This window comes from Spermophilus citellus (assembly GCF_964194105.1).
Source record: "Spermophilus citellus genome assembly, chromosome: 5".
NCBI lineage: Eukaryota > Metazoa > Chordata > Mammalia > Rodentia > Sciuridae > Spermophilus > Spermophilus citellus.
This window is the reverse complement of record NC_138186.1, coordinates 59,174,522-59,235,469: the sequence shown is the minus strand read 5'-3', so window position 1 is coordinate 59,235,469 and position 60,948 is coordinate 59,174,522. Positions and strand designations below refer to the sequence as shown.

General features: G+C 39.7%; 1 protein-coding gene and 1 long non-coding RNA gene across 7 annotated transcripts; one reads left to right on the top strand and one right to left on the bottom strand.

Moving 5' to 3' along the window:
• Positions 1-4,994: 4,994 nt before the first annotated feature.
• On the bottom strand, positions 4,995-12,450 carry LOC308650132. The gene is made up of 3 exons (XR_014022261.1): positions 12,399-12,450; positions 8,498-10,784; positions 4,995-7,376 (listed from the first exon to the last, which is right to left on the bottom strand). It is a non-coding gene; the product is annotated as an uncharacterized lncRNA (long non-coding RNA).
• Positions 12,451-20,740: 8,290 nt separating this feature from the next.
• On the top strand, positions 20,741-56,398 carry ZNF318 (zinc finger protein 318). 6 transcript variants are annotated; one of them, XM_081293985.1, is made up of 10 exons: positions 20,741-21,973; positions 25,315-25,466; positions 31,076-31,715; positions 33,098-34,540; positions 36,003-36,102; positions 38,293-38,597; positions 44,445-44,648; positions 45,111-45,210; positions 46,087-46,205; positions 46,468-51,013. In XM_081293985.1, the coding sequence occupies exons 1-10, from the start codon at positions 21,515-21,517 to the stop codon at positions 49,759-49,761; spliced, it is 6,816 nt and encodes a 2,271-aa protein (XP_081150111.1). In that variant the 5' UTR covers positions 20,741-21,514; the 3' UTR covers positions 49,762-51,013. The 6 variants fall into 6 exon arrangements, 5 of the variants coding, with proteins under 5 accessions (XP_081150111.1, XP_081150114.1, XP_081150115.1 ...); XM_081293986.1 differs by lacking the exon at positions 20,741-21,973 and adding an exon at positions 22,017-22,496 and having other exon boundaries at positions 46,468-51,028; XR_014021932.1 differs by lacking the exon at positions 46,468-51,013 and having other exon boundaries at positions 20,772-21,973; positions 44,445-44,848.
• The last annotated feature ends 4,550 nt before the right edge of the window (positions 56,399-60,948 follow it).

The window sequence follows — 60,948 nt, the reverse complement described above, 5'->3', positions numbered from 1 at the left end:
TGGAATTACAGCATGAACTCTAACTCTCTGATCTTGTTCATTAGTTTGCTCAAAAACTGGAAAGAGGTGAAAACCAGTAGTATCCTCTCCCATTTCTTGAGCCTTCCTAATACCTTGCTGAACTGGGGTAAGAAAAGTCATCTTTAATTCAGCACACCTGTTAAATTTGGTCCTTCTAGCAGGTACCGGCCGAATTTTAAAAGCTTGGGCAGGTGGTGCTAAATGCAGTCTATTAAAATTTCTCTCTAAATCCTGAGTTCCCACGTCTAATTCTTCTTCCTCAGATTGTGAGCTGCTATCAGACTCTGTACTATTGCCATTTGGAATTTGGGTTTCTAACTCACGTGGCTGAGAAGAAACCTGAGCCCCTCTAGGAGTTTCCTCTGTATTTTCCTCTCCAGGAAGATTGTTTACCACTTCCGGAGGGCTCTCCAAGATTAGAGATGCTTCTTCTTTATCATGCTGTTCTGTACAATCTGTTTGCGGGCTAGCTTGCATCATTTTAACCTTTGTTTTAGCTCCTAGCGCTTTTGTTTTAAAACGGCTCAAAGGAAAGGAAATTAACTTAGCTTCAGGCTGATTTTCCATTTGAATAGACCTAATAGCTCTTTGAATGCCTTTCAGAAGGTCTTCTGGCGGCCACGAACTCTGGTCCATGTATTCAAAAAGACAGACTTCTAGGGCTGTCCAAGTTTTCTGTATATTCTCTATGCCTCCAGGTATTTCAGTAGAAAGACAAACTCTCTGTAACTTTCTTCCTAATTTCTCCCAAGTAAGTAAATTTGGAGACTCTTGGTCACAAAACCAAGGACAATATTCACCTACAATCTTTAAGAATTGTAATAACTGAGTTTTCTTTATCTGTTTTCCTTTCTGATTAATTATACTGTCTAAAATAGTCAGATACATTTCCTTATCCGAAGAAGTAGAATTTCCCATTTTAAGTAATTTAACGTCTCTTTCCTTCAATATCTCCCGGTACTTTTGTGACCCAAATGTCACTTCTTCCTTTTCTTTATCTTTATTCTTTATCTTCCTTATTCTTTATTTCTTTTTCCTTATCTTCCTTTTTATTCTTTCCCTTAATCTTTTTAGCGCGCGCTCCCACTCAATCTAACTAATTCAGAATGCCCCCCTCGTGGGCGCCAATTCTACCACGCGGCCTGCGCAGTGGTTTCATTAATGAGGTTCTAGGCATTAAGTTAGTTAGAAGAGATTGAAATAAAACACACAAACCAGTACCTTATTTTACATTGCTAGGTCCGAGACGGCTCGCCTCCCTGGTTCCCGCCTCCAGCCGCCCAGCAGGGCAGTGAGGATTACTCTGGGCTAGCAGGAGAGAGAGAGAGCGAACACGCCTGGGAGCAGCCTTTTATTCGGGGGACAAGAGATTCAGGGGAGAATTCCATCCAATGAAGGTTGAGGGGGGGCTGCACTCCAAGGTCAGGGTCAGTGATTGGGTCTCCAGGGTCAGTGGTCATGCACACCCCCACACGGATGGGCTCTCTCATCAGGAAAGGGTCGGGATAGCTCCGACACAGCCAGAGCACCTCAGGCCCTTAACGGGAGTCACCCAATCACGTGTCAGAATGGCTCCCCACAGTGCTGAGGATGAACCTGGGCCACACGCATGCCAGGTGAGTGTCCTACCGCTTGAGCCACATCCCCAGCCCCTGTTTTACTGATTTGCTAGCAAAGAAACACAGGGAACTCCTATCCCAGAGGCTGTGATTCTCCCCGCCATGGAGAATACAGGTTTTTTTTAGATCTTGTTTTGTTTTGTTTTGATACTGGGAGTGAATCCAGGGGCACTCAACCACTGAGCCACATCTCCTCAGCCCTATTTTATACTTAAAGGCAGGGTCTCACTAAGTTTTCTAGCATCTCGCAGTTGCTGAGGCTGGCTTTGAACTTGTGATCCTCTTTCTCAGCTTCCTAAGTAGCTGAGATATCAGGCATGCACCACCATGCCTGGCAGAACAGAGTTTTTAAAAGACAAATCCAAGCTGCCCAGGCCAGCACCAAACTCGTGACCCCCCTGCCTCAGCTTCCCAATAGGTTACAGGCATGCGTCTCAATGCCCAGCTCATTTGGTATGTTTTTGAAGTTCACCAATGTTGTAACATGTAACAGTAATTTAGCTTTTACAAAAGGAAAAAAATAAAACCCAGCTATTCTTGTAGGAGATAGATGAGGAGGACATGCAAGACAGCAGGAAACAGTTTTATTTGGCTGCAATCAGGTTCAGAAGGCAAAGCTCTCTCTGTAATCAGTTAGTTCCCCTGGCAGTTTCAGAACTTTATACCCAGCGTGTAAAGGGAGGGGCTCATAAGTTCACAGTCTGCAGAAGTTCACTACAAAAACAGTTCTTTCTTTCACTGTTCTGGGCAAGGTAATCCTTCAAGGACAGCGCCTGAGAAGGGGAGAACTTCTCCCCTTCCTTCTCTCCTCGGGCTAGCTGTTACCAAGGACCCAATTAGTATCCTCTTCTCTTTGAAATGTAAAGATCTCTGTGAAGCTCTGGCCCAAGGCCAGAGGCCTCATTAAAGAATATGGCTGGGGTTGTAGCTAAGCAGTAGAGTGCTAGCCTAGCATGTGCAAGGCGCTGGGTTCATCCTCAGCATTACATAAAAATAAATTAAATAAAGGTATTGTGTCCAACTACACCTAAAAAATAAATATTAAAAAATAACTTTGGGCTGGGGATGTGGCTCAAGTGGTAGCGCGCTCGCCTGGCATGCGTGCAGCCCGGGTTCGATCCTCAGCACCACATACAAACAAAGATGTTGTGTCCGCCGATAACTAAAAAATAAATATTAAAAAAATTCTCTCTCTCTCTCTCTCTCTCTCTCTCTCTCCCTCTCTCACTCTCTCTCACTCTCTCTTTAAAAAAAAATAATAACTTTGTCTTTCTTATCTCACTTTGCATTGCAAACACACTTCCAGCTTGAAAACTTTTTACAAACTATTACAAATATTGTTACTGAAGCTGAAAGGGTAAAGTTTCTAAGCTGGAAAACTTGAATTAAAATGTAAAAGATTAGGTATTATTAAGTTCCTCTGTTACACCCAGATTCCTGAGATAGTTAAGACAACGCCCTACTGGCCATTCAGCCTAGGGCCCTGTGCAGTTTGTCACAGGGCCCGAACCAATCAGTTTGAATGTGTACCCAGTTTAGAAGTGACCAATCACCCCTGCCCAGCCTGTTCCCACCAATGAATGGACTAATCATGTATCAGAGTTGTTGTTCAATTTTCCCGCGCCTCATGATGATTTGTTCTGATGTATGCAAAGCCCCCCACCCTCTCCAAAAAGTGTACTTAAGCTCTGCTTGACCTCTGCTCTGGGCTCTGGGCTGCTCTCCCTTCTTGAGTGAGCACGGAGCCCCAGCGCGCTGGAACGGATCCCTAATAAATCCCCCTTGCCATTGCATGGAGCTAGTCTCGTGTGGTCTCTCCTTCTCCGACGCTTCGCCGGACCCTTACAATACTAGCAAACACCAAGCCTACCTGTGTAGGTTAGGAATATCTGTAGGCCTTAAACTAAAAACTTCTGTCTCTGGCAGCTCCTCTTGATAGTCTCTCTTTTTTTTTAAATTTTACTTTTTAGTTTTTTAGGTGAACACAATGTCTTTATTTTACTTTTATATGGTGCTGAGGATCGAACCCAGTGCCTCACGCATGCCAGGCGAGCGTGTTACCAATTGAGCCACATCCCCAACCCCCTTGATGGTCTCTTTTTATAGTTAATCAGGCATTTCTGTCTGAGAATCCTTCTTTGTAGCCTCCAGGCTTACTTATTTTGGGAGGCTAACATAAGGTGTATACATTAAATAATGATAATAATAATAATAATAATAATAATTATTATTATTATCATTATTTAAAATGCCCAGAATGGCTGTGTTTTGGTTTTAACTGTCTTTGCTAAGTGTTTAAGATGAAGCAGTCAAACTGACTTTTGTTTCAGCTGAGTTTTTATGGGAGTCATTCCTGGGGAAACTTGAGAGCAGCTTCTTAGTTCTGCTAGTGCCATTTGCGATAGGATGGGTCTAGGTCTTGCTTCACTATGTGGCTTTCCTTGGAAGCATCAGGGATGTCTCCCTTCTCCAATGACCCTCCTCTTCATAGCAAATGCACTGATTGGCTTTCTGTTCTCCAGTGGTCTCATTAATCTCCTTGATTAGGAGGTTATGTGGCCCAGAGTTGCAAAAGCTCTTTAGAGAAGTCCCCTGGATTCAGAATGACTCAGAGGGCAAGAGCCAAATATTGGTTTTCTTGGCCCTTTTAATTTAACTTTAATTTTAAAACTTAATCTTAAACATCCAGCAAATAAATTTCAACAGCCTTATATTAAGAGTACTGGGCTTTAATGTTTATAACTTTACAATTATTTCTTTTTTATTAATTGGGGTCTATATTATCCTATCTGTCTTGTAGGTGATGGCTTATTATCTTAAATTAACTCAGGTTGTGTTCTTAAAGCAACACCTCTGAAAAACACTAACAGGGAATCTTTAGATCATTTACAAGGAAATTACAAAATAAAATTAGCAAGAGTAAAAACATATTTATTTCGTGTAATAGCTACCCTGAATTTTGGCTGAGTTATACATTATATCTCCTGTTTGAGATCTTAGTAATCTTGACAGAAAAAAACAACTTTTGAAAATAACTTTATTTATTTATTTATTTATTTATTTTTTAGAGAGAGAGAGAGAGAATTCTTTAATATTCATTTTTTAGTTCTTGGCGGACACAACATCTTTCTTTGTATGTGGTGCTGAGGATCGAACCCGGGCCGCACGCATGCCAGGCGAGCGCGTTACCGCTTGAGCCACATCCCCAGCCCCGAAAATAACTTTAAATGAATTAAAATCTGGCCTACTGCTTTCGTAGTCATTCTCACATGTAGTAAGATGGGACACAGAGCCTATCCTCAGGTAAGGCAGGGCTCTTCATAAATCTTAAGTGCTCTAGTTCTGAAGCTGATCTTTGGCTTTTAAACATCATTTTACAAAGCTTACATAAATTGTTGCTCAAGTTCACATGAATATTACCTAACAGAATATAATATCACATCTAAAACATGAATTAAATAAAGGCTGAAAATCTTTAACCTTTTGTGGAAAGGTAGCAAAATACTTTGTGCTTTACAATATTAACCTTTACATAGATTAGGTTCTCATTAACTTAAAAATACATTTAAATTGTTCCCCATGTAAAAAGTAACATAAAAGTTTACATATCTTATTGATAACAGGTAAATAAATCCCCAATATGTTTTTTAAGCTTAAAATTAGCATACAACTTTAGAACACCAGCTTGGTATAATGCTTTTTTAAAGCTTCTACCTTACAGACTTATATATCTGGAAGATATGAGCACATTAATAGCATTACAATTACATTGATTTTTTTATATTAACCAAGTTTAGCTTTTAAAGAAATGACAGTACAATGCTCTAAAATAACAGTTCTTATTTAACCAGTTGTTTAATTTTTTTTGGTTGCTTGCTCTAGAAAAAAAGAAATAAAACTTAATAAACATAATGTTATGGGTAAACTTAGGTTTTAAGAAATCTTTGTCTTTTAACACATGACTGATTGTAAATCAAGTCAGATATCTAACAAAAGTACTCATTAATGAGTAATCCTATATCAAATTTACTTTACTTATTTTATCAAAATTTTAGGCAATGTATTGAACAGTCATTTTTTTCCTTGTTGAAGGAAAGTCCTAGAACCAAGGCATATTAGACATTTTATAGTCATTAATATTTTATTAGTTTTTTGAACACCTAGAAAAACTTGTAAGCTTAAATTTAAAGACATTTATTTTTATCTGTTTACCCAATTTAAATTGAACCATTTAAATCACGTGAATTAAAGATCTTTGGATCCATTTTTTTAAATTTTTATGAGCGCTCCTTATATCTGTTAATTTGTATATCATATATATGATATATGGACATATATACATATAGGCATACAACACATAACACAAATGTGCACACATAACACAGTAGTAAAGGTCTTGTGGCTTTTCGCAGGTGAAATCTCCATTGCAATGTTTAAAAACTCCACAGTTGATCAAAGATAGAACTGATCAGAAAAACATTCACCTAGGTCTGTAGGATCAAAATCACGAGCTCAAAAAAATACAGAATCTAAGAAAAAGCAAGAGTCCTTAAAAAAAAAATGACTGGCCAGTAATTAGTAAATACCATACAATTTACTTTTTTTTTTTTTTTTTTTTTTTTAGGCCTCAGATCAGTCTCCTACTGAGCTTGCAGGATTCTGTCATTTGCATTTCAACATAAGTTCTGGCTGAAGTCTGGAAGGAGCAGGGAAAACTGCTATTCTGAGCAGACACCTCATGCCTAAGGCATTTTAACCATAAGTCATAATTTTCAGGTTCGGATGTTGAAAATTATGATACAAGTTTAAGATACAATTCACAAAATTTTATACCTTTACATCTTGTTTTGTCAAAGGAAAATTTTTTTTCTACACTAGAAAAACTTGGTCACACAAAACTGAAAATAGGATCTTACTTGATAATATAAAAGCTACTATCAGAAGAAATCCCTTCAGGATCATTAAGCTACTTTCTTTGCTCTGAAGTTCTTAAAGAGAACCACACACTACCATCTATAGCCAAAATTAAGCTTTAAAAATTTTCAAGACTGTTGCTATTCAACATCATTTCAATAAGTCAGAACAACCCCAATCCAACACTTTCCTTTCCCAAGTCCTACACACTGAGGGGAACAGATATCATATTATGATTTATTATCCTTGTCCAAATTAACACACCGGTACACACAGTGACATCTTCCCAGCCTACCCAATTCAAAAATTGGTGAAAAAAACTGAATGATTGGGAGTTACTTGCCAACTTGGAAGTAGAGTTCTTTAGTTTTCCATCTTAAGTATTTAAGTTCTCTGGCATGAGTTATCTGAAATCATAAACTAAACAATTACCTAAACCCAACTTTTAACTGCAAGATAGTACAATGCTTCAAAAACTCATTCAGATACCAGATTGTTACAATAAAACATCATCTTTTAGACACACATTCAGCCAAGATCATCCCCAAGAAACAATCTATAATATCAACATTATTGCCCATGTCTTAAAGGGCCAGAAACAGATATAAACAAAGAAATAATAAAAATTTTAATTTAATAAAAAGAAATACAACAACAAACAGACAGAAAGGAGCTCCAAACTATGGCCATCAGACAGGAACCTTTAAAACAGAGCAGATAAGAGAAAAATCTCCCCAAGTTTCTAACTTCCATTTGACTCCTACACCAATGGCACCATAGATGTCCCCACGAGTGGACCAGATGTTTTCACAGAGGGGCAACCTGAAATGTAAAATCAAGGGTCTCAGTGGCGACTTTACTGCATTTAGTATCCCCTTTTTCTTTTTCTCTTTTTTAAGTAGACAGAGGTGGCATAATCCTTACAGTGCAGGGAAGGAAGGCGGGAGTTCCCCGAAGCAAAAGGAGCTTTGGCAGCTGCTGGGAGTCCCTCAGTCCCTCCTTTTACTTACAGGATTAGCTCCTCTGGTTTGGTTCCACCCCAGGCATGCTCGAATATCTCCTAATTTTTCAGTAGTCAGCTCTCAAAAAATTCATCTTACATATTCGGCATGCAGTTGTTTGGAGTGATAGGCTTCCCCAAAAGGGAAGGAGGCTCCTTTAGAGTTCCCCCTGAGGTGTCAAAATTTGTAATTGAAAGTTTGGTTCCTGACCTTGAAGTCAATTAATGCCAATTTAATAATGAGGACAGGGTTTTGAGAAAAAGGAAAAGACGGAGATTTATTCCTTTGCTAACAAAGGAGAAACACAGGGGACTCCACCCCAAAGGTTGTGACTCTCTTGATCTGGAGGGACAAGGCGTTTTAAAGGAGTTTCACTTGTTAATCTTAGATCCCCAGCAGGTATTTCCCTCTGCAGTGGGTGTACTCCAGGCAGCCAACTAGAGGCTTCTCTAATCCTGCTTAACAAAGGGGGGTAAAGTTTATCAAAGTTCCTTAAACACAGTTCAAGGAGTGTCAGGCTTACTTTCTTTATTACCCATTTTCATGTCCAATTTCCTTAAGTTTTTACCACAGAAGTCACACAACAAAAGACAGAAAAAAACATATAGAACACAGAACAAAACACAAGAAAACAGAAACCCAGTGCCTGAAAAACAGAGGAGCAATGGAACGTCTTGCTAAAGCTCCCGGAGTAGGAGCGTGTATGTGCCCGTTGGCACCTCTCTACCCTTCCAGAGAAATTCCCTACAGAACAGAACAAAGGACAGAACGATTTCTCATTACTGTCCCGGACAGGAGTATATGTGAGCCTCGACAGGCCACCTCTCTGTCTTCAGAAGAGATCTCCCTTAACTGGATACCAGGTGTTATAAAGGCCACCTCTCTGTCTTCAGAAGAGATCTCCCTTAACTGGATACCAGGTATTATAAAGGCGCCACTTACCTATGGAGGCCTCCTCCACCAGATGCTTGCTAATAGTTTTAGTGCGACAGTTCACTGCAGTGCTCCGGGGACCGAAGTCTCAATCCGAGGCCTTGGAACATCTCAAGGTGTGCACCCCCCTAGAGTGGCTCTAGAATTTCTAGCAGTCTGGTCTGGTGGTGTGGTCTGGCAGGGTCATCTCACTGGGGCCTCCAAAATGTTAGACCAGGACACAAAGAAAAGACCACTGACTCCAATTAAAATCAAATTAAAGCAAGCTTATTATTTCAACTGTCTGGGCTTCCTCTCCCACCAAAAACCGCGGAAACAAGACAGCCCTGCAGCTTTCTTGCAGCCCAGCTTTATAGCCCAGAAAGTTGCACAAAGGGGGGTTACAGATAACAAAACTCTTGACGAGCATAACACAAATACTAGTTTACATTTTTGCTGGCCCTGATATCAGAATTTATGAAGGTCATTAGAGCCTCAGAGAGGGTTGGTATCTGGCCAGGGAAGGCCACGATTTATGAGGCGTCACTACAGTTTCAGAGAGGGCTGCTATCTGGTCAGAGAGAACCAGGCATAGGTGAGTTCAAGGCATGGGCAGGCATTCCAAGCTAGTTCAGAACTTGCAGTAATTTATAGTAAAGCAGAAATTATCTTTTCATGGCTTTGTGGCCAGATGGCTCCCAATTTTAAGAGAAAATCAGGCTGGGTCTATCACAAGTTCAAACCTGGACTCACAACTGTTTCCAACATAGTGGTCCCAGGGAGTGAGTCCCAGTCCTTTGTTCAGTGAGATTTTATAGTTTGTTTTTTTTTTTTTTTGGATACTCTCTGTGTCACAACATCACACAGAAAATCATTCCACACTGTGGGAAAATCAAACAACAACTCTTAACATTGATTAGCACATTCACTGGCGAGAACAAGTTGGGTAGGGGTGATTGGTTAGTACAAGAGGGGGATTCCTTTGAACTGATTGGTTTAAGCCATGAGGGGTATGTGTGCTAAACTACATGGTTTCCCAACATGTTATCATAAACTACTGGGGGGTCATCTGGCATCCCATGTATTTTCCCTGTCTCATGCTGATTGGAGGTTGCGAGGGGTTGCTATAGGTTCTCACCTAGCCTAACTGAGTCAGGGACACCTGGCACCTCAGATCTCTCCTGTTATTTGCAGACAAACAACTCAGCAGGGTTAATATGTGCCTAGGAGTGCTCTGTGGGTTCTTCCAAGGACAAGGGTCACACCCCCTTCCTTGGACAGGCTTTGCCCTGAGGTAGAGGCTGGTTTCTCAAAAATGGAGTGACATCAGTTTCTCAATGGCAGGATTAACCGAGATAATGTAAGCAAAACATTTAGCAAACTGCCAGGGACATAATAGTTGCTTAATAAGTGTTATTCTTTTTTTAAAAAAAACTTATCATTCTTATTGTACACAATTTTGCAGATGAAGAAACCCTATCAGAGAGGTTAAACGACTTATTTACAATCACACAGGTAGCTAATGAATGATTGAATTTACAGCACACACGCTATCTAATAATTCTATCCTCTGCTAGGAAGCTGTTTTTCCTTTGAGATCCCTTTTGTCCAATTTGATGGCTCCTCCTTGTGGCCAATAAACAGGTATTCGCTCATTGGATTTGGGAAACCTGTTCAGCATGGTTGCCATTGGTAACAAACTGTTTTGAGCAACCTGTGACACTTAGGTGCTGCAGGGGCTCCTGGCTGCCCTTCCTGGATGCTTTCTATGATCTGTCCCTCATCTGAATTCCAGAAAAAGTAATTGTGCTGTGCTGTTCACCTGTATTATGCACTGTTTTGAATCTTAGTACATAATCTTAAAAATGCTCCAAAATATATCAAAACCACAACATTATCCTGAGAGAAGGGACCAGGAATAATAATAATAGTCATCAGTAATAATTATAGAAAGTCTTGTTCTTTATAAATTGTTATCTTATTATTCATAACAACAGAGCAGTGTAGGTTTATTATCTCCGTTTCACAGGTGAGGAATCTAAGGCTCGGAGAGGCTAAGTAACTTCCTCAGAATCACAAAGCTAGCAAGAAGTTGAACCAGATTTGAGCTAGATGTATTTCCAGTCCTAGGCCTATGCCCTTTTCATACTTAGATTCCTGTCCTGAAGAACCAAGCGGAAGCAACTTTCCTTGACAGTGACATACTTGGCAACCTCCAGTGGATTCCCCTCAGTGCCTTGGTCCCACCTCCAAGTGCTCCAACTCCTGGTACTCCTATAATGTGTCCATGTCGCTCTCCTCCAACATGGTAAAGTTCCTGGAAATCACAGAATGTCTTATTCATCTCTGTCCTTTTTTTTTTTTTTTTTTTTTTTTTTAGTGCTTGGCACTCAGTAGGCAACCAAAATGCTAAATATATTGATAAATTTATAAATAAATAAATAAATATTAAATGCTCTAGTACTAAAAGTACATACCTTGCTGGGTGTGGTGGTGTGTGTCTGTAATTTCAGTGACTTGGGACACTGTGGCAGGAGGATTGCAAATTCAAGAGTAGTCTCAGCAACTTAGCAAGACTCTATCTCAAAATAAAAATAAAAGTGGGCCAGAGGTGTAGTTCAGTGGTAGAGCACCCCTGGGTTCAATCCCTAGTACCAAAAATAAAAAATAAAAAAAGGGGAAGAAATACATCTTTTTTTTTTTTTTTTTTGTATTGGGGGTTGAACCCAGAGGCACTTTACCACTGAGCAACATCCCCAGCCCTTTTTATTTTTTTATTTTAGACCTCACCCCGAGGTACTAAGACTGATCTTGAACTTGCAATCCTCTAGTCTCAGCTTCCTGAGTTGCTGAGATTATAGGTGTGTTCCACTGCGCCCAGCTAACAGTACATTATCTTATATGACATTTTAATTGCTCTCATAGTTCATAGTATTATTATAGAGACACAATTTACAAACATAATGAGGCCTATAAATAAATATATGAAAATGAAAAATTAAAGAATAAGTTAGTAAATGATAAGGAGTTGTTGTCGTCAGGAACAATCTTCCCAAGTCAAGTCTAGTATAGCTGCATCTGATTGGTCTCGCCTGGGTCAGTGCCAGCATCTGGCTATAAAGGAATCTGGGAAAGCACAGATCTTGTGTTTTCAGCTTTTATAGTGAGAAGTGGGAGCTCCTTTGTGTAAGATTCATAAGGGTGGAAATTCTCAGAATCTGAGAAACTTCCAACCCTAATTCCTCAAATGAAAGTCCTCCTATACTTGACCAAAGCTAGAAGGCAGGAAAATTAAGGGAAAAGATGACTTAAAAGGTGACTTAAAAGGAGGCTGGGGTTGCATCCATCTACAACTAAAAAAAAAATTTTAAAAAAGGAGGTCAAGGGGGCTGAGGTTGGGGCTCAGTAGTAGAGCACTTGCCTAGCACGTGTCAGGCACTGGGTTCGATCCTCAATACCACATATATAAAATAAAGGTATTGTGTCCATCCAGAACTTAAAAACAAATAAAAAATTAAAAAAGGTCAGGGAGTGGTCCAAGGCAGTGGCAAGAGTCTTGAAAAAACCTGGAAAGAAAGTTTGAGGAGGAAAAGGTAAAGTGCCCAGTGCGCTGGTGAGTGCCAGGGAGACATGGTCTTTATATTTCTCCTGAAAAGAGTGTTCTGTGACCTATCCAAAAGCAACTTCAGTTCAATGTGGAGGTATAAGCCAATCAGAGGGAACTATGGAGACACTGAATAGAAAGACATGGAGGAATCTGTATAAAAAGCATTGGAGGGGCTGTAGCTCAGCGGTAGAGTGCTCGCCTAGCACACATGAGGCACTGGGTTCAATCCTTAACACCACATTAAAATAAAATAAAGATGTCCACTTACAACTAAAAAAGAACTATTGGAGACATTTGCTTCTGTTAACCATCACAAAAACTTACCCCATGTCATCAATTCATCATTCACTCCACAGCATGATTTGCTTGTGGTTCTACTGGTAGGAAAGAGAAGTAGAAAGTTGCCAGGATAGGGGGCTGGAGCTCAGTGGTAGAGCACTTGCCTAGCAAGTGTGAGGCACTGGGTTCGATCCTCAGCAATACATAAAAATAAATAAATAGAATAAAGACATTGTGTCCATCTACAACTAAAAAATATTAAAAAAAAAAAAAAGAAAGTTGCCAGGATAGATTTAGGAGGTGATAACGTTCATTGTTCTCTTGAAAACATTTTCAGTGGACTGGGATTGTGGCTCAGCAGTAGAGCATTTGCCTTGCATGTGTGAGGCCCTGGGTTCCATCTTTGGCACTGTTATGCTCGAATTCAGGACCCCCAAAGACCACCAGAGACCAAGATCGATGTAAGCAGCAAAGAGATGTTTATTGCGAGCTAGCTCGGTCCTCTGCACGCGCACACACAGCAACTGGTGACGCTGAGAGGCCCCCAGCCCAGGGTTTGCAGCAGTTTTATACATTCTTTGGAGAGGGCAGGGACTTCACATACATCATAGCATCTCTTAGCAAATCATCACACACCTCGGGAAAATCAAATAACAACTCTAAAACATGATTAGCACATTCACTGGTGGGAACAAGTTGGGTAGGGGTGATTGATCAGTACAAAAGGGGTATTCATTTGAACTGATTGGTTTAAGCCAAGAGGAGTGTACGTGCTGAACTACATGGTTTTCCAACATGTTATCAACCACCATAAACTACTGGGAGGGTCTTCTGGCATCTCAGGTATTTCCCTGTCTCATACAGATTGGTGGCTGCTAGGGGGTTGCTATGGATCCCCACCTAGCCTGACTGAGTCAGGGACACCTGGCACAGCAGATCTCTCCTGTTATTTGTAGATAAACAACTTAGCAGGGTGGGAATGTGCCTAGGAGTGCTCTGTGGGTCTTTCCAAGGACAAAGGTCATGTCTCTTCCTTGGACAGGCTTTGCTCTGAGGTAGAGGCTGGTTTTTCAATTGTACATAAATGGAGCACAACTTTTCATTTTTCTGGTTGTACACGATGAAGAGTTATACCTAGGGTAATGATGTCTGTCTCATTCCACCATCTTTATTTGGTTATCCCAAATGAAGCTACTATGAAACTGGGTGTGGTGATGCACGCCTACCCCCAGACTCCTTCCCCTCCCTGCCTCTCCGTTGTGCAATCCAAAGTTCCTCCATTTTTCCCATGCTCCCTCCCCCCATTATGGATCAACATACACTTATCAGAGAAAGAACATTGGGCCTTTGTTTTTTGGGGGGATTGATTTACTTCACTTAGCATGATATTCTCCAACTCCATTCATTTAGCTGCAAATGCCATAATTTTATTCTCTTTCAATGCTGAGTAATATTCTATTGTGCATATACATCTCAGTTTCTTTATCCTTTCATCTATTGAAGGGCATCTAGGTTGGTTCCACAGTTTAGCTATTATGAATTGAGCTGCTATAAACATTGATGTGGCTGCATCACTATAGTATGCTGGTTTTAAGTCCTTTGTGTATAGACCAAGGAGAGGGGTGCAAAATGGAGTTTTATTCATCCATAAAAAAGAATTAAATTATGTCATTTGCAGGAAAATGGATGGAACTTGAGAGCATTATCTTAAGTGAAAAAAAGTCAGACTCACAAGCTCAGAACGTCAAGGGTCATATGTTTTCTCTCATAGGTGTAAGCTAAAGAGAAAAAAGGAAAACAAAGATGTGGGGGTGACTCATGAAAATAGAAGATAGACCAGTAAAGCAAAGGACAAAGACTTGGGGGGAGGGCAAGGGGAAATACTGAGGAACACTATTAACCAGATTATATTGTTATATCACCTGTATGTATGAATATGTAACCACAAATCCTGCCATTATGTGTAATTATAACACACTAATAAATGTGAAAAAATATTAAAAAATGGAATAATACAGTATATGTTATTTTGTGTCTATTTTCCTTGACTTTGTATTGTGTTCTTCAGATTCATTCATGTTGTTTAGAAAAATAGTTTATTTACAATGCTATATAGTATGTCTTTGTATAACCATACCAAAATTCATTGGGTTTACCATTAAAGAATATGTAGATTGTTTTCAATATTTGGCCTATCCCAAATAAAAGCTACTATGAAACTGGGTGTGGTGATGCATGCCTATAATTTCTGTGACTCAGGAGGATCACAAGGGTCAGCTTTGGCAACTTAGTTAGACCCTGTCTCAAATTTAAAAAATAAAAATAAAAAGGTTTGGGGATGCAGCTCAGTGGTAGAGCACCCGGAGTTCAATTCTCAGTATACAAAAATAATTAATCAATTAAAAAATAAAGCCACCATGAACATTCTTGTACTTAGTAATATACCTGTGCATGAACTTCTGTAGGATATATAAATGAGAATTGAATTATATGGTCATTTTTAACTTTTGTATTTGTAAAAAGGCCAAACTGTTCTATTTTTTTTTTTTTTTTTTTTAGTTTTTCTGCAGACACAACATCTTTGTTTGTATGTGGTGCTGAGGACCGAACCTGGGCCGCACGCATGCCAGGCTACCGCTTGAGCCACATCCCCAGCCCCCAAACTGTTGTCTAAAGAGGTTGTACTAATTTATATTCTTATATGCAATGAATAAGAATTTCTCTTGGTTCTGGGTTGTGGCTCAGAGATAGAATGCTCACCTAGCATGTGTGAGGCACTGGGTTCGATCCTCAACACCACATAAAAATAAAATAAAGATATTGTGCCCACCTATAACTAAAAAATTATGTTAAAAAAAAAAGAATGTCCCTTGTTCTACATACTTCCAATGTCTGGAATTTTAGCCAAGTTAGTGAGTGTAGAGTGTTACTTCATTATGGTTTTAATTTGCATTTTCACGATTACCTATGAAGTTATGTATTTTCACTAGTTACTGGAATTTCTTTTTTTTTGAGGGGGGGTACCTGTGATTGAACTCAAGGGCACTCGACCACCGAGCCACATTCCCAGCCCTATTTTATATTTTATTTAGAGACAGGGTCTCACTGAGTTACTTAGCTAGCTTTGAATTCTCGATTGTCCTGTCTCAGAGCTGTCTCAGAGCTGCTGGGATGATAGGTATGCACCACTTTACCCGGCTGGAATTTCTTTTAAATATTTTATCCATATTTTTACTGGAGTATTTGTCTTTCATATTGTTCTATAGCTGCTGTGTTTTTTTTTTTTTTTTTTTTTAGAGAGAGTGAGAGAGGAGAGAGAGAATTTTTAATATTTATTTATTTTTTTAGTTCTCAGCGGACACAACATCTTTGTTGGTATGTGGTGCTGAGGATCGAACCCGGGCCGCACGCATGCCAGGCGAGTGCGCTACCGCTTGAGCCACATCCCCAGCCCTATAGCTGCTGTTTATATATTGTGATATAGTACTTTTTTTAGGGCTAGCATATATCTTTTCCTACCCCATTCTCTTTTTTTTTTCTAAGTACCTCAATAAATTTTTAATTCTAGAAAATATTTTAAATATAAACTAATCTATAGGCAATTTAGCAGCTGATCTCATATAATATTGTTGTTTTTTAAAGAGAGAGCGAGAGAGATAGAGATAGATAGAGAGAGAATTTTAATATTTACTTTTTAGTTATTGGCGGACACAACATCTTTGTCTGTATGTGGTGCTGAGGATCGAACCCGGGCCGCGCGCATGCCAGGCGAGCGCGCTACCGCTTGAGCCACATCCCCAGCCCCATATAATATTGTTTATAAATGTTTTCATTCATATTTCATTTGGGACATGAATTAATTATTGGAGAGACAGTTTGGCATGAACAGTTAATTGAACACTCTGGGTATCTTTACCCATCCAAGAGGTTTTTCTATTCAATATGAAAAAAATTTTTAATTTGTTTTAATTAGTTACACATAACAGTACAATGATCTTGACATATCATACATTTGAATCAGATGGGATATAATTTCTCACTTTTCTGAGTGTACAGTTTGCAGAATTACATTGGTCATGCAGTCACGAATATACCCACAGCAATAATAATGTCTATTTTATTCTGCTGTCCTTCCCTTCCCCCCTTCCCCTCCCTTCCACTCCCATCACTCCACCCCATTCTCTTAACAGCAACTTTTGATAAACAGAAGTTGTTGACTTTAATACAATCAAGTATATCAGTCTTTTCTTGTTAATGTGTTATTCTGGTCCCTAGAAACCATAATCTGACTTTATTATTAGGGAGTCTAAGGAGCAGATATGAGAGACAAGGAGAGTGAAACAGGGAAAGAAAGAACCAGTATGAGAAGTTTCATTGACCTGGCCACTACTCAATTACTGAATTTAATGATTGGGTCCTCAATAAACAAACTGCATCTCAAGAGCATCCTGGGAGAAGTGAGATAGGAGAAGAAATGGGAGGAAATTACTCATTGGCTCCTGTCTCTTATTGATCAAAATTCCATCCTGTGCGGAATTACATCCCTCACATTTCCATTTTATTTATTTATTTTATGTACATATGAATATATATATATATATATGTACATAAAATACATATGAATATATATGTACATAATATACATATATATATTCTTTTTTCTTGGTACTGGGGATTGAACCCAGGACTTCATGTATGCTACGTAAGGTACTGAGCTATACTCTCAACTTTTTTTTTTAAGAGCATATCTTTCAAATTGCCCTGGCTTCAACTTGGGGGATCCAGTGTAACTAGGATTACAGGAGTGTACCACCACACCCATTTGAGCTTATGCATTGAAAAACAGACAAAGCTTTTTTTTTATTTTTTAAAATAACTTATTCTAATTTGCTACATATGACATCAGAATGCATTTCAATTCATATTACACATATAAAACACAATTTTTCATATCTCTCGTTGTCCACAACATAGAGTTACACCATTTGTGTCTTCATACATGTACTTAGAGTAATGATGTCCATTTCATTCCACTGCTTTTCCTATCCCTATGCCCCCTCCCTTCCCCTCCCTCCCCTCTGCCCTATCTAGAGTTTATCTATTCCTCCCATGCTTCCCCCATCCCCATCATGAACCAGCATCCTTATATCAGAGAAAACATTCAGCATTTGTTTGGCTTTTTGTGGGATCGGCTTATTTCATTTAGCATTATATTCTCCACTCCATCCATTTACCTGCAAATGCCATGATTTTATTCTCAACAAATAAAGTTTTTTTTAAAAAAGTGGGGTTTAGTACTCAATAGTGATAAATGCATGGATTGAATCCACTATGCTTAACAGAAGATTATATCTTTAATCTGTTATTACTGGTACATAGGAACACTGGTAATATCAGGGTGTTGGCATTCCAGTCACTGAGCAGGGAGTGCCTAGGCTCAGTTCTCATCTAAAGACTGTCAACATTTCTATCCTCCTACTCATTTGGCACATGGCTTCCCCATAAAGCTTATGGCCCCAAGCAGAAGATTTGCAACAGTTTTGCTCAGCTTGCATGTGGGGGCAGAGGTGCCATTAGCTGCAAGTTGAAAACCTGGCCGAAGTCCTCCTCCTCCTGGAAGACACTAGCATCTTTATTACCTCACAGGAGCTAAATTTCCTTCTCTTGCTTCTGAACTCATTTCAAAGCCCAGGAGGCCTGTCACTTTGGCATATTCTTGGAGAGTGAATCCCATTATTAGGACCCCACTTTGTTTTGGAGTGAATCCCATTATTAGGACCCCACTTTGTGATCTTATCTAACTCTAATCACTTCCCAAAGGTCCCATCTCCAACTATCACATTGAGAATTAGGGTTTTTTAATACAACATACACTAGTATGGCAGTAGGTAAAAAACTGGATGTGTAACCGATGTGAACCTGCATTATGTATATAGGGTAAAAATGGGAGTTCATAATTCGCTTGAATCAAATGTACGAAATATGATATGTCAAGAACTTTGTAATGTTTTGAACAACTAATAAAAATTAATAAAAGATAAAAAATAAGAGAATTAGGGTTTTAACATATGAACTTGGAAGTGGGGCACACAACTCAGTCCTTAGCATAGAGCATAGGTTTCTATTTTCAGATCTTATCTGTCATTGTTATATGGCTACTATGGTGTGTGTGTGTGTGTGTGTGTGTGTGTGTGTGTGTGAGAGAGAGAGAGAGAGAGAGAGAGAGAGAGAGAGAGAGAGAGAGAACGAACCAGTAAGCATGAGAGCGCCTTAACTTGTTTCATCATTAAATCTATATAAAGAAAATGAGAATTGTGTTGGAGAATTACCTGTGAGTTCTCTCCCATCATATAGGGCAGAGATATATTTCCTCTCCCATCATATTGGGCAGGGATATTTCCTCTTTGCTTAAAGTCAAGTGAGGAGAGGTCTTTACTGGAAATTTTCAAGACATTTGGCTCATGTCTCCTAGTGTTTGTCTTAACTCCCACCTGGGAAAAGTCCAAAAGCAAGATGCTGGCTTCTTAGCTGTATTGGGATGGCAAGTAAGGGGGACAGTATGGAAGCCAACTGCACTCCTAGAGAGTGAACCCAGGGGTGCTGTACCACTGAGATACAACCCTAACCCTTTTTATTTATAAAAAAAATTTTTTTTGGTTGATAGACATTTATTTTTATGTGGTGCTGAGGATCAAATCCAGTGCCTCACACATGCTAGGCAAGCACTCTACCACTGAGCCACACCCCCAGCCCTTTATTTTTATTTTTAAAATTTTGGGACAGGGTCTTGCTAAATTGCCCAGACTGGCCTTGAACTTGCTGACTTCCTGCCTCAGCCTCCCAAGTTGCTACTAAAGTTTTAATTGTTACCCTGGGGTAAACATTTTTACTATTGCAATAAGACTACCACTGTCACTGAAAAATATCTGACAAATAAGGAGACCTACAAGAAATTTCATGTAGGATACAAAGAATGATGCATTAGACAGGTATGACAGGGTAGCAGGAGAGTTTTCTGATTATGTTCCATAGAGGCCAGCTTCTCTGATTGAGCAAGAAAAGTGATGAGTATAACAAATCCTGATCTAGTATTAACTCCAAGTATCTATACACAGAGATTCATATTTTCTTCATATTACTTATATCACATCAAAACGTAGGTAACAAAAAAAAAGTAGGTTACAAAAATCCACAGAAAGGCTAATAAAGACAGGGCATATACTCCAGGCAGTCTTTTTATTTTTTTTTCAGTAAAATAAATTATTTTACTTTATATAAATTTATATAGAGTGAAGAGCTGAGGATAAGAAAAACCAACCAGTGAAAAGTTTTTACTTTGCTGGGCGCAGTAACACAGGCTTGTAATCCCAGTAGCTTGGGAGGCTGAGGCAGGAGGATAGCAAGTTCAAAGTCAGCCTCAGCAACGTGGAGGCACTAAGTAACTCAGTGAGACCCTGTCTCTAAATACAATACAAAATAGGGCTGGGGATGTGGTTCAGAGGTTGAGTGCTACTCAGTTTGATCTCCAATACCAAAAAATACATACATTATATATATTTTATATTTCTATAATATTATATATTTTACTTCATTTTTGCTTAGCTATTATGAATGTAAGCATATGCCATTATACAAACACGTGGAATTGGATGTATTTTAAATTTAATATAAAAACAAACTAGTAGGGGCTGAGGATGCAGCTCAGTAGTAACTAAGAGCTCGCCTAGCATGAGCAAGGCCCTGAGTTTGATCTCCAGTGCTGCAAAAAAACAAACAAAAATACCTAGCAAATCTTAAGTTTGACTAAACTTTTCTTCGTAATCAGAAACCTGATTTTTATATCAATTTCAGGGTTTGTATGTCCAATTGATAAATAAGAAGCATTAAAATATTAAAAATACTAAGTCATTTGTATTTGATGGGAAAGAACTCATCAAACATTTTGACCATTGTACTGCTGGTTTATTTTTTTCGACTTTTGTATTTGGGATACAGAGCCCTGGAAATGGCATCTAGAAAAATTCTGGTTAAGACTGAGAGTGGTGTGAGCAGGTGTTGTCTGAACCTCACAGAAACTCGCCAGGCTTCTCCTGCCAGTCATGACATGGACTGCCGGTGGTAAGTGACCTCTGCCAGACAACCGTGTGTGGTTAGTACTTCTCGAAAATACACTCTGGGCTGTGGATGTGGCTCAAGCGGTAACGCGCTCGCATGGCATGCGCGGGGCACTAGTTTTTATCCTCAGCACCACCTAAAAATAAAATAAAGATGTTGTGTCCACCGAAAACTGAAAAATAAAATAAATAATTTTCTCTCTTAAGAGAAAAAGAAAATACACTCTGATGTCTGTTTTGTGTTTGATTCTCTGGCCACCCACTCCGCTCTTTCCTATCCTCAATTCAAACCTCTAGAAGTTGGGCAGACAGGAAAGTAAACTGATGGTAGGGACGCTGCCTCTGTAGGGGCGCGCGCTCTGGTGGGTGCTCTTGTTGAGGCGCGTAACCTCCGACAGAATTAAAGTTTCGGGGGTGTTTATATTCTCACCATTTATAGTAACTTATTGTCTCCAGATACATTAACAGGGTTGGGGAGCAGGGAAAGCAGGAATAAACTCCCAAAGGATAGCACCTAGGAGTCCCGACGCGTCGGGGATCCCCGGGAGATCTAGTCCAGCTCCCGCTAATCCCACTCTTTCGCCCCGCCCCTCGCGCTTTGGCCCTCGGCGTCACGTGACCCCGGGGGTGGGGGAGGGAAGTGGGTGGCTCGGCGGCCGCCATCTTGCGGAATGGGAGGCGGAGCGTGCGGATCTCTGGGCGCGCGCTGCACTCCCCTCCCCTCGCCCAGCTTCCGCGCTCCTCCCCACATCTCAGAGCTTCAGTGGACACTCCCTGAGTAGAGAAGCGGGGAGCCCGGCAGGGCTCGGGGGTGTGTCGGGCGTGTGCTCGCGCCCTCCAACCGCCAGCTGCGGCCGCGGGAGCGCGCTCGGCCCGGTCCCGGGGCGGCGCGGCGCGGCGCCGAGGGGAGGGGGCTTCTCCGGCGACGGGGGCCGCGCGCGGAGGCCGTGGTGGCGGCGGCGGCTGCAGCTGTGGCGACGCGCTCGGGGCCCGCGTCCAGGGCGCCCCCGGGTCGGAGCTGCCGCCGTGGCCGCTGCTGCCAGAGCCATGTACCGCAGCAGTGCCCGTTCCTCTGTCTCCTCTCACCGACCTAAAGACGGCGGCGGAGGCGGCCCTCGTATCGGCCGCAGCTCCGGCTCTTCCTCTGGCCCGGCTCGCCGCACATCGCCGCCGCCGCCTTCCTGTTCCTCCTCGTTGCGGACCCCGGCTCGCCGGCCCCGCTCGCCTACTGGGCACCGTGGCCGCCGGGCCTCACCGTCTCCGCCACGGGGTCGCCGCGGCTCCCCGTCCCCTCCCCGCGGCCGCCGGGCCTCTCCTTCCCCTCCGCGGGGTCGTCGCGTCTCCCCGTCCCCGCCGCGGGCCCGTCGCGGCTCCCCGTCGCCACCGCGGGGCCGACGACTCTTCCCGCCCGGCCCAGCCAGCTTCCGAGGCAGCAGCCGCGGGGAGTCCCGCGCCGACTTCGCCCGGGACGGCCGCGGAGACCATCCAGGCGACAGCGGCAGCCGGGTAATCCCACCCCTTACCCGGGATTTCCCCATACCCTGATCCACTTGCCCAGAGTTCCCGCTTCCAGAAACGCCCTCAGCCCCGGCGCTGCAAGGCCTCTAGACCGGGAGTCCTCGGCGACGCCAGAGCCCGAGGTCCCTGTCAGCCCCGGGAGCTTCGTTTATATAATAACGGACTAGGGACCCGCACGGGCGTCTGGTCGGGAGGGAGTGCTCCGTTTATTGGCGAGAGGCTGTTTCTCTCACTCAGCGGAGAAGAGGTGGAAAAGTTTGCCAGGGCGAGGGGATTTTTATCCAGCCCTGTGTCTGGTACTTTTTGGAGAGTTGACACTTCTTCGGGGCTCCGTGGGGTTTTACTCCCTTACACTCGAGCTGGCCCCTGGATCTTAGCAAAGCAGTTGGAATGTCCATCTTTGTGGCAAGTCAGGGCACTCTAGCGGGATAACCTGTTAGGGGATCTAGATTGGAACTGCTTTCCGAAACGAAAGGAGCCTAACCACAGTCCTGATAGCTACTACCACTCGGTGAGTTGTAGGATGGGAACCGTGCTTAGTTCTTCACAGGTTCTTTTTAACGCTCACAACCCTTTGAGGTGAAGCAAATATTGTTCCTTATTGTACAGCTGAGGAACCAACCCAGAGGCTTAAGTAAATTGATCTAGGTGACACAGATGAGCCTGTGAAACTGTGGTGGAGCTGTGATTCAACTCACATGTAGTTTGCACAGCCCATGATTGTAACCGTTGTGTTTTACTGCTAGAGGAACAGAACATGAGATTAAGAAATTTAATTTAGGAGACTGGGGGTATAGGTCAATGGTAGAGGGCTTGCCTAATCTGTGAGGTCCTGGGTTCTATCCCCAGCACCCAAAGGGGGGGAAAAAACGTTTTTAGTTTAGACATGATATTGACCTCTGTCAGAACCACCACTCTAGTAGAGTTTCTGCTCAGGGTCTGGTATTGGAATTTGTTTCAGTTTTCATCAATCTATCTTATAACCCAGTGACAAAGTTTCTATTTTCTTGAGTACCTTTCTAACATGTATCCAGGTACTCTGGCTACTGTCATCATAGGTGAATTGACTTGTCATTTTGTTAAGATTTTCAAAACCCAGCTGTGTCAGTCTGAATGTCAGTCACTACAGAGGAAGCAAGGACAGAAAACTTGATTCCACAGCCTCCCCTTTTTTCCTATGTTAGTTTATTTGCTTCAGTCTTTTCTGCCACAAAATGGTATCACCTTTTGTTCAAGTCAGAAATTGTCATTGTCTCCCTTCTCCCTATATCTAATCTGTCATATTAACCATATCTGCCTAACCTATCATTTGTATCTCCAAATTACACCTTCGAAACTATTCTTTGCCATACCAACAATTCCCTGGATTGTTGGGTTTGGCTCCTTTACATTTCACTCTTACTATCCTCCAATTTATTCTGGATACAGAAATGAAAATGATTTTTTAAAACCCTCTTTTCATACATCTGATAAGTATTTATTAAGCATCTACCATGTATTAGGCAGGACAGTGAACAAACCAACAAAAACTTCTGCTCTCAGTTTAAATTTTAGCAAGATGAATTGGAAATTAAGAGAAGTTAGAAATGGAGTAGCGGGCTGGGAATGTGGCTCAGGCAGTAGCGCGCTCATCTGGCATGCGTGCGGCCCGGGTTCGATCCTCAGCACCACATACCAACAAAGATGTTGTGTCCACCGAGAACTAAAAAATAAATATTAAAAATTCTCTCTCTCTCTCTCTCTCTCTCTCTCCTCTCTCACTCTCTCTTAAAAAAAAAAAAAAAAAAAAAAGATGTATCTCCAGTAGGGTCTGGGGATGTGGCTCAAGCGGTAGCACGCTCCCCTGGCATGCGTGCGGCCGGGGTTCGATCCTCAGCATCACATACCAACAAAAGATGTTGTGTCCACCGAGAACTAAAAAATAAATATTAAAAATTCTCTCTCTCTCTCTCTCTCTCTCTCTCTCTCTCTCTCTCTCTCTCCTCTCTCACTCTCTCTAAAAAAAAAAAAAAGAAATGGAGTAGCACATTTAGTGTGATTAAGTACAAGGAAAAATAAAGCAGAGAAGGGAATTAAAATTTTTGATAGGGAAAGCCTCCCAAGAAGGTGATTTGAGTGAAGACTGGTGAGGGTGTAAGCAATACATTGGAAGGCAAAATGTTAGATCATAGTATTTCCTTGCTTAAAACCCATCTGTAGCTCTTATCCCAGTAAGAGTAAAAATCAGAATTTACTAACCATGGTTTCTGTTTATCTGTGTCACTTTTCTGTGGCCATACAGGCCTCTTCCTATTACCCCCAAAATTGTCAAGTAATTCTTTCCCTTCACCTAAAACATCTTTTTATCTTTTTTTTTGCAAAACTGACATCTCAGGCATGGTCCAGATTAAATGATACTATCTCAGAAAATCCATCTCTTACCTATCTATAGTAACTCCTCCTTTTCCTGTCTTTCATGGTATCATGTTTTAATAATGTTATAGCACTTACCGCTATCAGAAGAACTTAAAAAACAAAACAAAAACACCTTGGGCTGGGGATGTGGCTCAAGCGGTAGCGCGCTGGCCTGGCATGCGTGCGGCCCGGGTTCGATCCTCAGCACCACATACCAACAAAGATGTTGTGTCCGCCGAGAACTAAAAAATAAATATTAAAAATTCTCTCTCTCCTCTCTCACTCTCTCTTTAAAAAAAAAAAAAAACACCTGTTTTTGGCTTGCATCCTTCACTAAAATGTGTAGGTTCTGAGAGCACCTCTCTGTTTTAATGTCCATTAAGAATCAGAGGTTGGGGCTGGGGATGTGGCTCAAGTGGTAGCACGCTCGCCTGGCGTGCGTGCAACCCGGGTTCGATCCTCAGCACCACATACCAACAAAGATGTTGTGTCCGCTGAGAACTAAAAAATAAAATATTAAAAATTTCTCTCTCTCTCTCTCTCTCTCTCTCTCTCTCTCTCTCTCTCTCTCTCCTCTCTCACTCTCTTTAAAAAAAAAAAAAAGAATCAGAGGTCAGGGCTGAGGTTGTGGCTCAGCGGTAGAGTGCTTGCCTAGCACGTGCAAGGCCCTGGGTTTGATCCTTAGCACCATATAAAAATAAATAAAACAAAGGTATTGTGTCCACCTACAACTAAGAATCAGAGGTCATTGTTTGGGAGGATTGGAGGTGTGGGCTTTTCTAAGAAAATGAAAATTTAAAAGATGCTTTTTAAAGTAGTTTTTAATCAATATTTCTCATCTTGTTGAACCACAGCTTTGTGAGTAGGGAGAACATTTTTAGGCATAGTGACATCTTGACCATATTACTACCATATAATTTTTTTTACTTTTGTAGAGACGCCCTCCTAGTCTGCGTTCTGACTCTTCTTTAGAACAGAGCTTAAGGATCACTGTTGGCAATGACCACTTCTGTGTTAGCACACCAGAACGTCGTCGGCTTAGTGATCGGCTGGGGTCACCAGTGGATAATCTGGAGGACATGGACAGGTAGGCTTCACTAAGGCAGGTGCACTATACTAGTACTGGAAGGCCGAAAGTTTGCTGTTTTCCACATAATGTATTTGAAAGGATGGTGCCAGCACTTATTCCCTATGTCTATGTGTCCAGAACAAAGTACCACATTGGAAAAGGCTTTGTGAATGGAGAAAGCATACTGAGGATATGGAGACTGTTTCTGAATGAACTGTATGGTGGACATGATTTTTAAAAACTCATCTTGGTATGGATAAAAAGAGTATGCTGAAGGGTTATAATCAGAATCCCTGAAATGAAAAATAGTTGAAATAGCATGGATTGTAAACTATTGTAAAGGTGTGAAGAATGTCCCTTATACAAAGGAAAATTCTGAACACAAAAGGAAAAAAAATTTTAACAGTGTTTAAAAAAACAAACTTCAAAAGTTTATCCAAACCAAAATATAGATTCAAAAAGGGTTTAGATAAATTCATGTCTAATATATGTGTGAATGTTTACTGTATAAAGTGATAATAGAGGTTTTTAAAAATGTTCATTTACTACTTTACAACTCTTGAGTGCTAAGGAAGAGCAAATGCATTTCACAGTTATCTATATAGCAAGTAAATAATAACATTAGGCGTTATTCACCTCAAAAGCCAAACTAGTTAGGATGGGAGTTCAGAGCCTTTTTCTCAGAGCTGTTATGGTCTTTGTCCAGCACATTGGGAGTTTTCATAAATGATTGGCAGTAGCAGTGAATCAAGGAAGTATTCTTTCTGAAACTGTTCAGTAGTGAACAGAGCATAGACAGTGAAGTGGAGACTGCTAGGCAGGAAGTCTGAGGACAGTGCTGCTATTGCTAATATTTACTTCAAAGTTCCAGTGGCTATGTTTGCAATGAAGCAAGGGAGGAGAGTCTTATGTCATATAATACTGAAGCTTCTGAAGATAGGTCTTCAAGGTATGTGACTACGTCTCTTAATTGAGGCAATAGCTCTCGACCTTCCAGCTGCTTCTATTTTGGGAGATGATTGAATAGTTAGTGTGGGTAGGTGGTGCTTGGTGTGATTCTCTCTTTCCTTGCTAAGGTTTTGAGGTATCTTCACCTCCCCTTTTCATAACTTTGTTATCTATGTGTGCTTCAGATAACCAATTGTCTTTTAAAAGTTATAAAATTTTCCTTTTACAGAGTTTAGAACTGTGATCTTTTTTTATAGAATTATGTGTTTTAGAGAGTCTAGTCTACTTTAAAGAAATTGAATTAAGGTTCTGAATGGAGGTTATAGGACCTTTCTTTACACCTTACCACCTATACAGTTCCTTTTCTCTTGCTCAGTATGATTTGTATGGATAATTACTATCCTTTTAAAACCGGCCCATAGTACCATTGACATGCTCAATCTCCTGACAGTGAGACTAATCTTTAGCTAATAAAATAGACCATTTCCATTCTTTGTACATACATGTTTATTTCTTTTTTTCTTTTTTTTTTTTTTTTTTTGGTACCGGGGGTTAAACTCAAAAACACTCGACCACTAAGCTACATACCTAGCCCTATTTTGTATTTTCCTTAGAGAGAGGGTCTCACTAAGTTGCGTAGTGCCTTTCCATTGCTGAGGCTGGGGCTTTGAACTTGCAATTCTGTCTCTAGCCTTCTGAGCACTGGGATTACAGATGTGTGCCACCACGCCCCGGCCATGTTTAGATTTTTATTTGCTTTATTCTCTTTCTTCTTTGTTTGAATCTGTTTTAAGTTTTGTATAGTTTGGGTGACAATCAAGTTACCCAAGTCAAGGGTTGTTATATCCTTTCCTTAGTGGGCTGGGGTTGTGGTTCAGTGGTAGAGTGCTTGCCTAGCGCATGTGAGGCACTGGGTTCAATCTTCAGCACCATATAAAAATAGATAAAATAAAGATATAAAAAAATCCTTACCTTAACATCCTTATAACTGACTATAAGTTGTTCTGAAAATGGAGCATGAATAGATTGAATGAAAAATTCTAAGCCTTTTGGCTTCTAAAGACTAGCAAATAGGGCTGGGGTTGTGGCTCAGAGGTAGAGTGCTCACCTAGCATACATAAGGCTCAGCACACATAAAAATAAAATAAAGATACTGTGTCCACCTAAAGCTAAAAAATAAATATTAAAAAAATTAGCAATTACAAGGTTTATTTCTCGTGTTTAAAGTTGTTTTGGGATTAAATATTCCATTTTTGGAGTTCTCATATCCTGACAACTCCTTGTCCTGATAAAGGTTGATGAGGTAGGAATTTTTTTCCCTTTAATTTACTTAGGGAAAAGACAGAAGTAGACATCTTTCTTGAGGACTTAGCAAAGCAAAAGAATAGAGAGTTTAGGCTTTAAAGGACTTGTGTGTGTGTGGTACTGGGGATTGAACCCAGAGCCTCATGTATGCTGTGTAAGCACTGTACTACTGAGCTGAGCTACACTCCCAGCCCTGAGCAACCTTTTTTTAAATTCAGATATATATTTTCTTTTAAAGAGAGAGTGGGGGGGGGTGGAGAGAGAGAAAGAGAGAGAGAGAGAGAGAATTTTTAATATTTATTTTTTAGTTCTCGGCGGACACAACATCTTTGTTTGTATGTGGTGCTGAGGATCGAACCTGGGCCGCACACATGCCAGGCCAGCGCGCTACCGCTTGAGCCACATCCCCAGCCCCGAGACCTTATTTTAGAAAACAGATTTAGCTAAGGCTTTTAGAGTGTTCTTTACTGGATTATTTCAGCCTACAGAAGGTGTGATCCTTTTTAGGACTTACTTTTTTGCAACCAGTTTCCTTTTTGATGCCTTGGGATCCCTGAGGAAGGAGAACATGAGCTTCTAGTAAGCATCCTGATTTCTGACTATATTGACATGATAGCTTTTTTTTTTTTTAATTATTCATATGAGTTCTTTCATTGTATGTTTCCTTTTACTGGAGATTCCAAGTCTGGACTGAGGCTTTCTGAGAGCCATCTTATTCTTCTAGCTTCTTGATAATTAGTGTTCCATTAGATGATGAACTAGTATTCCATTTGGTGGTTATATGTAATAGTTCTAGTGGAGAGCTGAACATGAGAGCTTGGATGAATTTGCCACTAACCATGTAGCTTGAGTTTTTCCCCCCACACCAATATGTATGGTAGATAGTGTTTTAGTGATGTGGTAATTCCTCTCCAAATATAGGTGTTCATGGTTGATAGATACAGGGTAAAATTATTTACTCTAGTTATGTTTGATTTCAGAGATCATCCTTGATCCATTCACATACCTTTATGTTCCAGGGTAAGTTGATACCTCAAAATCCCCCAGATTCCTTGGGAAGGAAGTGGGAAACAGAAATCTGTATTCCCAAAGGTGGAATTCTTTGTAGAGAGGTGATGAAGTTTAACCTTGGTAACCTTTCATAAATTTATTTATAGCTATTGTCCAATTCTAGAACTTTGAACAGAGGCAGGGCTGGTGAAGAAGAAAATGCAACTTTTTGATGTTCTGCTAAGGTGGTTTCAGGGATGAGAAAACAACTGTTTTTTTAAAAATATTTTTTAGTCATTGATGGACCTTTATTTAATTTATTTATTTGAATGTGGTGCTGAGAATTGAACCCAGAGCCTCACACGTGCCAGGCAAGCACTCTACCTCTGAGCCACCACTCCAGTCCCAAGAAAACAACTATTAAAAAAAAAAAAAAAAAAAGGAAAGTCATTTTTAGAAACAACAACAACAACAAAAAAGAGGCTATTATAAACTGTAGAAGATATCAATATTTGCCATCTCTAGATGATAATTTGTGACGGAATATGAGTGTTGTGGAAGTACTTTTATTTTTTTATTCAAATTACTTAAAATTTACATGCTTAAAGTGCTAGAGGATCTTTTTTCTTTTTTCTTTTTCTTTTTTTTAAAGAGAGTGAGGGAGAGAGAGAGAATTTTAATATTTATTTTTTAGTTCTCGGACACAACATCTTTGTTTGTATGTGGTGCTGAGGATCGAACCTGGGCCGCACGCGTGCCAGGCGAACGCGCTACCGCTTGAGCCACATCCCCAGCCCCCTTTTTTCTTTTTTTTTTTTTTTTTTTAGTTGTAGATGGACACAATATCTTTATTTTATTTTTATGTGGTGCTAAGGATCGAACCCAAGGCCTCGCATATGCTAGGTGAGTGATCTACTGCTAAGCTACAACCCCAGCCCGAGGATCTTTATTTCCATGATTTAAATAAAAAACTATCTTTTTTAGATCAGAAAGTCTGTGACCATAATACCCAAAAAAGGTTAGGTCTGTTGTGTGTGGTGTAGAGCTCTTAAGCTGAAGGGACAACTGTTTCTTCCTGGATTTAACCTTCATTCTACCAAGGGCTAAGTCCTTTGTATTTCTAAAATAGAAACATACAGTGAGCCAAATCATCATTCACTTTTTTCTGGGCCCAAGATTAGCACAATGCTTGTGGATATCCAGGTAAGACAGGGAAATGGGTGACAAAACAGTTTTGTGATCTTTAATTTTCTCCACAATGACAAGTCTTTTTTCCAAATGAAATATATATAGGGCGGCCGGGGTGTGACTCCGTGGTAGAGCACTTGCCTAGCATGAGTAAGGCAGTGGGTTCAATCCCTGGCACCACATTAAAAAATAATAATAAAAAGATATAAAAAATATCTATCTCTATATAAAATATATAGGGCTGGGATTGTGGCTCAGCTGTAGAGTGCTTGCTTAGCATGTGCAAAGCCCTGGGTTTAATCTCAGCACTACATAAAAATAAATAAATAAAATAAGGTATTGTGTCCAATTACAGCTAAAAAAAATAAATATTAAAGAAAATATCTCGTGGGGGCCAGGGTTGTGGCTCAGCGGTAGAGTGCTTGCCTACCATGTGTGAGGCACTGGGTTTGATCCCTGGCACCACATAAAAATAAATAAAATAAAAGTTAAAAAAATCAGATAAACCTAATATGTAGACATAAAATTGGGGCTAATAGAATTTAACTAGGGTTGAAAGTCTACAGCTCTTCTGGTTCTGCTTTCCTAGGACCTCTTAAGAGAGTTCCTAAGTACTCTTTAGATCTCTGTGGAACACAGCTTTTAAAAAACATTGTTCTGGACTGGTGTTTCTCAAACTTTAAAGTAAATACAAATTACCTTGAGATCTCACTAAAATGCAGATTCTAGTTCAGTAGGCATGGGGCTGAGCTTAAGAATCTTTATTTCTAGTAAGTTCTCAGGTAATGCTGCTGCTGCTGATCCAGACCACACCTTCAGTAGCAAAGAGCTAGAATTTAACTAGTATGGATTGTGTAATCAGGGACTCTTTGTAGTCTGTTGGTGTTTTCACATCTCCCTGACCATCGTATGATACTCTGAATCCGTAGTCTAATCAAAGAGGTTAGCCTAAGAGTTCTATCTAGATGTATTGGTAATATTAGCCCTTGGTTAGTAGCTGAAGCTACCTATGCCCCCAGAGGAAAGGGAGAAGAAATGTTTTATTATCATGTATAGATATGTTCTTGGACTCTATGATCATTGTCTTTTTCCCTAAGCATTCTATAGCCCCCTTGTCAAATATCAATTTCTTAGACTTCACTGGTCTTATTCTTTCCAAGTCCATTATATCCAATGATGCTTGTCTCTTTTCTCAGGGATGACTTGACTGATGATTCTGTCTTCACTCGAAGCTCCCAATGTTCTCGGGGTCTCGAGCGATATATTTCCCGGGAAGAGGGGCCTCTTAGTCCCTTCTTGGGACAACTTGATGAGGACTACCGAACAAGAGAAACTTTCCTTCACCGATCTGAGTATAGTCCCCATGTCAGTTGTCATGATGAACTGTTGCGGGGAACAGAACGAAATAGAGACAAACTCAAAGGCTCCTATTCTATGCGAGCTGAGGAAAGGAACCGAGAGGCCAAAAGGCCCCGTTATGATGACACAGAGAAGATACACAGCATGGGAGGGGATCACCCAAGTTTTACATCAGGGACACGCAACTATCGACAGCGTAGAAGAAGCCCAAGTCCTAGGTTTCTAGACCCTGAGTTTCGAGAGCTGGACCTTGCCAGGAGAAAGCGTGAGGAAGAGGAGGAACGAAGCAGGAGCTTGAGTCAGGAGCTGGTGGGAGTTGATGGTGATGGCACTAGCTGTTCCATTCCTGGACTGTCAGGTGTCCTAACAGCATCAGAGCCAGGATATTCTTTGCATCGGCCTGAGGAAGTGTCTCTGATGCCTAAGAAGTCCATTCTGAAGAAGCGGATTGAGGTGGACATGGAGCCTTCTGTGCAGGTCTCTGTTGCATTTCTTCTAGGGATTCTTGCTGGATCCTTTAATATCTTAAAGCCTGGGTACTTTCCTGGGGGCTGTGTCCCTAATGGTACCTTTGTAATATATGCTGGACCAACATTGTTAAATGTCTGTTAGCTGTATCTTCCAGGATTCTTTAAATGAAATTATAGGCCTCATAATACATCTGTAAAGGGCTTCTGTTCTCTCAAGATTTTTAAACAGACTTTTTGGGGAGTATCTACTGTAAGTTTTTCCTTAAATTGGATAACCCTGTAAGAATCTTTGAATATGGGTTTCTTGGAAATGGAACTTGAAGGGCAATGCGAAGAGATGATCTGAATTTCCTCATCTCTCTTATATATAATATGTACATATAATATATATTTTTGCAATGTATATTTAGTTTATATATATATAGTTATATATATATATTTAGTTGAAAGATGGACACAATACTTTTATTTTACTTATTTATTTTTATGTGGTGCTGAGGATTGAACCCAGTGCCTTATGCTAAGTAAGCACTCTACCACTAAGCCATGACCCCCAGTCCCCTCATCTCTGTTTAGAGGGAAGGCAAATGTATGAGTTGTAGGTTACAGAAATCAAGTGATTCTGATTTTGGACCCACCTCTACCACCAGTTTTTTGTGTGATTTTTAGATAAGTTACTTCACCATTCTGAGATTTGATATTTTTTGTTAACGTATGAAAAGATGGCCAGGCAAGACCACTAGTTTAGCTAAAGGCTTCTGAAAAAGTGCAAAAGAGCTCTAAAGAAGCAAGGGGAGGCTGATCAGTTTCCAGAGTTTTCAGTCTCCGCTTCAAAGCAGTGCCACTTATATATATTTTTTCTTTGGGGATCCATGGAAATGAAAACAACTTAGGGGATCTCTAAAATCTTTTTGAATTCAAATTCCTTGGTAAAGACCAAAACAAATGAGCAAAGGTGAAGATGCCATCCAATATGCATCATTTCCTGTTTCTTCTAATTACAGCAGAGACATCTGAAGATACAGGGACCCAAATCTTGAACTAGGCTAAGAATACTCATTTTATTGGTTTGGTTTGGTACTGGGGATTGAACCTAGGTACTTAACCACTGAGCCACATCCCCAGCCCTTAATTTTTATTTTGAGATGAGGTCTCACTAAGTTGCTTAGAACCTTGCTAAGTTGCTGAGGTTGGCTTTGAATTTGTAATCCTCCATAGTCTCTGGGATTATAGACATGTGCCAACACGCCTGGCTTATACTCTCCCTTTTATCTATACTCATATCTCCCTTTTAATTCAGAAAGAAAAAAGTTTTTAAGTACTTATGTCAATTACTGGTGTTCTGAGATTCTCCATAGGGGCTAAATAAAACTGTGTTTGTCTTTGCAGCTTGAGAGTTTTTCCAGTAGTACCAGCTCCAACCAGGATCACACTCTTTACTCTGGACACTCGTCTCTTCCACTAAGTGGTGCTATTGCTGCTTTTGCCTCAGAGATTGAAAACAAGGGAACTACAGTGGAGACTGCCCTGAAGGAACCTCCAGGCAATCTCTACCAATGGGGTACCCTCCCTGGGCTGCCTAAAGACAGCAGTCCTCTAAGAGAAAAGTTCGGAAGTTTTCTGTGTCGCAAGGAGAAATTGGATTTGAAATCTGAGGGACCTGAGCGACACACAGATTTGTTACTCCCCCATGAGAGAGCTAGCCAGGATGGCAGTGGTTTCTCCCGCATTCTGAGCATGTTGGCTGATTCTACCAGTACACAGGAAAAAAGGCGACGAAGCTTTCCTGACATTGAGGATGAGGAGAAATTTCTCTATGGGGATGAGGAAGAGGATTTAAAGGTGGAATCCCCACCAAAGACCCTTGGGAGTTCTGAGAGTGAAGTTGTGAGGCAGGAGGCAAGCTCCCTATCCTCTTCACCTCCAGCTATAAAACTAGAATCACTGGAAGATACCAATCCAGAATATGCCAAGATTCATGACTTGCTGAAGACCATAGGGCTGGATATTGGAGTAGCAGAGATTAGTAAATTGGCTGCACGCACCCAGGAACGGCTTCATGGCAAAAAGCCATCATCACGCCCTTCAGCTGACCGCCGTTCCTCTGTTGACCGACATTTTTCAACTGACCGCTCCTCAGTGGATCATCGTTTCTCAGCTGATCGGCGCTCCTCAGATCCCCACAGTCTAGAGAGCAGGGAGGCACACCATAGCAATACCCACTCCCCAGAAGTGTCCCATCCACACCCAGCCTCCCCTGTGGATCCTTACCTGCTCACAAAAAATAGCCCTCCATTCCTAAAATCTGACCATCCAGTGGGTCGTATTTCAGGACCAGAAGTGGTTGGCAGTGGGTTTCAGTCATCTGTTGCAGTCAGGTGCATGCTACCATCAGCCCCATCTACCCCAATTAGACTTTCACACTCTGCTTCTTTATCTCAGTTTCATATGCCAAGGACTTCCCAGTTTGCTGCGGCTCGAATACCTCCAAACTACCAGGGACCTGCCATTCCCCCTGCCTCCTTTGATGCTTATAGGCACTACATGGCATATGCAGCTTCAAGATGGCCCATGTACCCTGCTTCTCAACCATCAAACCACCCTGTACCTGAACCCCATAGAATAATGCCAGTAACTAAACAAGCTACTCGGAGCCGTCCCAATCTCCGTGTGATCCCCACCGTGACTCCTGATGAACCCAAACAGGAGGAGTCAGTGCTAGGCCCAGTTCCTACTGCCCAAGTGCCTGTCCAGGTGTCTATCCCATCACTCATAAGATACAATCCAGAGAAGATCTCTGATGAAAAGAACCGTGCCTCCCAGAAGCAGAAGGTAAATATTAGCTTTGGTTGTTCCATGTCTGAGTTTTTGTTTTAACATAAAATTTGTCATTTAGAGGGGGCTGAAAATGTATACGCACTTCCAACTCCTTTGGATGTTGCTGTCATCACCCTAAGTAATATATAGCCCCTTTGATCTTCTCTCACACGTTTTGTCATTCATTATAAACAAACAAAAAGTTTGGCCATTGGTGACCATGATTGCTAGATTTGTTTTCTTTCTTTCTGTTTTTTGATTCTGGGGATTGAACCTAGAGGTGCTTTACCACTGAGCCACATCCCCAGCTTTTTTGTTTTGAGACAGGGTCTTGCTAGTTGCTTAGGGGCTCCCTAAATTGCTGAGGATGGCCTTGAACTTGCAGTCCTGTCTCAGCCTCTTGAGTTGCTGGGATCACAGGCATGTGCCACTGCACCCAGCTGACTTTTTTAAATGTTTTATTTCTTGGTACATAGTAATGGTCTTAGAACACTTAGGGTAGGAGCTGGGATCCTTGAAGTCTCCCATTTTCTCATTTTTTTCCAGTTTAAAAAAAATTAGCTAATCCTTAGAAGAGAAAAACAAAAAACTTTCCCTTAATTTCTGTTGTAGTTATATATCCTGAACTTCAGCCTTTAGTTTATTGAATTATTTTGGGAAAGGGGAATAGGTTCAGTAAATATAAAACTTAAGACTTCAGAGATAGTGTTTGGAGGCTGAACACTTTCTCTTTGTTTTTCCTTCAAGAGCTACCTCTTAAGTCAGGGCTGATAATTCATAGGTTTTTCTCACTGGTCTATTAAAGACTAAGCCATATTTGGTTTTTTCCATTAGGTGGTAGTAATGTGGTTGAAACATCATGAGCTTTAGGGCAGGTATACTAAAATCTCCTTACTCTTGTGATTTTTGGTAAGTTACTTAGTTTTGCACAACCTCAGTTTTCTTAACTGTAATATAGAGAAAATGTTGTGAGGATTAAATAACATGAAATATGTAATGCACCTAATACAGTGCCTCACGCATAACACATTAGTTCCCTTCTCCCTGGTTCCTTTTGGGTTCAGAACCACTGTCCAGTAGTTGCTGTCAGTGGCTTTAGGTGTGTCTTGCATAAAAATAATACATTCTGAGTGTATAGTTCTTAAAAGAAGGATAATGCTATTCTGGGATTGACTACATAATCAGAACCTCTGTGTACAGGTATGTGATCCTTAGCTTAAGATACATAGCACAGGACTGGGGATGTGGCTCAAGCGGTAGCGCGCTCGCCTGGCATGCGTGGGGCGCTGGGTTCGATCCTCAGCACCACATAAAAATAAAGATGTTGTGTCCACCGAAAATATTTTTTAAAAAATTCTCTCTCTCTCAAGGAAAAAAAAAAAAAAAGATACGTAGCACAAGGCTTTCTGGAAGAGAGCAATAGAAAAGGGAGGATGTTGGAAGATGAGGGACTATCTTACCATTTTGTACTTTGCAGGTTATTGAAGAGAGGGAAAAACTAAAGAGTGACCGGGAGGCCCGCCAGAAAAAAATGTACTATCTCAGGACTGAGTTGGAGCGGCTTCATAAACAACAAGGTATCAGGCAGCTCCTTTGCATGGCTGACTTTTAACTTTAGTAGGAGACCCAAGTGGAGAGGTTTTGTTACTTTCAGGTTCAGTGACTCAAAGTTTGACTTTTAAAAATTATTTTTTAAAAAGGGCTGGGGGATGTGGCTCATTGGCAAAACACTTTGCCTATCATGCACAAGGCCTTGGATTCTGTCCCTAGCACCACACACACATACACACAAATAATTATCATTATTAACATAGACCTAGAGAAAAGTTGCAATAAAAGTACAAAGAATTCTTAGGTACTCTTTTTCCAGATTATTAATATCTTACTACACTTGCTCTGTTATTTCTGTGTGTGTGTGTGTGTGTGTGTGTGTAATTTTAACCTAAACTCTTACAGTAAGTTGTAGATGTGACTCTTTGTGACCTCTGAATATTTAAGTGTGTTTTCTAACAACAAAGAATTTACATACATAACCAGTAACCACAGCGCAGCAATCAAAATGAGAAAATTAATCAAAATGAGGCTACAAATCTATTCATAGTTCACAATTTTCCCAGTTATGTCCTTTATAGCAAAAGAAATTGCAAGATTTTTCATCATATTCAGTTGTCATGTTTTTTTAATCTTCTTTTATCTTTTAATAATAGTTCCTGAGTCTTTGTGTTTCATAACATTGACAGTTTAGAAGAGTCTTGTATTTTGTAGAATGTCTCAATTTTGGTTTTTTTGATGTTTCCTTATGATTAAATTTGGATTATTCATTTTTTGGGACAAACATTATAAAACATTACCAGATTCTTATCAGGTGTTGATTTACTGGTGGTGTTAACTTTGATCATTTGGTTAAGATGATGTCTTTGAGGTTTCTCCACAATAACATTACTATTTTTATCCTTATAGGGGATATCTTATTATAAGACATTAATAAATATAGGGAAGTACTTTGAGATTATATAAATTCAGTTATTCTTCAAACTTCCACTCACTAATTTTATCATTTAATGATGATTCTTGCCTGAAATATTGATTTATTGCCTTTTTTTTTTTTTTTTTTTTTTTTTGGTGGCATTGGGGTTTGAACCCAGCACCATTTGCCTCTGAACTCTATCCCCTGCCCTTTTTAAAATTTTATTTTGAGATAGGGTCTTGCTAAATTGTCCAGGCTGGCCTTGAACTTGCAATCCTCCTACCTCAGTCTCTCAAGTAGTTGGGTTTACAGTTATGTACCACCACATCAGGCTAAATAGTGACTTTCTAATTTTATCACTTCTACTTTTATTAATTGGCTTTCTACTATAAGGAGGAACTTCTTTACCTCTATACTCATTTGTTTACTCATTTATATCAGTGTAAATTCATAGATTTTTCATTCAGTAGTAGTAGTTATACTTTCATTATTGTTATTTTCATGCTCAAATTGTCTCAAATTTAGCTAGTGGAGCTCCTTTAAATTGGCTTCAGTGTCCTTTTAATATGTTCTCATCATTTTTTGAGCATTTCCTTAATTTTTGGCCCAAAGTATTCCATGATGCTTTACTTTTCATTTCTTCTATGCTTTTAGGAATTCACATGTGTAATAAGGAAAGAATATAACAAGGCTTCTAAATAATGCAGCCTAATGGTATGAAAGAACAGAGAACAGGAAGAAAATATAATTACTTCTGTTTGGGTTTGTGTTGCTTAGGCATGAGAAAGTTAATTATCCTAAGAGATCTAATCCATGAGGACCTGCAGATGGAATAGGAGATAATATTAGGTGAACCTGAGGTGAAACCTAAAACTCAGTGTAGAGGTTGTTATGGTATCCTTAAATAATATGTGTCTTTGAATGATTTTTACCCTCTGAATAATTTTCTGGCTCTATGAATAGAAAATAGCTGCTATATTCATAGTTATAACATTTATTGATTTTTCTTAGGGAACACAAGCTCATAAACTCATATATTTTTGTTTAGGGAGCCCCTGAAGTGTATCCATAGATCTTAGCTAATTACACCTACAGAAAAAATAATAATCTATCCTTTACCTTCATAGAAGCTTCACCTAAGCCAGCCTTTGTGGAAGGAAAATCTTATTTACCTTTAGAAGCTTTTGTGAAGAGTGATTTTTGTAACCATAATGCACTGATAGATTACTACTTATAAATGAAAAATGGCTCATTGTAATTTATTTCCCCTGTTTCTTCCTGTTGACATTTGACTACTCAGGGGAAATGCTGCGCAAGAAACGAAGGGAGAAGGATGGTCACAAAGACCCACTTCTGGTGGAGGTGAGTCGGCTTCAGGACAACATCATGAAGGACATTGCAGAGCTACGACAAGAGGCAGAAGAGGCAGAAAAGAAGCAATCTGAACTGGACAAAGTGGCTCAGATCTTGGGAATTAACATTTTTGATAAATCCCAGAAATCTTATAACGATAGTAAAGAGCCTACAGAAAAGGCTGGGAAAGCAGAAAAATCTAAGAGCCCAGAAAAATTGTTGTCATCCTCAAGCTCTTCCTCCAACAATAAGGTAATCACTGTTCTATTTCTATTATATCTTTTTTTTTCTCATAGACTCCTACAGAAGCTTTCTAACATTTTCTTAACTTTACCTTCCAACCTGTTCTTTCCTCTTGTTAGAATCATTTTCTTAAAGTCTAGATCAGATCATGGAATTTCAGCAGTTAACTGTTACCCACAAAGTAGAATCCAGAATCCTTAGTATTCAAGGCCTTCCATGTTCTTGTTGTGGCATTTACTCCTTAATTCACTCCAGTCTATTCACAACTTATTACTATGTTGCTAAAGCCAGTGGATACATTTCAGTTTTCAAATCAGCAGCATTTGACATAGGGAACCACTATCTCCTATAAATAGTTTCTTCCCTTGGCTTCTGTCACACTTCTTTTTCTCCAAGTACATTGGGTGCTGCTGTTTGGTCTCTTTAGCTGCCTGTTGTCCCATAGATGATCTTTAAATATTTGAGTTTTTCAGGGCTCAGTCCTAGCCCAGTTCTCCAGAATTCTACTCTCTCCCCAAGCCATTTATCCGGTTTTATGCTGAAATACCATGTACTTCTTCCAGTTTTATATTTGAGTTCAAATGATTATTCTAAGTGTTTTTTTTTTTTAAATATTTATTTCTTGGTTTTTTGGTGGACACAACATCTTTGTTTGTACGTGGTGCTGAGGATCGAACCCGGGCCGCACACATGCCAGGCAAGCGTGCTACCGCTTGAGCCACATCCCCAGCCCCTATTCTAAGTGTTTTAACAGCTCACTTACCATTTCTACTTCATTGTTTCATAGGCACTTCAAATTCAGCATGTCCTAAACCTAAAATTAGTGACTGCACTCAATCTCCCTCCAATCTTTTCTTTCTCTAGTATTATCCATTTTCAGTGAATTGCACCACTATTCAACAGTTTTCATGCTAATACCTGAAAAGCATTCTTAGTATTTTCCTCTTCTTAACTGCCCTACAACCATCAATTACAAATTCTGTGTACTCTTCTTCCAAAGTAAATTTTAATCCCATTCATCTTACCATCTCTGTTGCCATCCAGGTAACTTCAATTCTTGCTTGTACTGCTACATTCTTGTTTTCTCCACATATAGCCAATGATTGTGATGCTTATTCCTTTGCTTACATCTCCAGCTTCATTGCATGCTTCTTTTCCTTCTTGCTCACTATACTTTATTTACTAGTTTTTTTTAAATTCCTCAGATATATAATCCACTCTGATGCCTTTGTATGTCCTTTATTTACCATACAAGCACAACTCTTTCACTTTTTTTTTAAATCAATGAATACCTTTTTTTATGTTGTTAACAGAACTTTATTTTATTCATATGTGGTGCTGAGAATCAAACCCAGTACCTCACACCAGTGAGGCAAGTGCTGTACCACTGAGCCACAACCCCAGCCCCTCAATTCTTTCTTTATTATCTCTTCTAACTCATATACATCCTTCAGATCATGACTTAAATTACTTCTGACTCCCTTCCCTGATTCCCCAGATTGTTAAATTTGCCCAATATATATTCTCATAATAACTTATAAGTTTTCTTCATAGCATTTATGATGGTTGTTATCATATAATTATATGTGTTCCCCCAGTTAGATTTTAAAGTTCAGAGAATCCAGAGCTGTATATGTTTCATTCTCCAACATAGTCCCCAGCATATAGCTCAGTGCCAGGCACGTAGAAATGAGTAGTATTCAGGAAGTACTACACTACATCTTATACCACCTCAGATTGCTTACTTTTCCAGTTGTGCATTATGCTATGACACCTCCCTGATTTTGTATTAGTAATCCTTTTAGCCAGGATTGTTTTTGGTACCAGGGATTTAACCCAGGGACACTTTACTACTGAGCCACATTCCCAGCCCTTTTTATTTTTTTTATTTTGAGACGGAGTCTCAATAAGTTGCTTAGGATTTAACTAAGTTGTTGAGGGTGGCCTTGAACTTGCAATCCTCCTGCCTCAGCCTCCCAAGTTGCTGGGATTACAGGTGTGTCCCACTGTTCTCCTAAAGATTGTTCTTATGCCTGGCTCCTTCACTAAATGAGAACTTCTTGAGGATAAAAGAGTATAACTTGTTAATTTTTGTGTTCCCCATGGCATCCAATATGTGTAGCACATAGTAGGTGCTGAGTTAATGTTGAGGTATAGGAAAGAGGATATTCTGTGTTATTTATCAACCAAATTCTAATTTTTCTCTGTCTTCCTGGAAGAGTGCTCTTTCTCAACTAAGTAGGACTACAGTCTCTTTATCCCTGCATCTTGAGTCCAGGACTTCAGTGTTAGGCTTCTACTTATGAAGAACCCAATGGTAATCTATTATCTTTTTTTTTTTTAAGTTGTAGAGAAACACAATACCTTTATTTTATTTATTTGTTTTTATATGGTGCTGAGGATTGAACCCAATGCTTCTCACATTCTAGGCAAGTGCTCTACCACTGAGCTACGACCCCAGCCCATCTGATATTTTAATTTGGGTAAATATGTTCTCTGAAGCTAACCAAGGATATGTTAGAATTAAGCTTTCATGTCTTCAGTAAGGAATGTTGCACTTAGAAACTTTCCTATTTGCCCTTTTTCTTCTTTATATGTCTGTCTCTCTTGTTCTTTCTCTTTGAGATGCCAGTGATCTGATCAGACCCAGGGCCTTCTGAATACTAAGCAGGCACTCTCCCACTGAGCTACATCCCAAGCCTTTTTTTTTTTCTTTAATATTTTTGGTAGTTGTAGATGGTCACAATACCTTTATTTATTTATCTTTATGTGATGCTGAAGAGTAAACCCAGTCTCATGCGTGTTAGGGAAGCACTCTACCACTGAGCTATAGCTTCAGCCCTCCTTTTGCTACTCTTTAAAATGTTGGAGCCAGCGTGGTGGCGCACACCTGTAATCTCAATGGCTCAGGAGGCTGAGGCAGGAGGATAAGGAGTTTAAAGCCATGTTCAGCAACTTAGTGATGCCCTAAGCAACTTAGTAAGACCTTGTCTCTAAATAATATACAAAAAAGGGGTGGGGATATGCCTCAGTGGTTGAGTGCCCCTGGGTTTAATCCCTAGTACCAAAAAAATTTATAGGTGGTTTGAGATTTTCTCACTCTTGCAGTTTATTTCAGAAAAATATATACACACATAAGCCTATAATTCCATTCATACCTCAGTGTATATTATTCCAAATATTCTTATTTTGTTCATTAGTTTATTTAACAGATATTTATCAATCACCATGAAAGTGTTAGGCATTAATCTAAGTATGGGATGGATAGCAGGAAACAATATGGATCCATATTCTCATGAAATTGAAAAAGATAGATGATAAGTAAACAAGTGCATGTAATGACAGTTAAGAATGTAAGGTGTATATAATATTAGAGAAGGTCTTTTGAATAAAGTGACATGTAACATACTACATGTATTTACATACCTTTTTTGGGGGGTATCAGGGATTGAACTCAGTGGGTACTCACCCACTGAGCCACATCCCCAGCCTTATTTTGTATTTTATTTAGAGACAGGGTCTCATTGAGTTGCTTAGCACCTTGCTTTTGCTGAGGCTGGCTTTGAATTCAAGATACTTCTGTCTCAGCCTCCTGAGTCACTGGGATAACAGCTGTGTGCCACCACATCCAGCTTTACATATTTTTTTAAATATTTTTTAGTTGTAGATGGATACAATACCTTTATTTATCTTTATGTGGTGCTGAGGATCAAACCCAGTGCCTCACACGTGCTAGGTGAGCGCTCTACCACTGAGCCATAATCCCAGCCCATCTTTAGAAATTTTTTTTTCTAGTTGCAGATAGACATAACACCTTTATTTTATTTATTTATTTGTATGTGGTACTGAAGATTGAACAGAGTCCCTCACATGTGCTAGGCAAGTGCTTTACCACTGAGCTACAACCCCATACTAATATATATATATATATATATATATTTAGTTTTAGTTGTGGATAAACTTTTAATATTTTTATGTGGTGCTGAGAATCAAACTCAGTGACTCACACAAGTTCTCTATCACTGAGCCACAACCTCAGCCCTATCTTTTTTGATTATTCACGTATATTTTGTTACTTTTCTCAGTATGTCATAAATGTCTTTCCATGTCAGTAAATTTACTTCTGTAATATATTTTTAATAACTTTATTTTTTATTGTTTTTGTTTTATGGAGAGCAAAATTTATTTGACCAATCAAATCACTGTTTTTTGACATAATAATTTCCTTAGGATAAATGTCAAGGAGTGGAATTGCTGTGTCAAAGGATGTACAGAATTTTTTATTTTTTTAATTGAACTGGGTATGGAACCCAGGGGCTCATGCATGCTAGGCAGGTGTTGTACCATTGAGGTGCCACTCCAGCCCCATCATTTTGAGGTATGTAATATGTATTCCCAGATTGTCTTCCATAAATGTTACCAATTAATACTCTTACAAGCAGTGTAAGAACTCTCCAATTCCCTGAGTGTAATCTCTTTAGGGATTTTTGAATAGGACTCTGATAGGGAAAGAGTATCTTTGACATTCTTATTTTTTTCCCTTTCTCTGTCCCCTATCTTCTCTCTACCAACCAGAATTACAGGTACCCAGTTCCCTTATCTTGTCTACTATAGAACCCCATCCATACTTACCTTCTCTCTATTGCAAAATTATCTTTTTTTCTATTCCTTATGTCCCAACATTAACTAAAATTCTCATTTCCTGAATGCCATCATCCCAGCTTGGTGACTAATTCATATTATAATACTTATTGTTGAGAATTTAACATTGGGAAGTGTTTTTGTTTTTGTGGTACTGAGGATTGAACCCAGGGGTACTTTACCATTGAGGTACATCCTCAGCCCTTCTTAAATTTTATTTTGAGGCAGGGTCTTGCTAAATTGCCAGGTCTGACCTTGAACTTGTGATCCTACTGCCTCAGCCCACTAAATTGCTGGAATTACAGGTGTGCATCACCATGCCTGGCTGCAGTTATATTTTAAAAGAGAATTCATATTAACTCAAAGGTGTTAAATCTAATGATAACCTTTATGTAGTTAGGAATATTTTACTCAGATTCCTTTAAGTCATTTCACATAAATGACAGTCTACTTTTTTAAAAAAAATAATTTTGTTATATATGGACATAATCCTTTTATTTTTATTCATTTATTTTTATGTGGTGCTAAGGATTTAACCCAGTACCTCACATGTGCTAGGCAAGCACGCTACCACTGACCTACAACAGTTCTGCTCAATGCACAACCCCAGCAGTCTGCTCTGTGCACAACACAGCCCCAACAGTCTGCTCTATGCACAACACCATAGCCCTTCTCTAGTTTTCTAAACCAGGATGTGTGTGATAAGTGAGTTAGCTGTCACCTATTTTCTTTGTTTAATTTACTTTACCTGTCAGTTACCTTTTCCATTTTGGTTTTTCTTACCGCTTTGGTTATCACTCTGATTTTAAAATTGAACAAGTGTATTTGGTTGTATAGGTAACAGGTTAATTATCTCCCAAAGGGTATACAGTGAAGAGACTCCTCCTACACTTGTTCTCCAGTTCTCCTCCCCAGAGGGGCCTAATGTTTCCACAATTTTGGGTATTTTAGAAATATTTAAGGATATGTAAGCTACTGTATTGCCATTATGCTTTATTTTTTATGATGTGATAGAACTGTGGGTTCTAATTATTTCTCTTTGAGCCTCCGACATAGGTTTCCCTTGGGGTTCTCCCTAGCTTGTCTAGCCTTTTAGGCATTGAAAATATGGTCATATATCCTTATTTCTATTATTACAACTACTTGATTTTTTCTGAGAGAAGACAAATCCAGACTACCTTGAATTCTTTTAAAGTTCAGGTTTTTCCCTTCTAGGAATCAAAAGTAAGCAATGAGAAGTCCCGCATTAAGAGCCCTAAGCCTGCTGAAAGCCCCCAGCCAGCTGCTAAGCAGTCTGATCAGCCCATTGCTGCTTATGAGTATTATGATGCTGGCAATCACTGGTGCAAAGACTGCAATACCATCTGTGGGACCATGTTTGACTTCTTCACTCATATGCACAATAAGAAGCACACACAGGTAGGTATCCTGTCTTCTGTTTCCATTATACCCTCTTCCCCTCCAACTTCTATACCCCCATCTGTATTACAAAGCTGGAAAATGAAACATGCTTATGGGCAGGAGCCCCAATCTGAAGAGCCAAGAGGTACCAACAAAGGAGACACCACCCCCAGGGCTCAGTCCAGGGGACCTGCCTATAACTAAACACCATGACAAGTGTAAGTGAGGCTTCTGCCTCTTTTGATTCCTTGAGTACCTGATTTTTGTTTCATTTTATCTGTTTTTATTACTTGCTCTAACATGTGTTTACCTTTTCCACAGGTGAATTCCGATTAAACAGTTGGCAGAGGGGATGGGTGGAGGTGGGGAGCTCTAGGGGCTTCTGGTTCCCTGGTCTTATGTGTGGGGGAAAAAAGAAAGAAAAGTGGGTCATTGAGTTTTTAGTGCTGTTGTGTGAGCACCTCTGCCTCTTGCAAATAGACACTGGATCCCTACAACAGACCTTGGGCTTCAAAGACCCAGAGTGAGGCCAAGCAAGATGCTGTAAAACGTACTGACAAGATAACTGTTCCTGCAAAAGGTGGGTTTACTCCTTACCTCCTTTTTGGTTTCCTCACATTCCTCATATCTCCAATGAAGAGGTGCCCCTGAACTAAAGTTCTAGGAAGCAGCATAGCATGCATGAGTCATGAACATTTCCTTTTAACAAATATGTAAGAATGCCTTCTGTGTGCAAAACATTATACTAGGTCTTGAAGATATAAAGACATCTGTAAGACAATGATCTCTACCTAATGACCAGAATGAAATGAACGGATGTTAATTACATACTTAGCACTTACAGTATAGCAGAACAACTGTATTTGTCATTGGCTTATTCACTAACATATTTGAAATCCAGTTATGAAGGACAGTAAGAGGTGATTTAACTGCCTTCTCAACTAAGAACTATAAAATATGATGAAGTGTTGCTATTAAGGGGTAAATCAAGAAGTAAAGTTTCTTGATATTTAAGCTTTTCAATTTCTTAAAACTTCACAAGTAGTACTACTACTACATTCTTTAGATCTATGGAAAATAGTTTCTTGAACAATTAATCCTAATAGGAGAGTTTCTTATACACATGTTAGTGGACTGTTTGGGAGTACAGTTTTTAAATCTCATGAGATACTTAGTGCTACTTACAGTTTGAGGAGAATCAGCAGAGGGAAACACAGGAGAATCCTGAATTAACTAGTGTCCCCAAGAGATAGAAGGAATAGTGGTCAAGAGCTCAAGCCTTAGGTTGGGAAGACTATGCCCTTGGGATCCATCTAAATGCTTCTTCTGACTCCTAAGTGGGTAAGGTCCTCTTACCATAATTATTTTACTGCAAAGGGATGGTGGGATTTCTTTTGGTTGCTGTCATTTTTGGTGGAAAAGACTTACTTCCTTAACTTTCTTCTATTTCTTTCAGGCTCTGAGTTTCTGATTCCTATCACTGGGTTTTATTGCCAGCTTTGTGAGGAATTTTTGGGGGACCCAATTTCTGGAGAGCAACATGTGAAGGGTCACCAACACAATGAGAAATACAAGGTTTGTAGTACTTGATGGAGTTTCCTACTTTCTGTAGTAATTCTTTTGACTTTGTCAAACTGTGGAGCTAGAGATAGTTATTGACACTTTAAATTTCATATAACCAATAGGATATTTGCTTTAATCTTAGTGAGAATCATTAATATCCTTGAAAAGTTTAATATAGGGATTTCTTCTAAGTGAATTGTAATAGTGGCAGGGCCAAAATTTTCTCTTTCATTATTTTGATCAGTTGTTGAGCCTTTTTCATTTATTTTTGCAGAAATATGTGGATGAAAACCCATTGTATGAAGAGCGGCGGAATCTGGACCGCCAAGCTGGATTGGCTGTGGTTCTAGAGACAGAACGGCGACGGCAAAATGAGCTAAAGCGCAAACTTGGTGAGAAACCAAAGGAAGAAAGGAAAGAAAAAAAGGCAAAAGTTGTGAAAGAAGCAAAGGAAGACAATAAGGTCTCTGTGGAATTAGAAGACCAGCTCCCTGAGGGTGGGAACTCCCCTGAAAAAGCTGAAAATAAAAAAAGTTCTAGCATCAAACTCCAGTTAAAAGAAGAGGTAAAGAAGGAATCACCAACATCATCGTCTTTTGGGAAATTCAGTTGGAAGAAGCCAGAAAAAGAAGAGGAAAAAAGTTCAGTAGTAGCCTCAAGTATCCTTAAGGAAGAGATTATGGAAAGCAGTAAGGACAAAGAAGATGGCAAAGCTGAAGCTGGGAAGGCAAAACCCATCAAAATTAAGCTCTCTGGGAAAACTGTTGTTGCACATACCAGCCCCTGGATGCCTGTTGTGACAACTTCAACACAGACTAAGATCCGACCCAACCTGCCTATTCCATCCACAGTACTCCGCAAATCAGGTTCAGCTACAGTGAGCAAGCCTGCTCCACTTAATACCTTTCTGTCTATCAAGTCCTCTGGAACCACTGCTAAACCTCTGCCAGTAGTTAAAGAATCTTCAGCTGATCTCCTTTTGCCTCCAGACATTATCTCTAAAGCTTTTGGAGGAGAAGAGGTGATTCTAAAAGGATCTCCAGAGGAAAAAATGGTGCTGACTGAAAAGATTGAGCCATCTCATATACCTGAGCAAATGTTGCCACCTCCTCCACCTCCACCACCACCACCACCACCTCCACCTCCACCTCCCCCAGTTATACCTCATCCAGCTGCTTCATCTCCTTCCCAAGCAAATGCTGTCTTGGCTCCCTTAAAATCAAACTCATTTATATCTCAGACTCTAAGTCCTGGCTTTCTGGGTCCTAACATTTTGAACCCAGTGTTGCCTGTAGCCATTATAGCCTCAGCACAGCCAGCTGCCATTCCTTCTGATGAGACAGCTCCTGGGGTGAGTGAGAGTGACCAAGACCAAGCCCTATTCTCTGTGTTGGTACGTCCTCCACCCCCCCTCTCAAGTGTGTTCAGTGAACAAGCCAAAAAATTGGAGAAACGAAATTCATGCTTAGCTACAGCCAATGCTAAGGACCTGTATGACATATTCTACAGTAGTGGTGGAAAGGGGACCCCTGAGACCAAGCTGAGTGGTGGTTCATTGACCAATGGGGAAAATAGCAACCTTTCTAAAACTGAAAGTTCAGATTCTACTTCTGCTTTGAACAGCAGTGTCTCCCAAGAGGGTTTGGTCACTGCTTCTATTGTTAGCAACACTGAAAATCCCATTGCAAAAACTCTGGTGTCGGTAGGGAAGTGGTCAGTTGTAGAACAAGCAGACCCCCAAAACAGAGGTAATAGCTATGGCTTCTTACAGCCTCTGACAAGATTGTGCCAAAACAGGCCTTATGAAACTGTTACCCCAAAGACAGATACTTTGGCCATGTGGACTTCTAGCTCCTTCCAGAATGACACTGATAGGGATGTATATCCAGAGTGGAAAATCAATCTTGACCTAGAAGAGCCAGGGCCACCTGAAATAGACCCAGCTCCTCAACTATCAGATACACACTGCCATACCAAGACATCTCGGAAGTTGATAAAAATTCACCTCAGAGATTCTGGTAACAAAGATAAGGAAAGCCAGGAGTTTTACCAAACTGAAGATTGTGGAGAAGGTGTGATAGAGTCAAATAGTGAACTAAAAGGAAGGGTAGCAGTTGAAGAGGGAGCAAGTGCCAACATTGAGTCCCACAGCATAGAAGACTCTAATTTGAACCATGGGAGTAGCTATATCCAAGAGGGAGAAGTAGAGCAGCCCAATTTGCTACTGATTGACAAAGAGGCTGAACAGTCTAAGAAATTGATAACAGGACATGAAACTCTAAGTAAAATAGTAATTGAAGTAAGTGCACAGACTCTGTCTTCCACAAAGTCAAAAATAGATTCTTTTCCATCAGAAACTAGATCTTTACTCCAGAATCCACAAGATACACCTGGAAAAATTTCTGCCCCAGAATTGCTGCTTCAGTCCCCTGTCAGGTCAAATATATATTTATCAGATAGTCACCAGGAGCAAGGTGTTTCAGCTGGTAGTGAAGAGTGGTTAGAAAATTCAGCTCCAGGTGCAGTTTCCAGAGCTTCTAGGTGCAGAAGCCTCAAACTCGAGAGAGAAAGATCAAAAGATTTTCAAGGTAAAATAATCTGTGATCTGCCTGTTTGGGATGAGAACAAGAAAAGACCAGAGATGTGGGAGAGCCCAGAGAAACCAGAAGTGGAAGCTGTGGAGTTGCAGGATGTCCATCCAGAATTAACAGTAACAATAGAAAGCAACACCTTAGAAGACTTTGAAGCTAAGAATTTAAAGGTAGAGAAGCTTGCTGTCCTGGGAAATCTGGGGAATATGCATGTTGATTTCTGCAATTCTCGGGTAGACCCAGCACATAGATCCCCAACTGCCCTATCTCAGAAAATATGTGAAGAAAATTCTGTATCACTTACAGAGTGTAATCCCTCTATCCCCAGTGACTTTGAACCAATCCCATCTTTTTCTGGGTTTCCATTAGATTCTCACAAAACCCTGGTGCTTAACTTTGAGACAGAAACTGAATATAATTCATCTAATCCCAGAAGTGGGAAGATCACTTCTAACATTTTGAAAACTGGTTTTCCTATAGAAAATGTTGACCATAGCTTGAGCCTAGAGGGAACACATCAGGCCCTTGATCTCTTGGCAGGAGGAATGTTGCCTGAGGAGGCAGAAGAAACTTCCCAATTACAGAAGCAAGAGTCACTCAGATTGGAATCAAAAACAATTAGTCCTGCAGGCCTTGGACCATCTCCTTGCCTTCCAGACCTTGTTGACTTTGTCACACGGACATCTGGAGTTGGAAAAGAGAAGATATGTTCTCCCCTCTCTGATCCCGATGACCCTCCTAAGCATAGATCCCTGGAGATGGGACCACTACAGCTAGAAATTCCGAAAGTATCCATCACAGAGGTAGCAGCTTCTCAAATAAATGAGGACAATGAGAGCCCTTTGAATTTGGCAAAAACTCCAACTTCAGCATCCCCTTCAAGGGAGCAGGTAGTTGGAGGTACTCAGGAAATGTCTGAACAAGAAACTGTAGTTGATGCCATCCAGGACCACACAGAATCCAGTGTTCATGACTAAGAATGAACCACCCAAGGCTGCTTGTGGATGAATCAAATTGGCTTCTAGAAATCAGATGCCCACATGATCCAGGACTAATTGGCAATCTCATCTGGAACCTACACCAAGAGTCGGCAACTTACAGTAAATGTTTATGGGAGTTAAAAAATTTACCTCCTTTCCTTCCCCACCCCTTAAAATACTGGACAAATCAAGCATTAACATCTATACATACCTGTAAAAAAGTATTTTCTGTTAATTTTTGTTCTTTTTGGTCAAATTGTTTCTCCTACTTTGTCATTAAAGTCAAATGTCTATCCTGGCTCACCACATAGTGTGCTTTGATTGTATTTTGGCTTTGACACTGCCATTTCTGGAATGTGGGGGAGGAGGGAAACAAAGCTGACTTCTCCAAATGCTGTGTTGTATTCCCACCCAATATCTGGGCAGCTGATGAATCTCTGGGAGAAACACCAGAGTTTGCTGAAATGGAAAACTTCTACTGATGAAGGAAGAATTGTTCATCTCTTAGGCTTCCATTTCGATGGGCCTGCCTTATCATTGTTTGAAATGCAGCGTGAGTAGCCCTTTTGTTTACTGTCTACTTCCCTAATTGGCATGTCAATTCCCATGTTTCCCTTACTCTGTTGCCTTTGCTTGAGATGGTCCTGCTAACCCACAAACTTGTTTGGAAATGGCCACAGTAAACAGAAGAAAATCTGGCAGACTCACTTTGAAGATGACAAATCAACAATTGGGTAAGGCTTATTCATGGTTCAGTGCCAGGAGCAGATGTTATTGGGGTTTGTTTGAAATGGCCTTTGCTTATTGTATTGTGATCCAATAAATCTGTATTAAATTGTTTAGCAGCCATTTTTGTTCTGAAGAGGTAGAAGATCTGAAACTTGTCTTGGGATTGGACTCATTCTCTGTTCTACAAAACTATATGTATCCCTTTCTCTACCTCTCCCTTTCCCAAGTTATTTCCACCATAGTGTGATGTTTTGGGTTGTACATTTTGTTAAAAAGATTAAAGGATTTATGAGTTGGCTTGGACAAGTTTAATTTTATTTTTAATGTGTTAATTTCTTGGAATAAATATGCATTAATCTCATGTTTCTTTCTGGATTTTTGTTTTGAAATTGCACACATTTTAACTTCAAAGGAAAACCAGAATAGTAAACCCCGGCTGCCTTATTATCTGATTCCCATCCCCAACCATTCTTTCCCCCTACTTGTCAGAGCTACTTCATGCCAGAATGTTAGGTTATATACTATGTGATATTATGCTGCCCAAATTGGTAATAAGAGACAACCGTGATCTGGTATTGGCATCTTCCTATTGTAAAGCTCGTTATGTACCCTGTGTTGCTTTCCTTGGGCTTTTCTGGGAAACTGAGCTCTCCTATGACAGGTATTTGTTTAGAATGTTCTTGGGAATCAGGTAGTTCAGTTCTCAGGGTTTTTTTTGTTTTTTTTTTTTAATTTCTGTCCCAGTTTCCTTCTCATATTCCTATGTTTAACAGTTTGTAATCTGGCTCAACAGTAGCTTAAGAGACTTCTCGCATCTATTTCTCTAATGAAATGTAGTATTAGTAATCTTTTTCTATCTTCAGAATTCTTTTTTCCCTATTTCCTTATGTAGAGGGCTGTAGAATTTCTAGATTGAGTTTTCAGAAGCAATTTAATTTTTCTAGAACCTAAGTATTATCAAGTTAGAAGTTATCCTGGCCTCTGTTCTTCATGTTGTGAAAAGGGCACATTTGGATAGCTAGATCCTCAAATATGCCTCAGGTATTTGCCTTGCTGTGATTTTGGACAAGTTGCTTTACCTCACTGTGTCACAGGGTTAGTATGTGTGTATGTATGGTTTTCCTTTAAAATGATCATTATCCCAATCTCAACACCAAATGTTTTCAGGGTCTGGCCATCCTGAGTAATATTTCTGAGCCCATTTTTTTTTTTTAGGCTGAAACCTAAGTTCAGTGTATTTTTCTGGCCTGGAAGCCACAGATTGACTCAAAAAGATGTCCTTCAGAAGAGCTTGAATTAAGGAAGCTTCAGAGAGATTTATAGAGGTTCCCCCTCCCTATTCTAGAAGGTTTTCTACAGGAATTTAGGGAATGTAAACATTTTAAATGCCAGTTTGTGTTGATTTTAGGCCTGTTCCTTTAGTAAGTTCCACCTCTTTCAGGGGTGAGACAGTGGGGTTAGGGAAAGAGTTGGGAGGCGTTAATCATACCCAGATCTTAACCTTACTCCTTCTCAGAAGGATTCAGAATCTTGTTCTCTGTTAGGAGGGGAGACTTGTAGGAAGGGAAGAAGGAGGGGAGACTTGTAGGAAGGGAAGAGAAGCGGAACTAGTTCTAATAACACTTGTCATCTCTGTGTAACTTTGGGATTTATGCAAGTTATCAGTTTGGGCTTTTTCTAGAATGCTCACTTGAAAATTTCTGGAAAAGGAATTTTTGAGTTGAAGGAATGGCATTCTTTGTATCTGCCCTGAACCAGCTGAGGGAGAGCTTTCAGAAATCTATAGACTGGGAAGGAAGAATTGCTGACTTCTTCCTCTTTGATCAGTGGAATCTTATCTAGAGAAGACTTTAAAGTAGAGATCTAACCCTGGAACTGGCATCTAGAGGTAGGGTGTATTTCTTTTCACTCACTACTATCATAGTACTAAGGAAAGCACTGCAAGGAATGGGCCCTGATCTTTACGTGTGGCTTATGGTATCATATACCTGTTTTAAATTTCTACAAACATTAGGAATAATTCTTTTTAAAGATAGAGAGAGAGAGAGAATTTTAATATTTATTTTTTTTAGTTTTCGGCGGACACAACATCTTTGTTTGTATGTGGTGCTGAGGATCGAACCCGGGCCGCAGGCATGCCAGGCGAGCGCACTACCTCTTGAGCCACATCCCCAGCCCAGGAATAATTCTTATCTGATTCCCTCAACTGACAACAAATGATTAGCAATTATGTTTAAATGTGGGCAAACTCCTAATTTTACCTAAGTTAACTCATTAAAAATTCCCCTTGACTTTGTGAATGGAGACTTCCTGCTTTATAAACCATCTTTCTCTTATTCATGGCTGTTCTAGTAGGGCATATAATACTCTTTAGTTATCTTTCTGCTAATAATACTGCTGAATAATATATCAAAAGTATTCCCACCTTACCCCATACGGCTTCATCTCTAAGATAATAAATTAAAAATTGGTTACAACTTTGGTAACTCAGCATACCAGAACATATATGTCTAACGGATTGCCAGGTTCACAGAATGAGTAAGAATGGGGAGGAGGGGTTAGGGAGCTGGACATATAGCACATAGGCCTCCAATAGGCATAGAAAGTGTGTGTGTGTCTGTTTTTTAAAGTAGGGGAGGATTCAGAGAACAAATAGCCTATAACACAATTGAGGTGGTTTGTTTTTGTTTTGTTTTTTAAATATATTTCTAAATCTTTGTTGTCGTCACTTTAACAAAGCTTACCTACCAGGTCTAGAATGAGAATGTAAGCAGACTCTATACTTATTAATAATTTCTGTGAGAATATAGACACACAGAAATAGTTCAGGATTGTGAGCACATTTTTTCTTTATTTAGAGTTTAATTTTGCAATAATGTTTATGTAATTTTTTAAGTAAGATTGTATATACAACAACAGTATCCATCAATAATCTAAGCATTAAACTTACAATGAAATTCTTTTAAATAATCACCAATATTCCTAATTTTCCCTCAGCCCATATACAGTTTTGGAGAAAAAAAATCATAAACCTGTATGTTTATGTTGTAGCCCTTAACATGGTTGTAATTTTACAATATGTATTCCTTTGATTAATATATGGCCCCCAACTGCAATATAAACTCTCCAAAGCACAGGAAGTCATCTTTGCTTAGTAGTTTTTCATCATTGTATTCACAGTGCACAGTTGCCTGGCACATTGAGTGTGCTCAATAAAAATTCATTCAAAGAATCAATGTAATAGTAGCTGTTTTTATTAACTGATTGTTAATATTCAGTATTTTACAAGTGGGTTAAACTATTCATTGCTGATTGTATTTGCTGGGTTCCTAGCCCTTCAGAAGCCAACTGTCTTGCTTCTGCCCTGAGTCTTTGCATACAAAACACCATCAATATCAATGAGTTCATGTCAATGATACCAGTGGTCCCTTTATTTTAACAGCATTCTAGAATAGTAGTGCTACCAGGCTAGGAAGGGGGACACACTACTCCAGCATCTCTTGGGAGATAAAATAAGGATGGGGAGGAGGGTAAACTGACCTGAAAGTAAACAAACAAAAAAGTTTGAGGGTTCTAATTTTCATATGGCCCCCTTTATCCTTCCAACTAAATAAGTATGTTGAAGTTAGTCAAACCCCAAATCCCTCTGATTTAGCCAAAGGAATTATTTAGTATTTTGTGGCCCAACAGCCTCTTGATAGCTCATCAAAATTAAAACTGTCAATTTCATTTCTGAATGGAAACAACTAAAAAAGAATGTCTTAGGAGCAATGCTTTTACTTTTTATTTCATATTTTCTGTTGTCTGTCAATCTTCTGATCATAAAAATACATTTTATATAAAATATGCACATAAAATGTACACATGCATATACACACGTACATAAAAGATGTCATGTTTATGTCAGTAAGGGTTATCTGGTACTATAGAATTTTAGGCCAGGTTTTTGGATTCCCACCCTGATTTTTAAATTTTTGTTTCTATGTATTTAAATTAAAAACCTTTTAAAGCTGTCTCTCTCTGTCTTCACTCCTCTCATCTGCTTTCCATCGTAACAAATAGATCCTACTGTTTTTCCCTCAAGACTTCCTAAAATTCTACTCCCGTCTATGCTGGGCAGCATATCTTCAAGAAACTCCTACCATTCTTTTCCCTCTCTTCCTCCTCCCCTTCCCTTCCCTCTACCTTTGTTGAGCTGATTGTGCATATCTACTAATGGACAAACACTGGGACCTTAAGTTACATAAATCAAGACACTTGTCTTCACAAAGCTTGCTTTAATGCCAGGTACACATATCATAGTCTCAATGCAAAAGAATGGAAGATAATGCACAGATAATGATTTAAAGATTTACAGGTTTTTGTTACTTCCATTCTTGGGAGATCAGGCAAGAAAGGAGTTTTGTAGAAAATAAGGGAAATGAGTATTTTTAAGGAAAGTGAATGAGCAGGTTGACAATACAGTTATATAATGGGAGAACAAAAGGTAGAGGATGTAGAGAAAGGTAACAAAGAAATGACCATATTGAGGTATTTTCTTTCATCATCTCTCTGATACTCTGCCCTGCTGAGTTTCCTTCCTATAGCCTACTTGTATAAGAATGATTATGATCACATTGTTACTGACTCTAACCCACCTATCTTCCTTTCTTTTCAGAAACAATTCCAGAACTCTTCACATTTCCCAAAGGAAGGACTGCAGCAGATATTTCTGCTCCAGAGAGTCAGGAATAGAAACCACAAAGACCATGGAAATGTTGAGCGCCCTTGTGGCCAGTAAGCAATCACCTCCAGGGTCTGACTTCCAGAAGGTGGGTATGGTATGGCTGCTTGGGGCAGGAATGGGTTATGGAGAAATCTCTGTCATTTTAGCTATTGGGAAATAGTGAGTTGGGTGAACAAATATGTATATATCTGTGTCTTTGTATCAGTAAAGGAGGAACAGGAAAAGAATGGATATAGAGGGTATGTATTTTAGACTTGCTATTATGCACCCATTTAGCATTGAATAAATTATTAAACTTCCATTTAGCATTGAATAAACTATTAAACTTCCATTTAGCATTGAATAAACTATTAAACTTTCATCTCATTTAGTGCTATAATATTTATGTTAAAACTATGAATTTTATGCCTTCCCATTCTTTCTAGGCCCTATGCCTCAATGTCTCTGGAAAGTAGAACATCTCTTATTTTGGTTCTACCCTCCCTTAATGGACAATTCAAGAATTAAGGTAAAATTGGATATGACCTTAGAGGAATAGAGTATAAGTAAGCAAAGGAGATTCAAGGAAGGAGAACAATTACAGAGGAGATGTTTGAAAAAAGTCCCTGGGATATCAGACAGTTGTCTACCAGATTCCATACAGTCTTTTTTAAAAATATTTTTTAGATGTATAGACCTTTATTTTATTCGTTTACTTAAATGTGGTGCTGAGAATCGAACCCAGTGCCTCACACACGCTAGGCAAGTGCTCTACCACTGAGCCACAGCGTCAGCCCCTCCATACAGTCTTATTACTTTTCCTACACACATTGAAATATCTGGGCCAGTCACATGGTGCATGTGTGTAATCCCAGCAATTTGGGAGGCTAAGGCAGGAGGATTGCAAATTCGAGGCCAGCCTTGGCAGGTGAGACCCTGTCTCAAAAATAAGTAAATAAACAAATGAATAAATAAAGTGCTAGAGATATAGCTCAGTGGTAGACCACCCCTGTTTTCATCCCCAGTACTGAAAAAACAAACATCTGGTATACAGGAGCAGGCAAGTATCATTCCAAAATACCAGGGATACTTCTTATTCTCTATCTAAAATGATGGACATTTTTTTACTCCCTTTTGTGTTTGGAACTGTGGGCTCAACGACACAGTGGAAAAGAGAACCAGAATTCAGTATGACTGAATTCATTTCATTTAAACCTAAGCTACCCCAATTACAGATTTACCCAGAAAATTCTTATCTTAGTTTTGTTCCTGATTTGCAAATCCAATCACTTTTAGGGCCCTAGAGATCTAGTTTACTGCCTAAATCTATGTTCTTGGTAACTTGACACTACAGCTATTTAAAACAAACAAACATACATATAATGTATAACCAGAATCATCAGTAGAATAAAAAGGAAAGGGTAAAAAGTATCTCAGGAGCTCTTGGTACTGAGATTTTTATTAGTTAAGGACTACTCATTCCTAAGGCATGACCCTGTAGATGAAGCAATGGAAAGCAGCCTGGTGCCAGGGCTGCCAACGCTTTGTCACCACCACTTTCTCTCCCTTGTTCCAGCCCAAGATCTGTTTCTCATCGTCTATCACATACCTCTTCCCAGGGACAATCAAGAGTGTTGGGCACAAGCTTTCATTCCACGCTCTACTCCACCCCTATTTTTCTACTTATATCTCAATTCTCTAGTAGTGTCTAAAGTCTATATCTAAAGTATACTGATCTGGGGAGTGGGTAGGGGGGAAGAAACCATTTTTTTAGTAGTGTTTTCCTCTTTGGACTTCCTTAATATGCAGGAGTTCACGTGTATTATGAATGATGAAGTATTTTAAGGTTTTTATTGAAATATGATTCATATAACATTAAATTTTACATAACATAAAATCCACCATCTTAAAGTGTGTGATTCTTTGATTTGTACAATGGTTGTACAGCCATCAACACTAATTCAGGAACATTTCCATCACCCCACCACCACCACCACCAAAAAAAACATATATCCATCAGCAGTGTGCTCTGTACTCTAAAGCTATTCCCAAGACAGGTAATCAACAATCTGCTTCTGCTCTGTGGATTTACCTATTATGAACATTTATATAAATGGAGTCATACTATATGTGGTCTCTTGGGTTTAGCTTTCACTTAGCATAAGGTTCTCAAAGTTTACCCTTGTGAACTCCATTATATTTTATGCCTGAAAATATATTCCATTGTAGGGATATGTCATGTTTTATTTGTACATTAGTTGATAGATAAACTTGAGTTATTCCCACTTTGGGAATATTGTGAAAAATGCTGCTTATGTCCATATACAAATTTTTATGTGGACATGTCTTGTGGGTATATACCTGGGAATAGAATTGTTGGGACATGTAACTTAAAAAAATAAACATTTATATTAAAGTATAATGTTTATGTTTTAAAAAGCACACATGACAGTTGTCAAGTTCAATAATTTTCATAAGTAAACATATCTGGGTAACCAACATCAATCAAAAAATAGAAAATAAGCCAGGCATGGTAGCACATGCATGTAATCCCAGTGGCTCAGGAGGCTGAGGCAGGAGGATTTCAAGTTCAAAGCAAGCCTCAGCAATTTAGCAAAGCTTTAAGTAATTTAGCACAATACTGTCTCAGAATAAAAAATTTTAAAAAGGGCTAGGGATGTGGCTCCAGTGGTTAAACACTCCCAGGTTCAATCCCTGGTACCCCCCCCCCCGCCGCCAAAAAAAAAAGTATGTGGACTGGGGTTGTAACTCAGTGGTAGAGCACTTGCCTAGCATGTGTAAGGCACTGGGTTTGATCCTTGACACCACATAAAAATAAAAGTATTATGTCTATCTATAACTAAAAAAAGTATGAGCTGGGTGTGAGCATGCATAACTGCAATCCCATCGACTCCAGAGGCTGAGGCAGGAGGATCACAAATTCAAGGAGGCCAACCTGGGCAATTTAGCAAAATCCTGTCTCAAAAAATAAAACTGGTTGGGGAATATATCAGTGGTAGAGCACACCTGGTTTAATCCTTAGTAGCACAAGTGCACATACATACACATTAACACATATACAAAGAATATGAGTGAGGAATGGTGGTGCATGTCTATAATCCCAGCAATGGAGGAGGCTGGGATGAGAGGATTGCAAGTTTGAGGTCAGCCTGGGCAATTAAAATAGAAAGGACTGGGGATGTAACTCAGTGAAGAAAACCCCAGGTTCAATTCCCAAACCAACACATACACACACACACACACACACACACACACACACACACACGAAAAAAAAGAGAAAAAGAGGAAGAAAATGATCAAAACTCCTGAATCCCATCTCAACTTTTTCCAATCACTTCTTGTCCAAATTGTAATCACTATTCTTACTGCTATCACAGGTGTATTTTTTTTTTTTGCCTTCGCTAAAAAAGTTATTTTATTATAAGGAAAAGACTCAGCAAAAACAAAGCTAGAAGGTGGTAGGGGTGAAAGATATGGAAAAATGTAATCATCAAATAATCTGCTCAAACTTGGATACCTGCCTGTTGATTTGGCTCTTAATCTCATCTGCCTTTCCTGATTCAAAGAATCTTGCACCTAGCAGGGCTGGGCCAGGAGCCCCATTTCCCAATATCTCCCCTTCCTGGGAGTTTTGGAGAGGTTGTATACTTCTCAGATTTCAAGACACACAAAGTAGTATGGAGAAGGGGAAGGCATTATAGCCCTTTGTTTCAGTGCCTTCTCCGCACCTGTGGAGCTGTTCTTAGCCCCATCCCTTGGTATTTGTTGATGCCAAAGGCACAAACCCCATGGAATTGGGTTTACTTAGGCAGCAGTACACTGAGCAGTGAGGTAGTGTTGATGAGGAAGTGAGCAACATCATATTTGGTGTAGAAGCTGGCTAGGAGATAGAGTATAATAGGAGAGATGCTAAGGAATTTGTGGGAAGACTGGAGCCCTAGTCCATCTGCTCCCAATGTCAGTAGTCAAGCCTTTCCTTGGTCGGGGGTCTCAAAGGGTGTCCCTTTAACTGTAAGAAGACATACATTGCCTGCCAGCTTCGGGAGCACATCCGTCTAGGGGCGCAGCGCTGATTCCTCCACCTGTGGTCTCCAGGAAGTAGCTGCCTCCCAGGTGTGTGTTTTTAATCAAAGTACAATTCATATCATAAAATTTGTGACATTTTCATCATTACAAAATAAAATCCTGTATACTTTAGGCAGATAGTCCATGTTCCTACTTCCCTGCAGCCCCTAGCAGTCATCAATCTATCTCTGTGGATTTATCTATACTGGGTATTTCCTACAAGTGAAATCATAATAATATGTGGCCTTGTGTCAGTGTTTTTTTTCACTTTAGCATTAATGTTTGTAGCATGTAGAAGTGTTTCATTTTTATGGCTGACTCAGTGCCTTACATGTGCTAGGCAAGCGCTCTACCACTGAGTCACAACTCCAGCCCTGTTAGTGGACATTTGAATGTATCCACATTTTGGTTGTTGTGAATTGTGTTGCTGTGAACATTTATGCATAAATATCTATTCAATTCTTTTCAGCATATACCTAAAAGTGGAATTTCTAGATATATGGTTATTCTGTTATTTTTTTGTGTCTAAGGGATGAAACCCAGGGCTTCATACATGCTAAGTAAGAGTTCTACCACTGAGCTACACCCCCAGACCTATTATTTAACTATTTGAGGAACTGACAAGTAATTTTTCACAACACCAGAATCATTTTACATTCCTGCCAGCTGTGTTCAATGGTTTCAGTTTTTCCACAACACTTGCTGTTTTTCTTCCTAAAATATAGCTGTTCTAGTATCTCATTTGTGGTTTTGATTTGCATTTCCCTAATGTCTAATGATATTGAGCATTGTTTAATGTGCCTTTGGCCCATTTGTATACCTTCTTTGGAGAAATGTGTTTGGCTTTTTTAAAAAATATTTTTTACTTGTAGATGCACACAATATATTTTTTTTAAAGGAAGGAATTTTTAAAAAATATCTTTATTCTATTTATTCATTTGTATGTGGTGCTGAGGATCGAACCCAGGGCCTCACATGTGCTAGGCAAGCACTCTACTGCTGAGCTATCGCCCCAGCCCCATATTTTTATTTATTTTTATGTGGTGCTGAGAATTGAACCCAGTGCCTCACACGTGCAAGTTGGGCACTCTACCACTGAGCTACAGCCCCAGCCCTGTGTTTGGCTTTTGCCCATTTTTAAAATTGGGTTGTTTTTTTGTTGCAGAATTGTAAAAATTATTTACATATTCTAGGTACTAGATCTTTATCAGATGATTTAGAGCTATCTTTAGGTTGTCTTTTTACTTTCTTAATAATATCTATTGATACAGTTTTAAATTTTGATGTAGTCTTATTTATTTATTTATAGCTCATGGTTTTGGTGTCATAATCTAAGAATCCATTGCCAAATCCAAGCTTATGAAGATTTACATTCCTGGTTTTTTTTTTTTTTTCTTTTGAGATGGTCTCCTAAATTCTCCAGGCCAGCCTCAAACTCATGATCCTCTTACCTCAACCTTCTAAGTAACTGGGATTACAGATGTGTAGTACCACACCCTTCTTCCTATGTTTTCTTCCAAGAGTTTTATGGCTTTAGCTTTTTTTTAGATTGTTGATTTAGTCTGAGTTAATATATGTGAGAGGTAGAACTCTAGCTGCTGCTGCTGCTTTTTTTTTTTTTTTTTTTTTTTTTTTGGTATCAGGGATTGAACTCAAAGGCACTT

Bases quoted from the DNA above. Each gene is read 5' to 3' on its own strand.
- ZNF318 (XM_081293985.1), top strand. From the start codon at position 21,515: ATGTACCGCAGCAGTGCCCGTTCCTCTGTCTCCTCTCACCGACCTAAA. The intron at 34,541-36,002 runs GTAAATATTAGC...TGTACTTTGCAG, and splicing joins GTGCCTCCCAGAAGCAGAAG to GTTATTGAAGAGAGGGAAAA. The intron at 38,598-44,444 runs GTAATCACTGTT...TTTCCCTTCTAG, and splicing joins GCTCTTCCTCCAACAATAAG to GAATCAAAAGTAAGCAATGA.